This window comes from Schistocerca gregaria, chromosome 9, assembly GCF_023897955.1.
Source record: "Schistocerca gregaria isolate iqSchGreg1 chromosome 9, iqSchGreg1.2, whole genome shotgun sequence".
NCBI lineage: Eukaryota > Metazoa > Arthropoda > Insecta > Orthoptera > Acrididae > Schistocerca > Schistocerca gregaria.
In genome coordinates, this window is record NC_064928.1 from 227,899,567 (window position 1) to 227,971,655 (window position 72,089).

Consider the following 72,089-nt stretch of genomic DNA (forward strand, 5'->3'; position numbering starts at 1 on the left):
GTCTGCAAAGCTATGTCGCGTGCTGCAGTATGCGGAGACACTAAAAGCACCATAGTAGAACACAGATGAAGCTTCTAAGTTGATGTAATAGCCAGTGAGACGTAGTACAATTCAAGTTTTAGGTATCGATTATTGTCTTTTTAGCTGGCTTTGGTGCCTTGGACATGAGCTAGGACCTAAAGATTCTGCATGAAAGGAGGACTAGCAGCCGCGTTGCACGGGAGGATGTAAAAAGTGTTCATATGTAGTAAAAACCTGAGAAATCCGTCCGTTTTCGTCATTTGTTATCGAATCGACTTAAAGCCAGATCGTCACATGGGCCCCTCTTCTCTCTGAAACGGTTGTACTTATGGTCTGCAAAGCTATGTCGCGTGCTGCGGTATGCGGAGACACTAAAAGCACCATAGCAGAACACAGATTAAGCTTCTAAGTTGATGTAATAGCAAGTAAGAAGTAGTACAATTCAAGTTTTAGGTATCGATTATTGACCTTTTAGCTGGCTTTTGTGCCTTGGACATGAGCTAGGACCTTATGATTCCGCACGGAAGGAGGACTAGCAGCCGCGTTGCACGGGAGTATGTGAAAAGTGTTCATATGTAGTAAAAACCTGAAAAATGCGTCCGTTTTCGTCATGTTTTATCGAATCGACTTAAAGCCAGATTGTCACATTGGCCGCTCTTCTATCTGAAACGGTTGTACTTATCGTCTGCAAAGCTATGTCGCGTGCTGCGGTATGCGGAGACACTAAAAGGACCATAGTAGAATACAGATGAAGCTTCAAAGTTGATGTAATAGCCAGTAAGAAGTAGTACAATTGAAGATTTAGGTATCGATTATTGACTTTTTTGCTGGCTTTGGTGCCTTGGACATGAGCTATGTCCTTAAGATTCTGCATGAAAGGAGGACTAGCAGCCGAGATGCATGGGAGAATGTGAATAGTGTTCATCTGTAGTAAAAAAATGAGAAATCCGTCCGTTTTCGTCAGTTGTTATCGAATCAACTTGAAGCCAGATCGTCATATTGCCCGCTCTTCTCTCTGAAACGGTTGTACTTATCGTCTGCAAAGTATGTCGCGTGCTGCGGTATGCGGAGTCACTAAAAGCACCATAGTAGAACACAGATGAAGCTTCTAAGTTGATGTAATAGCCAGTAAGGAGTAGTACAATTCAAGTTTTAGGTATCGAAAATTGACTTTTTAGCTGGCTTTGGTGCCTTGGCCATTAGGTAGGACCTTATGATTGTGCATGAAAGGATTACTAGCAGCCGAGTGGCACGGGAGGATGCGAAAAGTGTTCATATGTAGTAAAAACCTGAGAAATCCGTCCGTTTTCGGAATATATTATCGAATCGACTTAAAGCAGTGCGTCACATTGGCCGCTCTTCTCTCTGAAACGGTTGTACTTATCGTCTGCAAAGCTATGTCGCGTGCTGCAGTATGCGGAGACACTGAAAGCACCATAGTAGAACGCAGATGAAGCTTCTAAGTTGATGTGATAGCCAGTGAGAAGTAGTACAATTAAAGTTTTAGGTATCGATTATTGACTTTTTAGCTGGCTTTGGTGCCTTGGACATGAGCTAGGACCTTATGATTCTGCATGAAAGGAGGACTAGCAGCCGAGTTACATGGGAGAATGTGAAAAGTGTTCATATGTAGTAAAAACCTGAGAAATCCGTCCGTTTTCGTCATTTGTTATCGAATCGACTTAAAGCCAGATCGTCACATGGGCCCCTCTTCTCTCTGAAACGGTTGTACTTATCGTCTGCAAAGCTATGTCGCGTGCTGCAGTATGCGGAGACACTAAAAGCACCATAGTAGAACACAGATGAAGCTTCTAAGTTGATGTAATAGTTAGTAAGATGTAGTCAATTTAGGTATCGATAATTGACTTTTTAGCTGGCTTTGGTGCCTTGGACATGAGCTATGTCCTTAAGATTCTGCATGAAAGGAGGACTAGCAGCCGAGTTGCATTGGAGAATGTGGAAAGTGTTCATATGTAGTAAAAACCTGAGAAATCCGTCCGTTTTAGTCATTTGTTATCGAATCGACTTAAAGCCAGATTGTCACATTGGCCGCTCTTCTATCTGAAACGGTTGTACTTATCGTCTGCAAAGCTATGTCGCGTGCTGGAGTATGCGGTGACACTGAAAGCACCATAGTAGAACGCAGATGAAGCTTCTAAGTTGATGTGATAGCCAGTGAGAAGTAGTACAATTAAAGTTTTAGGTATCGATTATTGACTTTTTAGCTGGCTTTTGTGCCTTGGACATGAGCTAGGACCTTATGATTCCGCACGGAAGGAGGACTAGCAGCCGAGTTGCTTGGGAGAATGTGAAAAGTGTTCATATGTAGTAAAAACCTGAAAAATGCGTCCGTTTTCGTCATGTGTTATCGAATCGACTTAAAGCCAGATTGTCACATTGGCCGCTCTTCTATCTGAAACGGTTGTACTTATCGTCTGCAAAGCTATGTCGCGTGCTGCGGTATGCGGAGACACTAAAAGCACCATAGAAGAATACAGATGAAGCTTCAAAGTTGATGTAATAGCCAGTAAGAAGTAGTACAATTGAAGATTTAGGTATCGATTATTGACTTTTTTGCTGGCTTTGGTGCCTTGGACATGAGCTAGGACCTTACGATTCTGCATGAAAGGAGTACTAGCAGCCGAGTTGCACGGGCGAATGTAAAAAGTGTTCATATGTAGTATAAACCTGAGAAATCCGTCCGTTTTCGTCACTTTTTATCGAATCGACTTAAAGCCAGATCGTCACATTGGCCCCTCTTCTCTCTGAAACGGTTGTACTTATCGTCTGCAAAGCTATGTCGCGTGCTGCGGTATGCGGAGACACTAAAACCACCATAGTAGAACACAGATGAAGGTTCTAAGTTGATGTGATAGCCAGTGAGAAGTAGTACAATTCAAGTTTTAGGTATCGATTATTGACTTTTTAGCTGGCTTAGGTGCCTTGGACATGAGCTAGGACCTTAAGATTCTGCATGAAAGGAGGACTAGCAGCCGCGTTGCACGGGCGTATGTGAAAAGTGTTCATATGTAGTAAAAACCAGAGAAATCCGTCCATTTTCGTCATTTGTTATCGAATCGACTTAAAGCCAGTTCGTCACATTGGCCCCTCTTCTCTCTGAAACGGTTGTACTTATCGTCTGCAAAGCTATGTCGCGTGCTGCGGTATGCGGAGACACTAAAAGCACCATAGTAGAACACAGATGAAGCTTCTAAGTTGATGTAATAGCCAGTAAGGAGTAGTACAATTCAAGTTTTAGGTATCGAATATTGACTTTTTAGCTGGCTTTGGTGCCTTGGACATGAGCTAGGAACTTAAGATTCTGCATGAAAGGAGGACTATCAGCCGCGTTGCACGGGAGTATGTGAAAAGTGTTCATATGTAGTAAAAACCTGAGAAATCCGTCCATTTTCGTCATTTGTTATCTAATCGACTTGAGGCCAGTTCGTCACATTGGCCCCTCTTCTCTCTGAAACGGTTCTACTTATCGTCTGCAAAGCTATGTCGTTTGCTGCGGTATGCGGAGACACTAAAAGCACCATAGTAGAACACAGATGAAGCTTCTAAGTTGATGTAATAGCCAGTAAGGAGTAGTACAATTCAAGTTTTAGGTATCGAATATTGACTTTTTAGCTGGCTTTGGCGCCTTGGACATGAGCTAGGACCTTAAGATTCTGCATGAAAGGAGGACTAGCAGCCGCGTTGCACGGGACTATGTGACAAGTGTTCATATGTAGTAAAAACCTGAGAAATCCGTCCATTTTCGTCATTTGTTATCGAATCGACTTAAAGCCAGATCGTCAGATAGGCCTCTCTTCTCTCTGAAACGGTTGTACTTATCGTCTGCAAAGCTATGTCGCGTGCTGCAGTATGCGGAGACACTAAAAGCACAATAGTAGAACGCAGATGAAGCTTCTAAGTTGATGTGATAGCCAGTGAGAAGTAGTACAATTCAAGTTTTAGGTATCGATTATTGACTTTTTAGCTGGCTTTTGTGCCTTGGACATGAGCTAGGACCTTATGATTCTGCATGAAAGGAGGACTAGCAGCCGAGTTACATTTGAGAATGTGAAAAGTGTTCATATGTAGTAAAAACCTGAGAAATCCGTCCGTTTTCGTCATTTGTTATCGAATCGACTTAAAGCCAGATCGTCACATTGGCCGCTCTTCTCTCTGAAACGGTTGTACTTATCGTCTGCAAAGCTATGTCGCGTGCTGCGGTATGCGGAGACACTAAAAGCACCATAGTAGAACACAGATGAAGCTTCAAAGTTGATGTAATAGCCAGTAAGAAGTAGTACAATTCAAGATTTAGGTATCGATTATTGACTTTTTTGCTGGCTTTGGTGCCTTGGACATGACCTAGGACCTTAAGATTCTGCATGAAAGGAGGACTAGCAGCCGAGTTGCACGGGAGAATGTAAAAAGTGTTCATATGTAGTAAAAACCTGAGAAATCCGTCCGTTTTCGTCATTTGTTATCGAATCGACTTAAAGCCAGATCGTCACATGGGCCCCTCTTCTCTCTGAAACGGTTGTACTTATCGTCTGCAAAGCTATGTCGCGTGCTGCAGTATGCGGAGACACTAAAAGCACCATAGTAGAACACAGATGAAGCTTCTAAGTTGATGTAATAGCCAGTGAGACGTAGTACAATTCAAGTTTTAGGTATCGATTATTGTCTTTTTAGCTGGCTTTGGTGCCTTGGACATGAGCTAGGACCTAAAGATTCTGCATGAAAGGAGGACTAGCAGCCGCGTTGCACGGGAGGATGTAAAAAGTGTTCATATGTAGTAAAAACCTGAAAAATGCGTCCGTTTTCGTCATGTGTTATCGAATCGACTTAAAGCCAGATTGTCACATTGGCCGCTCTTCTATCTGAAACGGTTGTACTTATCGTCTGCAAAGCTATGTCGCGTGCTGCGGTATGCGGAGACACTAAAAGGACCATAGTAGAATACAGATGAAGCTTCAAAGTTGATGTAATAGCCAGTAAGAAGTAGTACAATTGAAGATTTAGGTATCGATTATTGACTTTTTTGCTGGCTTTGGTGCCTTGGACATGAGCTAGGACCTTACGATTCTGCATGAAAGGAGGACTAGCAGCCGAGTTGCACGGGAGAATGTAAAAAGTGTTCATCTGTGGTAAAAAAATGAGAAATCCGTCCGTTTTCGTCAGTTGTTATCGAATCAACTTGAAGCCAGATCGTCATATTGCCCGCTCTTCTCTCTGAAACGGTTGTACTTATCGTCTGCAAAGCTATGTCGCGTGCTGCGGTATGCGGAGTCACTAAAAGCACCATAGTAGAACACAGATGAAGCTTCTAAGTTGATGTAATAGTTAGTAAGATGTAGTCAATTTAGGTATCGATAATTGACTTTTTAGCTGGCTTTGGTGCCTTGGACATGAGCTATGTCCTTAAGATTCTGCATGAAAGGAGGACTAGCAGCCGAGTTGCATTGGAGAATGTGGAAAGTGTTCATATGTAGTAAAAACCTGAGAAATCCGTCCGTTTTAGTCATTTGTTATCGAATCGACTTAAAGCCAGATTGTCACATTGGCCGCTCTTCTATCTGAAACGGTTGTACTTATCGTCTGCAAAGCTATCGATTATTGACTTTTTAGCTGGCTTTTGTGCCTTGGACATGAGCTAGGACCTTATGATTCCGCACGGAAGGAGGACTAGCAGCCGAGTTGCTTGGGAGAATGTGAAAAGTGTTCATATGTAGTAAAAACCTGAAAAATGCGTCCGTTTTCGTCATGTGTTATCGAATCGACTTAAAGCCAGATTGTCACATTGGCCGCTCTTCTATCTGAAACGGTTGTACTTATCGTCTGCAAAGCTATGTCGCGTGCTGCGGTATGCGGAGACACTAAAACCACCATAGTAGAACACAGATGAAGGTTCTAAGTTGATGTGATAGCCAGTGAGAAGTAGTACAATTCAAGTTTTAGGTATCGATTATTGACTTTTTAGCTGGCTTAGGTGCCTTGGACATGAGCTAGGACCTTAAGATTCTGCATGAAAGGAGGACTAGCAGCCGCGTTGCACGGGAGTATGTGAAAAGTGTTCATATGTAGTAAAAACCAGAGAAATCCGTCCATTTTCGTCATTTGTTATCGAATCGACTTAAAGCCAGTTCGTCACATTGGCCCCTCTTCTCTCTGAAACGGTTGTACTTATCGTCTGCAAAGCTATGTCGCGTGCTGCGGTATGCGGAGACACTAAAAGCACCATAGTAGAACACAGATGAAGCTTCTAAGTTGATGTAATAGCCAGTAAGGAGTAGTACAATTCAAGTTTTAGGTATCGAATATTGACTTTTTAGCTGGCTTTGGTGCCTTGGACATGAGCTAGGAACTTAAGATTCTGCATGAAAGGAGGACTATCAGCCGCGTTGCACGGGAGTATGTGAAAAGTGTTCATATGTAGTAAAAACCTGAGAAATCCGTCCATTTTCGTCATTTGTTATCTAATCGACTTGAGGCCAGTTCGTCACATTGGCCCCTCTTCTCTCTGAAACGGTTCTACTTATCGTCTGCAAAGCTATGTAGCGTGCTGCGGTATGCGGAGACACTAAAAGCACCATAGTAGAACACAGATGAAGCTTCTAAGTTGATGTAATAGCCAGTAAGGAGTAGTACAATTCAAGTTTTAGGTATCGAATATTGACTTTTTAGCTGGCTTTGGCGCCTTGGACATGAGCTAGGACCTTAAGATTCTGCATGAAAGGAGGACTAGCAGCCGCGGTGCACGGGACTATGTGACAAGTGTTCATATGTAGTAAAAACCTGAGAAATCCGTCCATTTTCGTCATTTGTTATCGAATCGACTTAAAGCCAGATCGTCAGATTGGCCTCTCTTCTCTCTGAAACGGTTGTACTTATCGTCTGCAAAGCTATGTCGCGTGCTGCAGTATGCGGAGACACTAAAAGCACAATAGTAGAACGCAGATGAAGCTTCTAAGTTGATGTGATAGCCAGTGAGAAGTAGTACAATTCAAGTTTTAGGTATCGATTATTGACTTTTTAGCTGGCTTTTGTGCCTTGGACATGAGCTAGGACCTTATGATTCTGCATGAAAGGAGGACTAGCAGCCGAGTTACATTTGAGAATGTGAAAAGTGTTCATATGTAGTAAAAACCTGAGAAATCCGTCCGTTTTCGTCATTTGTTATCGAATCGACTTAAAGCCAGATCGTCACATTGGCCGCTCTTCTCCCTGAAACGGTTGTACTTATCGTCTGCAAAGCTATGTCGCGTGCTGCGGTATGCGGAGACACTAAAAGCACCATAGTAGAACACAGATGAAGCTTCAAAGTTGATGTAATAGCCAGTAAGAAGTAGTACAATTCAAGATTTAGGTATCGATTATTGACTTTTTTGCTGGCTTTGGTGCCTTGGACATGACCTAGGACCTTAAGATTATGCATGAAAGGAGGACTAGCAGCCGAGTTGCACGGGAGAATGTAAAAAGTGTTCATATGTAGTAAAAACCTGAGAAATCCGTCCGTTTTCGTCATTTGTTATCGAATCGACTTAAAGCCAGATCGTCACATGGGCCCCTCTTCTCTCTGAAACGGTTGTACTTATCGTCTGCAAAGCTATGTCGCGTGCTGCAGTATGCGGAGACACTAAAAGCACCATAGTAGAACACAGATGAAGCTTCTAAGTTGATGTAATAGCCAGTGAGACGTAGTACAATTCAAGTTTTAGGTATCGATTATTGTCTTTTTAGCTGGCTTTGGTGTCTTGGACATGAGCTAGGACCTAAAGATTCTGCATGAAAGGAGGACTAGCAGCCGCGTTGCACGGGAGGATGTAAAAAGTGTTCATATGTAGTAAAAACCTGAGAAATCCGTCCGTTTTCGTCATTTGTTATCGAATCGACTTAAAGCCAGATCGTCACATGGGCCCCTCTTCTCTCTGAAACGGTTGTACTTATGGTCTGCAAAGCTATGTCGCGTGCTGCGGTATGCGGAGACACTAAAAGCACCATAGCAGAACACAGATTAAGCTTCTAAGTTGATGTAATAGCAAGTAAGAAGTAGTACAATTCAAGTTTTAGGTATCGATTATTGACCTTTTAGCTGGCTTTTGTGCCTTGGACATGAGCTAGGACCTTATGATTCCGCACGGAAGGAGGACTAGCAGCCGCGTTGCACGGGAGTATGTGAAAAGTGTTCATATGTAGTAAAAACCTGAAAAATGCGTCCGTTTTCGTCATGTGTTATCGAATCGACTTAAAGCCAGATTGTCACATTGGCCGCTCTTCTATCTGAAACGGTTGTACTTATCGTCTGCAAAGCTATGTCGCGTGCTGCGGTATGCGGAGACACTAAAAGGACCATAGTAGAATACAGATGAAGCTTCAAAGTTGATGTAATAGCCAGTAAGAAGTAGTACAATTGAAGATTTAGGTATCGATTATTGACTTTTTTGCTGGCTTTGGTGCCTTGGACATGAGCTATGTCCTTAAGATTCTGCATGAAAGGAGGTCTAGCAGCCGAGATGCATGGGAGAATGTGAATAGTGTTCATCTGTAGTAAAAAAATGAGAAATCCGTCCGTTTTCGTCAGTTGTTATCGAATCAACTTGAAGCCAGATCGTCATATTGCCCGCTCTTCTCTCTGAAACGGTTGTACTTATCGTCTGCAAAGTATGTCGCGTGCTGCGGTATGCGGAGTCACTAAAAGCACCATAGTAGAACACAGATGAAGCTTCTAAGTTGATGTAATAGCCAGTAAGGAGTAGTACAATTCAAGTTTTAGGTATCGAAAATTGACTTTTTAGCTGGCTTTGGTGCCTTGGCCATTAGGTAGGACCTTATGATTGTGCATGAAAGGATTACTAGCAGCCGAGTGGCACGGGAGGATGCGAAAAGTGTTCATATGTAGTAAAAACCTGAGAAATCCGTCCGTTTTCGGAATATATTATCGAATCGACTTAAAGCAGTGCGTCACATTGGCCGCTCTTCTCTCTGAAACGGTTGTACTTATCGTCTGCAAAGCTATGTCGCGTGCTGGAGTATGCGGTGACACTGAAAGCACCATAGTAGAACGCAGATGAAGCTTCTAAGTTGATGTGATAGCCAGTGAGAAGTAGTACAATTAAAGTTTTAGGTATCGATTATTGACTTTTTAGCTGGCTTTTGTGCTTTGGACATGAGCTAGGACCTTATGATTCCGCACGGAAGGAGGACTAGCAGCCGAGTTGCTTGGGAGAATGTGAAAAGTGTTCATATGTAGTAAAAACCTGAAAAATGCGTCCGTTTTCGTCATGTGTTATCGAATCGACTTAAAGCCAGATTGTCACATTGGCCGCTCTTCTATCTGAAACGGTTGTACTTATCGTCTGCAAAGCTATGTCGCGTGCTGCGGTATGCGGAGACACTAAAAGCACCATAGAAGAATACAGATGAAGCTTCAAAGTTGATGTAATAGCCAGTAAGAAGTAGTACAATTGAAGATTTAGGTATCGATTATTGACTTTTTTGCTGGCTTTGGTGCCTTGGACATGAGCTAGGACCTTACGATTCTGCATGAAAGGAGGACTAGCAGCCGAGTTGCACGGGAGAATGTAAAAAGTGTTCATATGTAGTATAAACCTGAGAAATCCGTCCGTTTTCGTCACTTGTTATCGAATCGACTTAAAGCCAGATCGTCACATTGGCCCCTCTTCTCTCTGAAACGGTTGTACTTATGGTCTGCAAAGCTATGTCGCGTGCTGCGGTATGCGGAGACACTAAAACCACCATAGTAGAACACAGATGAAGGTTCTAAGTTGATGTGATAGCCAGTGAGAAGTAGTACAATTCAAGTTTTAGGTATCGATTATTGACTTTTTAGCTGGCTTAGGTGCCTTGGACATGAGCTAGGACCTTAAGATTCTGCATGAAAGGAGGACTAGCAGCCGCGTTGCACGGGAGTATGTGAAAAGTGTTCATATGTAGTAAAAACCAGAGAAATCCGTCCATTTTCGTCATTTGTTATCGAATCGACTTAAAGCCAGTTCGTCACATTGGCCCCTCTTCTCTCTGAAACGGTTGTACTTATCGTCTGCAAAGCTATGTCGCGTGCTGCGGTATGCGGAGACACTAAAAGCACCATAGTAGAACACAGATGAAGCTTCTAAGTTGATGTAATAGCCAGTAAGGAGTAGTACAATTCAAGTTTTAGGTATCGAATATTGACTTTTTAGCTGGCTTTGGTGCCTTGGACATGAGCTAGGAACTTAAGATTCTGCATGAAAGGAGGACTATCAGCCGCGTTGCACGGGAGTATGTGAAAAGTGTTCATATGTAGTAAAAACCTGAGAAATCCGTCCATTTTCGTCATTTGTTATCTAATCAACTTGAGGCCAGTTCGTCACATTGGCCCCTCTTCTCTCTGAAACGGTTCTACTTATCGTCTGCAAAGCTATGTCGCGTGCTGCGGTATGCGGAGACACTAAAAGCACCATAGTAGAACACAGATGAAGCTTCTAAGTTGATGTAATAGCCAGTAAGGAGTAGTACAATTCAAGTTTTAGGTATCGAATATTGACTTTTTAGCTGGCTTTGGCGCCTTGGACATGAGCTAGGACCTTAAGATTCTGCATGAAAGGAGGACTAGCAGCCGCGTTGCACGGGACTATGTGACAAGTGTTCATATGTAGTAAAAACCTGAGAAATCCGTCCATTTTCGTCATTTGTTATCGAATCGACTTAAAGCCAGATCGTCAGATTGGCCTCTCTTCTCTCTGAAACGGTTGTACTTATCGTCTGCAAAGCTATGTCGCGTGCTGCAGTATGCGGAGACACTAAAAGCACAATAGTAGAACGCAGATGAAGCTTCTAAGTTGATGTGATAGCCAGTGAGAAGTAGTACAATTCAAGTTTTAGGTATCGATTATTGACTTTTTAGCTGACTTTTGTGCCTTGGACATGAGCTAGGACCTTATGATTCTGCATGAAAGGAGGACTAGCAGCCGAGTTACATTTGAGAATGTGAAAAGTGTTCATATGTAGTAAAAACCTGAGAAATCCGTCCGTTTTCGTCATTTGTTATCGAATCGACTTAAAGCCAGATCGTCACATTGGCCGCTCTTCTCTCTGAAACGGTTGTACTTATCGTCTGCAAAGCTATGTCGCGTGCTGCGGTATGCGGAGACACTAAAAGCACCATAGTAGAACACAGATGAAGCTTCAAAGTTGATGTAATAGCCAGTAAGAAGTAGTACAATTCAAGATTTAGGTATCGATTATTGTCTTTTTAGCTGGCTTTGCTGCCTTGGACATGAGCTAGGACCTAAAGATTCTGCATGAAAGGAGGACTAGCAGCCGCGTTGCACGGGAGGATGTAAAAAGTGTTCATATGTAGTAAAAACCTGAGAAATCCGTCCGTTTTCGTCATTTGTTATCGAATCGACTTAAAGCCAGATCGTCACATGGGCCCCTCTTCTCTCTGAAACGGTTGTACTTATGGTCTGCAAAGCTATGTCGCGTGCTGCGGTATGCGGAGACACTAAAAGCACCATAGCAGAACACAGATTAAGCTTCTAAGTTGATGTAATAGCAAGTAAGAAGTAGTACAATTCAAGTTTTAGGTATCGATTATTGACCTTTTAGCTGGCTTTTGTGCCTTGGACACGAGCTAGGACCTTATGATTCCGCACGGAAGGAGGACTAGCAGCCGCGTTGCACGGGAGTATGTGAAAAGTGTTCATATGTAGTAAAAACCTGAAAAATGCGTCCGTTTTCGTCATGTGTTATCGAATCGACTTAAAGCCAGATTGTCACATTGGCCGCTCTTCTATCTGAAACGGTTGTACTTATCGTCTGCAAAGCTATGTCGCGTGCTGCGGTATGCGGAGACACTAAAAGGACCATAGTAGAATACAGATGAAGCTTCAAAGTTGATGTAATAGCCAGTAAGAAGAAGTACAATTGAAGATTTAGGTATCGATTATTGACTTTTTTGCTGGCTTTGGTGCCTTGGACATGAGCTAGGACCTTACGATTCTGCATGAAAGGAGGACTAGCAGCCGAGTTGCACGGGAGAATGTAAAAAGTGTTCATATGTAGTACAAACCTGAGAAATCCGTCCGTTTTCGTCACTTGTTATCGAATCGACTTAAAGCCAGATCGTCACATTGGCCCCTCTTCTCTCTGAAACGGTTGTACTTATCGTCTGCAAAGCTGTGTCGCGTGCTGCGGTATGCGGAGACACTAAAAGCACAATAGTAGAACGCAGATGAAGCTTCTAAGTTGATGTGATAGCCAGTGAGAAGTAGTACAATTCAAGTTTTAGGTATCGATTATTGACTTTTTAGCTGGCTTAGGTGCCTTGGACATGAGCTAGGACCTTAAGATTCTGCATGAAAGGAGGACTAGCAGCCGCGTTGCACGGGAGTATGTGAAAAGTGTTCATATGTAGTAAAAACCTGAGAAATCCGTCCATTTTCGTCTTTTGTTATCGAATCGACTTAAAGCCAGTTCGTCACATTGGCCCTCTTCTCTTTGAAACGGTTGTACTTATCGTCTGCAAAGCTATGTCGCGTGCTGCGGTATGCGGAGACACTAAAAGCACCATAGTAGAACACAGATGAAGCTTCTAAGTTGATGTAATAGCCAGTAAGGAGTAGTACAATTCAAGTTTTAGGTATCGAATATTGACTTTTTAGCTGGCTTTGGCGCCTTGGACATGAGCTAGGACCTTAAGATTCTGCATGAAAGGAGGACTAGCAGCCGAGTTGCACGGGAGGATGCGAAAAGTGTTCATATGTAGTAAAAACCTGAGAAATCCGTCCGTTTTCGTAATTTATTATCGAATCGACTTAAAGCAGTGCGTCACATTGGCCGCTCTTCTCTCTGAAACGGTTGTACTTATCGTCTGCAAAGCTATGTCGCGTGCTGCGGTATGCGGAGACACTAAAAGCACCATAGTAGAACAGAGATGAAGCTACTAAGTTGATGTAATAGCCAGTAAGGAGTAGTACAATTCAAGTTTTAGGTATCGAATATTGACTTTTTAGCTGGCTTTGGCGCCTTGGACACGAGCTAGGACCTTAAGATTCTGCATGAAAGGAGGACTAGCAGCCGCGTTGCACGGGACTATGTGACAAGTGTTCATATGTAGTAAAAACCTGAGAAATCCGTCCATTTTCGTCATTTGTTATCGAACTGACTTAAAGCCAGATCGTCACATTGGCCTCTCTTCTCTCTGAAACGGTTGTACTTATCGTCTGCAAAGCTATGTCGCGTGCTGCGGTTTGCGGAGACACTAAAATCACCATAGTGGAACACAGATGAAGCTTCTAAGTTGATGCAATAGCTAGTAAGATGTAGTCAATTTAGGTATCGATTATTGACTTTTTAGCTGGCTTTGGTGCCTTGGACATGAGCTATGTCCTTAAGATTCTGCATGAAAGGAGGACTAGCAGCCGAGTTGCATTGGAGAATGTGGAAAGTGTTCATATGTAGTAAAAACCTGAGAAATCCGTCCGTTTTAGTCATTTGTTATCGAATCAACTTGAAGCCAGATCGTCACATTGCCCGCTTTTCTCTCTGAAACCGTTGTACTTATCGTCTGCAAAGCTATGCCGCGTGCTGCGGTATGCGGAGACACTAAAAGCACCATAGTAGAACTCAGATGAAGCTTCAAAGTTGATGTAATAGCCAGTAAGAAGTAGTACAATTCAAGTTTTAGGTATCGATTATTGTCTTTTTAGCTGGCTTTGGTGCCTTGGACATGAGCTAGGACCTAAAGATTCTGCATGAAAGGAGGACTAGCAGCCGCGTTGCACGGGAGGATGTAAAAAGTGTTCATATGTAGTAAAAACCTGAGAAATCCGTCCGTTTTCGTCATTTGTTATCGAATCGACTTAAAGCCAGATCGTCACATGGGCCCCTCTTCTCTCTGAAACGGTTGTACTTATGGTCTGCAAAGCTATGTCGCGTGCTGCGGTATGCGGAGACACTAAAAGCACCATAGCAGAACACAGATTAAGCCTCTAAGTTGATGTAATAGCAAGTAAGAAGTAGTACAATTCAAGTTTTAGGTATCGATTATTGACCTTTTAGCTGGCTTTTGTGCCTTGGACATGAGCTAGGACCTTATGATTCCGCACGGAAGGAGGACTAGCAGCCGCGTTGCACGGGAGTATGTGAAAAGTGTTCATATGTAGTAAAAACCTGAAAAATGCGTCCGTTTTCGTCATGTGTTATCGAATCGACTTAAAGCCAGATTGTCACATTGGCCGCTCTTCTATCTGAAACGGTTGTACTTATCGTCTGCAAAGCTATGTCGCGTGCTGCGGTATGCGGAGACACTAAAAGGACCATAGTAGAATACAGATGAAGCTTCAAAGTTGATGTAATAGCCAGTAAGAAGTAGTACAATTGAAGATTTAGGTATCGATTATTGACTTTTTTGCTGGCTTTGGTGCCTTGGACATGAGCTAGGACCTTACGATTCTGCATGAAAGGAGGACTAGCAGCCGAGTTGCACGGGAGAATGTAAAAAGTGTTCATATGTAGTACAAACCTGAGAAATCCGTCCGTTTTCGTCACTTGTTATCGAATCGACTTAAAGCCAGATCGTCACATTGGCCCCTCTTCTCTCTGAAACGGTTGTACTTATCGTCTGCAAAGCTATGTCGCGTGCTGCGGTATGCGGAGACACTAAAAGCACCATAGTAGAACACAGATGAAGCTACTAAGTTGATGTAATAGCCAGTAAGGAGTAGTACAATTCAAGTTTTAGGTATCGAATATTGACTTTTTAGCTGGCTTTGGCGCCTTGGACACGAGCTAGGACCTTAAGATTCTGCATGAAAGGAGGACTAGCAGCCGCGTTGCACGGGACTATGTGACAAGTGTTCATATGTAGTAAAAACCTGAGAAATCCGTCCATTTTCGTCATTTGTTATCGAACTGACTTAAAGCCAGATCGTCACATTGGCCTCTCTTCTCTCTGAAACGGTTGTACTTATCGTCTGCAAAGCTATGTCGCGTGCTGCGGTTTGCGGAGACACTAAAATCACCATAGTGGAACACAGATGAAGCTTCTAAGTTGATGTAATAGCTAGTAAGATGTAGTCAATTTAGGTATCGATTATTGACTTTTTAGCTGGCTTTGGTGCCTTGGACATGAGCTATGTCCTTAAGATTCTGCATGAAAGGAGGACTAGCAGCCGAGTTGCATTGGAGAATGTGGAAAGTGTTGATATGTAGTAAAAACCTGAGAAATCCGTCCGTTTTAGTCATTTGTTATCGAATCAACTTGAAGCCAGATCATCACATTGCCCGCTTTTCTCTCTGAAACCGTTGTACTTATCGTCTGCAAAGCTATGCCGCGTGCTGCGGTATGCGGAGACACTATAAGCACCATAGTAGAACTCAGATGAAGCTTCAAAGTTGATGTAATAGCCAGTAAGAAGTAGTACAATTCAAGTTTTAGGTATCGAATATTGACTTTTTAGCTGGCTTTGGTGCCTTGGACATGAGCTAGGAACTTAAGATTCTGCATGAAAGGAGGACTATCAGCCGCGTTGCACGGGAGTATGTGAAAAGTGTTCATATGTAGTAAAAACCTGAGAAATCCGTCCATTTTCGTCATTTGTTATCTAATCAACTTGAGGCCAGTTCGTCACATTGGCCCCTCTTCTCTCTGAAACGGTTCTACTTATCGTCTGCAAAGCTATGTCGCGTGCTGCGGTATGCGGAGACACTAAAAGCACCATAGTAGAACACAGATGAAGCTTCTAAGTTGATGTAATAGCCAGTAAGGAGTAGTACAATTCAAGTTTTAGGTATCGAATATTGACTTTTTAGCTGGCTTTGGCGCCTTGGACATGAGCTAGGACCTTAAGATTCTGCATGAAAGGAGGACTAGCAGCCGCGTTGCACGGGACTATGTGACAAGTGTTCATATGTAGTAAAAACCTGAGAAATCCGTCCATTTTCGTCATTTGTTATCGAATCGACTTAAAGCCAGATCGTCAGATTGGCCTCTCTTCTCTCTGAAACGGTTGTACTTATCGTCTGCAAAGCTATGTCGCGTGCTGCAGTATGCGGAGACACTAAAAGCACAATAGTAGAACGCAGATGAAGCTTCTAAGTTGATGTGATAGCCAGTGAGAAGTAGTACAATTCAAGTTTTAGGTATCGATTATTGACTTTTTAGCTGGCTTTTGTGCCTTGGACATGAGCTAGGACCTTATGATTCTGCATGAAAGGAGGACTAGCAGCCGAGTTACATTTGAGAATGTGAAAAGTGTTCATATGTAGTAAAAACCTGAGAAATCCGTCCGTTTTCGTCATTTGTTATCGAATCGACTTAAAGCCAGATCGTCACATTGGCCGCTCTTCTCTCTGAAACGGTTGTACTTATCGTCTGCAAAGCTATGTCGCGTGCTGCGGTATGCGGAGACACTAAAAGCACCATAGTAGAACACAGATGAAGCTTCAAAGTTGATGTAATAGCCAGTAAGAAGTAGTACAATTCAAGATTTAGGTATCGATTATTGACTTTTTGCTGGCTTTGGTGCCTGGGACATGACCTAGGACCTTAAGATTCTGCATGAAAGGAGGACTAGCAGCCGAGTTGCACGGGAGAATGTAAAAAGTGTTCATATGTAGTAAAAACCTGAGAAATCCGTCCGTTTTCGTCATTTGTTATCGAATCGACTTAAAGCCAGATCGTCACATGGGCCCCTCTTCTCTCTGAAACGGTTGTACTTATCGTCTGCAAAGCTATGTCGCGTGCTGCAGTATGCGGAGACACTAAAAGCACCATAGTAGAACACAGATGAAGCTTCTAAGTTGATGTAATAGCCAGTGAGACGTAGTACAATTCAAGTTTTAGGTATCGATTATTGTCTTTTTAGCTGGCTTTGGTGCCTTGGACATGAGCTAGGACCTAAAGATTCTGCATGAAAGGAGGACTAGCAGCCGCGTTGCACGGGAGGATGTAAAAAGTGTTCATATGTAGTAAAAACCTGAGAAATCCGTCCGTTTTCGTCATTTGTTATCGAATCGACTTAAAGCCAGATCGTCACATGGGCCCCTCTTCTCTCTGAAACGGTTGTACTTATGGTCTGCAAAGCTATGTCGCGTGCTGCGGTATGCGGAGACACTAAAAGCACCATAGCAGAACACAGATTAAGCTTCTAAGTTGATGTAATAGCAAGTAAGAAGTAGTACAATTCAAGTTTTAGGTATCGATTATTGACCTTTTAGCTGGCTTTTGTGCCTTGGACACGAGCTAGGACCTTATGATTCCGCACGGAAGGAGGACTAGCAGCCGCGTTGCACGGGAGTATGTGAAAAGTGTTCATATGTAGTAAAAACCTGAAAAATGCGTCCGTTTTCGTCATGTGTTATCGAATCGACTTAAAGCCAGATTGTCACATTGGCCGCTCTTCTATCTGAAACGGTTGTACTTATCGTCTGCAAAGCTATGTCGCGTGCTGCGGTATGCGGAGACACTAAAAGGACCATAGTAGAATACAGATGAAGCTTCAAAGTTGATGTAATAGCCAGTAAGAAGTAGTACAATTGAAGATTTAGGTATCGATTATTGACTTTTTTGCTGGCTTTGGTGCCTTGGACATGAGCTAGGACCTTACGATTCTGCATGAAAGGAGGACTAGCAGCCGAGTTGCACGGGAGAATGTAAAAAGTGTTCATATGTAGTACAAACCTGAGAAATCCGTCCGTTTCCGTCACTTGTTATCGAATCGACTTAAAGCCAGATCGTCACATTGGCCCCTCTTCTCTCTGAAACGGTTGTACTTATCGTCTGCAAAGCTGTGTCGCGTGCTGCGGTATGCGGAGACACTAAAAGCACCATAGTGGAACACAGATGAAGGTTCTAAGTTGATGTGATAGCCAGTGAGAAGTAGTACAATTCAAGTTTTAGGTATCGATTATTGACTTTTTAGCTGGCTTAGGTGCCTTGGACATGAGCTAGGACCTTAAGATTCTGCATGAAAGGAGGACTAGCAGCCGCGTTGCACGGGAGTATGTGAAAACTGTTCATATGTAGTAAAAACCTGAGAAATCCGTCCGTTTTAGTCATTTGTTATCGAATCAACTTGAAGCCAGATCGTCACATTGCCCGCTTTTCTCTCTGAAACCGTTGTACTTATCGTCTGCAAAGCTATGCCGCGTGCTGCGGTATGCGGAGACACTAAAAGCACCATAGTAGAACTCAGATGAAGCTTCAAAGTTGATGTAATAGCCAGTAAGAAGTAGTACAATTCAAGTTTTAGGTATCGATTATTGTCTTTTTAGCTGGCTTTGGTGCCTTGGACATGAGCTAGGACCTAAAGATTCTGCATGAAAGGAGGACTAGCAGCCGCGTTGCACGGGAGGATGTAAAAAGTGTTCATATGTAGTAAAAACCTGAGAAATCCGTCCGTTTTCGTCATTTGTTATCGAATCGACTTAAAGCCAGATCGTCACATGGGCCCCTCTTCACTCTGAAACGGTTGTACTTATGGTCTGCAAAGCTATGTCGCGTGCTGCGGTATGCGGAGACACTAAAAGCACCATAGCAGAACACAGATGAAGCCTCTAAGTTGATGTAATAGCAAGTAAGAAGTAGTACAATTCAAGTTTTAGGTATCGATTATTGACCTTTTAGCTGGCTTTTGTGCCTTGGACATGAGCTAGGACCTTATGATTCCGCACGGAAGGAGGACTAGCAGCCGCGTTGCACGGGAGTATGTGAAAAGTGTTCATATGTAGTAAAAACCTGAAAAATGCGTCCGTTTTCGTCATGTGTTATCGAATCGACTTAAAGCCAGATTGTCACATTGGCCGCTCTTCTATCTGAAACGGTTGTACTTATCGTCTGCAAAGCTATGTCGCGTGCTGCGGTATGCGGAGACACTAAAAGGACCATAGTAGAATACAGATGAAGCTTCAAAGTTGATGTAATAGCCAGTAAGAAGTAGTACAATTGAAGATTTAGGTATCGATTATTGACTTTTTTGCTGGCTTTGGTGCCTTGGACATGAGCTAGGACCTTACGATTCTGCATGAAAGGAGGACTAGCAGCCGAGTTGCACGGGAGAATGTAAAAAGTGTTCATATGTAGTAAAAACCTGAGAAATCCGTCCGTTTTCGTCACTTGTTATCGAATCGACTTAAAGCCAGATCGTCACATTGGCCCCTCTTCTCTCTGAAACGGTTGTACTTATCGTCTGCAAAGCTGTGTCGCGTGCTGCGGTATGCGGAGACACTAAAAGCACCATAGTGGAACACAGATGAAGGTTCTAAGTTGATGTGATAGCCAGTGAGAAGTAGTACAATTCAAGTTTTAGGTATCGATTATTGACTTTTTAGCTGGCTTAGGTGCCTTGGACATGAGCTAGGACCTTAAGATTCTCCATGAAAGGAGGACTAGCAGCCGCGTTGCACGGGAGTATGTGAAAAGTGTTCATATGTAGTAAAAACCTGAGAAATCCGTCCATTTTCGTCTTTTGTTATCGAATCGACTTAAAGCCAGTTCGTCACATTGGCCCTCTTCTCTTTGAAACGGTTGTACTTATCGTCTGCAAAGCTATGTCGCGTGCTGCGGTATGCGGAGACACTAAAAGCACCATAGTAGAACACAGATGAAGCTTCTAAGTTGATGTAATATTCAGTAAGGAGTAGTACAATTCAAGTTTTAGGTATCGAATATTGACTTTTTAACTGGCTTTGGTGCCTTGGACATGAGCTAGGAACTTAAGATTCTGCATGAAAGGAGGACTATCAGCCGCGTTGCACGGGAGTATGTGAAAAGTGTTCATATGTAGTAAAAACCTGAGAAATCCGTCCATTTTCGTCATTTGTTATCTAATCGACTTGAGGCCAGTTCGTCACATTGGCCCCTCTTCTCTCTGAAACGGTTGTACTTATCGTCTGCAAAGCTATGTCGCGTGCTGCGGTATGCGGAGACACTAAAAGGACCATAGTAGAATACAGATGAAGCTTCAAAGTTGATGTAATAGCCAGTAAGAAGTAGTACAATTGAAGATTTAGGTATCGATTATTGACTTTTTTGCTGGCTTTGGTGCCTTGGACATGAGCTAGGACCTTACGATTCTGCATGAAAGGAGGACTAGCAGCCGAGTTGCACGGGAGAATGTAAAAAGTGTTCATATGTAGTAAAAACCTGAGAAATCCGTCCGTTTTCGTCACTTGTTATCGAATCGACTTAAAGCCAGATCGTCACATTGGCCCCTCTTCTCTCTGAAACGGTTGTACTTATCGTCTGCAAAGCTGTGTCGCGTGCTGCGGTATGCGGAGACACTAAAAGCACCATAGTGGAACACAGATGAAGGTTCTAAGTTGATGTGATAGCCAGTGAGAAGTAGTACAATTCAAGTTTTAGGTATCGATTATTGACTTTTTAGCTGGCTTAGGTGCCTTGGACATGAGCTAGGACCTTAAGATTCTCCATGAAAGGAGGACTAGCAGCCGCGTTGCACGGGAGTATGTGAAAAGTGTTCATATGTAGTAAAAACCTGAGAAATCCGTCCATTTTCGTCTTTTGTTATCGAATCGACTTAAAGCCAGTTCGTCACATTGGCCCTCTTCTCTTTGAAACGGTTGTACTTATCGTCTGCAAAGCTATGTCGCGTGCTGCGGTATGCGGAGACACTAAAAGCACCATAGTAGAACACAGATGAAGCTTCTAAGTTGATGTAATATTCAGTAAGGAGTAGTACAATTCAAGTTTTAGGTATCGAATATTGACTTTTTAACTGGCTTTGGTGCCTTGGACATGAGCTAGGAACTTAAGATTCTGCATGAAAGGAGGACTATCAGCCGCGTTGCACGGGAGTATGTGAAAAGTGTTCATATGTAGTAAAAACCTGAGAAATCCGTCCATTTTCGTCATTTGTTATCTAATCGACTTGAGGCCAGTTCGTCACATTGGCCCCTCTTCTCTCTGAAACGGTTGTACTTATCGTCTGCAAAGCTATGTCGCGTGCTGCGGTATGCGGAGACACTAAAAGCACCATATTAGAACACAGATGAAGCTTCTAAGTTGATGTAATAGCCAGTAAGGAGTAGTACAATTCAAGTTTTAGGTATCGAATATTGACTTTTTAGCTGGCTTTGGCGCCTTGGACATGAGCTAGGACCTTAAGATTCTGCATGAAAGGAGGAGTAGCAGCCGAGTTGCACGGGAGGATGCGAAAAGTGTTCATATGTAGTAAAAACCTGAGAAATCCGTCCGTTTTCGTAATTTATTATCGAATCGACTTAAAGCAGTGCGTCACATTGGCCGCTCTTCTCTCTGAAACGGTTGTACTTATCGTCTGCAAAGCTATGTCGCGTGCTGCGGTATGCGGAGACACTAAAAGCACCATAGTAGAACACAGATGAAGCTACTAAGTTGATGTAATAGCCAGTAAGGAGTAGTACAATTCAAGTTTTAGGTATCGAATATTGACTTTTTAGCTGGCTTTGGCGCCTTGGACACGAGCTAGGACCTTAAGATTCTGCATGAAAGGAGGACTAGCAGCCGCGTTGCACGGGACTATGTGACAAGTGTTCATATGTAGTAAAAACCTGAGAAATCCGTCCATTTTCGTCATTTGTTATCGAACTGACTTAAAGCCAGATCGTCACATTGGCCTCTCTTCTCTCTGAAACGGTTGTACTTATCGTCTGCAAAGCTATGTCGCGTGCTGCGGTTTGCGGAGACACTAAAATCACCATAGTGGAACACAGATGAAGCTTCTAAGTTGATGTAATAGCTAGTAAGATGTAGTCAATTTAGGTATCGATTATTGACTTTTTAGCTGGCTTTGGTGCCTTGGACATGAGCTATGTCCTTAAGATTCTGCATGAAAGGAGGACTAGCAGCCGAGTTGCATTGGAGAATGTGGAAAGTGTTGATATGTAGTAAAAACCTGAGAAATCCGTCCGTTTTAGTCATTTGTTATCGAATCAACTTGAAGCCAGATCGTCACATTGCCCGCTTTTCTCTCTGAAACCGTTGTACTTATCGTCTGCAAAGCTATGCCGCGTGCTGCGGTATGCGGAGACACTATAAGCACCATAGTAGAACTCAGATGAAGCTTCAAAGTTGATGTAATAGCCAGTAAGAAGTAGTACAATTCAAGTTTTAGGTATCGATTATTGACTTTTTAGCTGGCTTTGGTGCCTTGGACATGAGCTATGTCCTTAAGATTCTGCATGAAAGGAGGACTAGCAGCCGAGATGCATGGGAGAATGTGAATAGTGTTCATCTGTAGTAAAAAAATGAGAAATCCGTCCGTTTTCGTCAGTTGTTATCGAATCAACTTGAAGCCAGATCGTCATATTGCCCGCTCTTCTCTCTGAAACGGTTGTACTTATCGTCTGCAAAGCTATGTCGCGTGCTGCGGTATGCGGAGACACTAAAAGCACCATAGCAGAACACAGATTAAGCTTCTAAGTTGATGTAATAGCAAGAAAGAAGTAGTACAATTCAAGTTTTAGGTATCGATTATTGACCTTTTAGCTGGCTTTTGTGCCTTGGACATGAGCTAGGACCTTATGACTCAGCACGGAAGGAGGACTAGCTGCCGCGTTGCACGGGAGTATGTGAAAAGTGTTCATATGTAGTAAAAACCTGAAAAATGCGTCCGTTTTCGTCATGTGTTATCGAATCGACTTAAAGCCAGATTGTCACATTGGCCGCTCTTCTATCTGAAACGGTTGTACTTATCGTCTGCAAAGCTATGTCGCGTGCTGCGGTATGCGGAGACACTAAAAGGACCATAGTAGAATACAGATGAAGCTTCAAAGTTGATGTAATAGCCAGTAAGAAGTAGTACAATTGAAGATTTAGGTATCGATTATTGACTTTTTTGCTGGCTTTGGTGCCTTGGACATGAGCTAGGACCTTACGATTCTGCATGAAAGGAGGACTAGCAGCCGAGTTGCACGGGAGGATGTAAAAAGTGTTCATATGTAGAATAAACCTGAGAATTCCGTCCGTTTTCGTCACTTGTTATCGAATCGACTTAAAGCCAGATCGTCACATTGGCCCCTCTTCTCTCTGAAACGGTTGTACTTATCGTCTGCAAAGCTGTGTCGCGTGCTGCGGTATGCGGAGACACTAAAAGCACCATAGTAGAACACAGATGAAGGTTCTAAGTTGATGTGATAGCCAGTGAGAAGTAGTACAATTCAAGTTTTAGGTATCGATTATTGACTTTTTAGCTGGCTTAGGTGCCTTGGACATGAGCTAGGACATTAAGATTCTGCATGAAAGGAGGACTAGCAGCCGCGTTGCACGGGAGTATGTGAAAGGTGTTCATATGTAGTAAAAACCTGAGAAATCCGTCCATTTTCGTCATTTGTTATCGAATCGACTTAAAGCCAGTTCGTCACATTGGCCCTCTTCTCTTTGAAACGGTTGTACTTATCGTCTGCAAAGCTATGTCGCGTGCTGCGGTATGCGGAGACACTAAAAGCACCATAGTAGAACACAGATGAAGCTTCTAAGTTGATGTAATAGCCAGTAAGGAGTAGTACAATTCAAGTTTTAGGTATCGAATATTGACTTTTTAGCTGGCTTTGGTGCCTTGGACATGAGCTAGGAACTTAAGATTCTGCATGAAAGGAGGACTATCAGCCGCGTTGCACGGGAGTATGTGAAAAGTGTTCATATGTAGTAAAAACCTGAGAAATCCGTCCATTTTCGTCATTTGTTATCTAATCGACTTGAGGCCAGTTCGTCACATTGGCCCCTCTTCTCTCTGAAACGGTTGTACTTATCGTCTGCAAAGCTATGTCGCGTGCTGCGGTATGCGGAGACACTAAAAGCACCATATTAGAACACAGATGAAGCTTCTAAGTTGATGTAATAGCCAGTAAGGAGTAGTACAATTCAAGTTTTAGGTATCGAATATTGACTTTATAGCTGGCTTTGGCGCCTTGGACATGAGCTACGACCTTAAGATTCTGCATGAAAGGAGGACTAGCAGCCGAGTTGCACGGGAGGATGCGAAAAGTGTTCATATGTAGTAAAAACCTGAGAAATCCGTCCGTTTTCGTAATTTATTATCGAATCGACTTAAAGCAGTGCGTCACATTGGCCGCTCTTCTCTCTGAAACGGTTGTACTTATCGTCTGCAAAGCTATGTCGCGTGCTGCGGTATGCGGAGACACTAAAAGCACCATAGTAGAACACAGATGAAGCTACTAAGTTGATGTAATAGCCAGTAAGGAGTAGTACAATTCAAGTTTTAGGTATCGAATATTGACTTTTTAGCTGGCTTAGGTGCCTTGGACATGAGCTAGGACCTTAAGATTCTGCATGAAAGGAGGACTAGCAGCCGAGTTACATGGGAGAATGTGAAAAGTGTTCATATGTAGTAAAAACCTGAGAAATCCGTCCGTTTTCGTCATTTGTTATCGAATCGACTTAAAGCCAGATCGTCACATGGGCCCCTCTTCTCTCTGAAACGTTTGTACTTACCGTCTGCAAAGCTATGTCGCGTGCTGCAGTATGCGGAGACACTAAAAGCACCATAGTAGAACACAGACGAAGCTTCTAAGTTGATGTGATAGCCAGTGAGACGTAGTACAATTCAAGTTTTAGGTATCGATTATTGTCTTTTTAGCTGGCTTTGGTGCCTTGAACATGAGCTAGGACCAAAAGATTCTGCATGAAAGGAGGACTAGCAGCCGCGTTGCACGGGAGGATGTAAAAAGTGTTCATATGTATTAAAAACCTGAGAAATCCGTCCGTTTTCGTCATTTGTTATCGAATCGACTTGAAGCCAGATCGTCACATTGCCCGCTTTTCTCTCTGAAACCGTTGTACCTATCGTCTGCAAAGCTATGCCGCGTGCTGCGATATGCGGAGACACTAAAAGCACCATAGTAGAACTCAGATGAAGCTTCAAAGTTGATGTAATAGCCAGTAAGATGTAGTACAATTCAAGTTTTAGGTATCGATTATTGACTTTTTAGCTGGCTTTGGTGCCTTGGACATGAGCTATGTCCTTAAGATTCTGCATGAAAGGAGGACTAGCAGCCGAGATGCATGGGAGAATGTGAATAGTGTTCATCTGTAGTAAAAAAATGAGAAATCCGTCCGTTTTCGTCAGTTGTTATCGAATCAACTTGAAGCCAGATCGTCATATTGCCCGCTCTTCTCTCTGAAACGGTTGTACTTATCGTCTGCAAAGCTATGTCGCGTGCTGCGGTATGCGGAGTCACTAAAAGCACCATAGTAGAACACAGATGAAGCTTCTAAGTTGAGGTAATAGCCAGTAAGGAGTAGTACAATTCAAGTTTTGGTATCGAAAATTGACTTTTTAGCTGGCTTTGGTGCCTTGGACATGAGGTAGGACCTTATGATTGTGCATGAAAGGATTACTAGCAGCCGAGTGGCACGGGAGGATGCGAAAAGTGTTCATATGTAGTAAAAACCTGAGAAATCCGTCCGTTTTCGGAATATATTATCGAATCGACTTAAAGCAGTGCGTCACATTTGCCGCTCTTCTCTCTGAAACGGTTGTACTTATCGTCTGCAAAGCTATGTCGCGTGCTGCAGTATGCGGTGACACTAAAACCACCATAGTAGAACACAGATGAAGGTTCTAAGTTGATGTGATAGCCAGTAAGAAGTAGTACAATTGAAGATTTAGGTATCGATTATTGAGTTTTTTGCTGGCTTTGGTGCCTTGGACATGAGCTAGGACCTTACGATTCTGCATGAAAGGAGGACTAGCAGCCGAGTTGCACGGGAGAATGTAAAAAGTGTTCATATGTAGTATAAACCTGAGAAATCCGTCCGTTTTCGTCACTTGTTATCGAATCGACTTAAAGCCAGATCGTCACATTGGCCCCTCTTCTCTCTGAAACGGTTGTACTTATCGTCTGCAAAGCTATGTCGCGTGCTGCGGTATGCGGAGACACTAAAACCACCATAGTAGAACACAGATGAAGGTTCTAAGTTGATGTGATAGCCAGTGAGAAGTAGTACAATTCAAGTTTTAGGTATCGATTACTGACTTTTTAGCTGGCTTTGGTGCCTTGGACATGAGCTAGGACCTTAAGATTCTGCATGAAAGGAGGACTAGCAGCCGCGTTGCACGGGAGTATGTGAAAAGTGTTCATATGTAGTAAAAACCTGAGAAATCCGTCCATTTTCGTCATTTGTTATCGAATCGACTTAAAGCCAGTTCCTCACATTGGCCCCTCTTCTCTCTGAAACGGTTGTACTTATCGTCTGCAAAACTATGTCGCGTGCTGCGGTATGCGGAGACACTAAAAGCACCATAGTAGAACACAGATTAAGCTTCTAAGTTGATGTAATAGCTAGTAAGATGTAGTCAATTTAGGTATCGATTATTGACTTTTTAGCTGGCTTTGGTGCCTTGGACATGAGCTATGTCCTTAAGATTCTGCATGAAAGGAGGACTAGCAGCCGAGTTGCATTGGTGAATGTGGAAAGTGTTCATATGTAGTAAAAACCTGAGAAATCCGTCCGTTTTAGTCATTTGTTATCGAATCAACTTGAAGCCAGATCGTCACATTGCCCGCTTTTCTCTCTGAAACCGTTGTACTTATCGTCTGCAAAGCTATGCCGCGTGCTGCGGTATGCGGAGACACTAAAAGCACCATAGTAGAACTCAGATGAAGCTTCAAAGTTGATGTAATAGCCAGTAAGAAGTAGTACAATTCAAGTTTTAGGTATCGATTATTGACTTTTTAGCTGGCTTTGGTGCCTTGGACATGAGCTATGTCCTTAAGATTCTGCATGAAAGGAGGACTAGCAGCCGAGTTGCACGGGAGGATGCGAAAAGTGTTCATATGTAGTAAAAACCTGAGAAATCCGTCCGTTTTCGTAATTTATTATGGAATCGACTTAAAGCAGTGAGTCACATTGGCCGCTATTCTCTCTGAAACGGTTGTACTTATCGTGTGCAAAGCTATGTCGCGTGCTGCGGTATGCTGAGAGACAAAAAACACCATAGTAGAACACAGATGAAGCATCTAAGTTGATGTAATAGCCAGTAAGAAGTAGTACAATTCAAGTTTTAGGTATCGATTATTGACTTTTTAGCAGGCTCTGGTGCCTTGGACATGAGCTATTACCTTAAGGTTCTGCATGAAAGGAGGACTAGCAGCCGCGATGCGCGAGAGAATGCGAAAAGTGTTCATATGTAGTAAAAACCTGAGAAATCCGTCCGTTTTCGTCATTTGGTATCGAATCGACTTAAACCCAGATCGTCACATTGGCCGCTCTTGTGTCTGAAACGGTTACATTTATCGTCCGCAAAGCTATGTCGCATGCAGCGGTATGCGGAGACACTAAAAGCACCATAGTGGATCACAGATGAAGCATCTAAGTTGATGTAATAGCCAGTAAGGAGTAGTACAATTCAAGTTTTAAGTATCGATTATTGCCTTTTTAGCTGTCTTTGGTGCCTTGGACATGAGCTAGGACCTTAAGATTCTGCATGAAAGGAGGACTAGCAGTCGAGTTGCACGGAGAATGTGAAAAGTGTTCATACGTAGTAAAAACCTGAAAAACCCGTCCGTATTCGTCATTTGTTATCGAATCGACTTAAAGCCAGATCGTCACATTGGCCGCTCTTCTCTCTGAAACGGTTGTACTTATCGTCTGCAAAGCTATGTCGCGTGCTGTGGTATGCGGAGCACTAAAAACACCATAGTAGAACACAGATGAAGCTTCTAAGTTGATGTAATAGCCAGTAAGAAGTAGTACAATTCAAGTTTTAGGTATCGATTATTGACTTTTTACCCTTCTTTGGTACCTTGGACATGAGCTAGGAACTTAAGATTTTGCAATAAAGGAGGACTAGCAGCCGCGTTGCACGGGAGAAAGTGAAAAGTGTACATACGTAGTAAAAGCCTGAGAAATCCGTCCATTTTCGTCATTTGTTATCGAATCGACTTAAAGCCAGATCGTCACATTGGCCGCAATTCTGTCTTAAACGGGTACATTTATCGTCTGCAAAGCTATGTCGCGTTCTGCGGTATGCAGAGACACTAAAAGCACCATAGTAGAACACAGATGAAGCTTCTAAGTTGATGTAATAGCCAGTATGAAGTAGTACAATTCAAGTTTTTGTTATCGATTATTGACCTTTTACCCTTCTTTGGTACCTTGGACATGAGCTAGGAACTTAAGATTTTGCATGAAAGGAGGACTAACAGCCGCGTTCACGGGAGAATGTTAAAAGTGTTCATATGTAGTAAAAACCTGAGAAATCCGTCCGTTTTCGTCATTTGTTATCGAATCGACTTAAAGCCAGATCGTCACATTGGCCGCTCTTCTCTCTGAAACGGTTGTACTTATCGTCTGCAAAGCTATGTCGCGTGCTGCGGTATGTGGAGACACTAAAAGCACCATAGTAGAACACAGATGAAGCTTCTAAGTTGATGTAATAGCCAGTAAGAAGTAGTACAATTCAAGTTTTAGTTATCGATTATTGTCTTTTTAGCTGGCTTTCGTGCCTTGGACATGAGCTAGGACCTTAACATTTTGCATGAAAGGAGGACTAGCAGCCGCGATGCGCGAGAGAATGCGAAAAGTGTTCATATGTAGCAACAACCTGAGAAATCCATCCGTTTTCGTCATTTGTTATCGAATCGACTTAAACCCAGATCGTCACACAGGCCGCTCTTGTGTCTGAAACGGTTACATTTATCGTCCGCAAAGCTATGTTGCATGCAGCGGTATGCGGAGACACTAAAAGCACCATAGTGGATCACAGATGAAGCATCTAAGTTGATGTAATAGCCAGTAAGGAGTAGTACAATTCAAGTTTTAGGTATCGATTATTGCCTTTTTAGCTGGCTTTGGTGCCTTGGACATGAGCTTGGACCTTAAGATTGTGCATGAAAGGAGGACTAGCAGCTGAGTTGCACGGGAGGATGTGAAATGTGTTCATATGTAGTAAAAACCTGAGAAATCCGTCCGTTTTCGTCATTTGTTATCAAATCGACATAAAGCCAGATCGTCACATTTGCCGCTCTTCTCTCTGAAACGGTTGTACTTATCGTGTGCAAAGCTATGTCGCGTGCTGCGGTATGCTGAGAGACAAAAAACACCATAGTAGAACACAGATGAAGCATCTAAGTTGATGTAATAGAAAGTAAGAAGTAGTACAATTCAAGTTTTAGGTATCGATTATTGACTTTTTAGCTGGCTTTGGTGCCTTGGACATGAGCTAGGACCTTAAGATTCTGCATGAAAATATGACTAGCAGCTGAGTTGCACGGGAGAATGTGAAAAGTGTTAATGTGTAGTAAAAACCTGAGAAATCCGTCCGTATTCGTCATTTGTTATCGAATCGACTTAAAGCCAGATCGTCACATTGGCCGCTCTTCTCTCTGAAACGGTTGTACTTATCGTCTGCAAAGCTATGTCGCATGCTGCGGTATGCGGAGACACTAAAAGCACCATAGTAGAACACAGATGAAGCTTCAAAGTTGATGTAATAGCCAGTAAGAAGTAGTACAATTCAAGATTTAGGTATCGATTATTGACTTTTTTGCTGGCTTTGGTGCCTTGGACATGAGCTAGGACCTAAAGATTCTGCATGAAAGGAGGACTAGCAGCCGAGTTGCACGGGAGGATGTAAAAAGTGTTCATATGTAGTAAAAACCTGAGAAATCCGTCCGTTTTCGTCATTTGTTATCGAATCGACTTAAAGCCAGATCGTCACATGGGCCCCTCTTCTCTCTGAAACGGTTCTACTTATCGTCTGCAAAGCTATGTCGCGTGCTGCGGTATGCGGAGACACTAAAAGCACCATAGCAGAACACAGATTAAGCTTCTAAGTTGATGTAATAGCAAGTAAGAAGTAGTACAATTCAAGTTTTAGGTATCGATTATTGACCTTTTAGCTGGCTTTTGTGCCTTGGACATGAGCTAGGACCTTATGATTCCGCACGGAAGGAGGACTAGCAGCCGAGTTGCTTGGGAGAATGTGAAAAGTGTTCATATGTAGTAAAAACCTGAAAAATGCGTCCGTTTTCGTCATGTGTTATCGAATCGACTTAAAGCCAGTTCGTCACATTGGCCCCTCTTCTCTCTGAAACGGTTGTAGTTATCGTCTGCAAAGCTATGTCGCGTGCTGCGGTATGCGGAGACACTAAAAGCACCATAGTAGAACACAGATGAAGCTTCTAAGTTGATGTAATAGCCAGTAAGGAGTAGTACAATTCAAGTTTTAGGCATCGAATATTGACTTTTTAGCTGGCTTTGGTGCCTTGGACATGAGCTAGGACCTTAAGATTCTGCATGAAAGGAGGACTATCAGACGCGTTGCACGGGAGTATGTGAAAAGTGTTCATATGTAGTAAAAACCTGAGAAATCCGTCCATTTTCGTCATTTGTTATCTAATCGACTTGAGGCCAGTTCGTCACATTGGCCCCTCTTCTCTCTGAAACGGTTGTACTTATCGTCTGCAACGCTATGTCGCGTGCTGCGGTATGCGGAGACACTAAAAGCACCATAGTAGAACACAGATGAAGCTTCTAAGTTGATGTAATAGCCAGTAAGGAGTAGTACAATTCAAGTTTTAGGTATCGAATATTGACTTTTTAGCTGGCTTTGGCGCCTTGGACATGAGCTAGGACCTTAAGATTCTGCATGAAAGGAGGACTAGCAGCCGATTTGCACGGGAGGATGCGAAAAGTGTTCATATGTAGTAAAAACCTGAGAAATCCGTCCGTTTTCGTAATTTATTATCGAATCGACTTAAAGCAGTGCGTCACATTGGCCGCTCTTCTCTCTGAAACGGTTGTACTTATCGTCTGCAAAACTATGTCGCGTGCTGCGGTATGCGGAGACACTAAAAGCACCATAGTAGAACACAGATGAAGCTACTAAGTTGATGTAATAGCCAGTAAGGAGTAGTACAATTCAAGTTTTAGGTATCGAATATTGACTTTTTAGCTGGCTTTGGCGCCTTGGACATGAGCTAGGACCTTAAGATTCTGCATGAAAGGAGGACTAGCAGCCGCGTTGCACGGGACTATGTGACAAGTGTTCATATGTAGTAAAAACCTGAGAAATCCGTCCATTTTCGTCATTTGTTATCGAATCGACTTAAAGCCAGATCGTCACATTGGCCTCTCTTCTCTCTGAAACGGTTGTACTTATCGTCTGCAAAGCTATGTCGCGTGCTGCGGTTTGCGGAGACACTAAAATCACCATAGTGGAACACAGATGAAGCTTCTAAGTTGATGTAATAGCTAGTAAGATGTAGTCAATTTAGGTATCGATTATTGACTTTTTAGCTGGCTTTGGTGCCTTGGACATGAGCTATGTCCTTAAGATTCTGCATGAAAGGAGGACTAGCAGCCGAGTTGCATTGGAGAATGTGGAAAGTGTTCATATGTAGTAAAAACCTGAGAAATCCGTCCGTTTTAGTCATTTGTTATCGAATCAACTTGAAGCCAGATCGTCACATTGCCCGCTTTTCTCTCTGAAACCGTTGTACTTATCGTCTGCAAAGCTATGCCGCGTGCTGCGGTATGGGGAGACACTAAAAGCACCATAGTCGAACTCAGATGAGGCTTCAAAGTTGATGTAATAGCCAGTAAGAAGTAGTACAATTCAAGTTTTAGGTATCGAATATTGAATTTTTAGCTGGCTTTGGTGCCTTGGACATGAGCTATGTCCTTAAGATTCTGCATGAAAGGAGGACTAGCAGCCCAGTTGCATGGGAGAATGTGAAAGCTGTTCATATGTAGTAAAAACCTGAGAAATCGGTCCTTTTTCGTCAGTTGTTATCGAATCAACTTGAAGCCAGATCGTCACATTGCCCGCTCTTGTCTCTGAAACGGTTGTACTTATCGTCTGCAAAGCTATGTCGCATGCTGCAGTATGCGGAGACACTAAAAGCACCATAGTAGAACACAGATGAAGCTTCTAAGTTGATGTAATAGCCAGTAAGGAGTAGTACAATTCAAGTTTTAGGTATCGAATATTGACTTTTTAGTTGGCTTTGGCGCCTTGGACATGAGCTAGGCCCTTAAGATTCTGCATGAAAGGAGGACTAGCAGCCGAGTTGCACGGGAGGATGCGAAAAGTGTTCATATGTAGTAAAAACCTGAGAAATCCGTCCGTTTTCGTAATTTATTATGGAATCGACTTAAAGCAGTGCGTCACATTGGCCGCTCTTCTCTCTGAAACGGTTGTACTTATCGTCTGCAAAGCTATGTCGCGTGCTGCGGTATGCGGAGACACTAAAAGCACCATAGTAGAACACAGATTAAGCTTCTAAGTTGATGTAATAGCCAGTAAGAAGTAGTACAATTCAAGATTTAGGTATCGATTATTGACTTTTTAGCTGGCTTTTGTGCTTTGGACATGAGCTTGGACCTTATGATTCTGCATGAAAGGAGGACTAGCAGCCGAGTTGCATGGGAGAATGTGAAAAGTGTTCATATGTAGTAAAAACCTGAGAAATCCGTCCCTTTTCGTCATTTGTTATCGAATCGACTTAAAGCCAGATCGTCACATTGGCCGCACTTCTCTCTGAAACGGTTGTACTTATCGTCTGCAAAGCTATGTCGCGTGCTGGGGTATGCGGAGACACTAAAAGCACCATAGTAGAACACAGATGAAGTTTCAAAGTTGATGTAATAGCCAGTAAGAAGTAGTACAATTCAAGATTTAAGTATCGATTATTGTCTTTTTTGCTGGCTTTGGTGCCTTGGACGTGAGCTAGGACCTTAAGATTCTACATGAAAGGAGGACTAGCAGCCGCGTTGCACGGGACTATGTGACAAGTGTTCATATGTAGTAAAAACCTGAGAAATTCGTCCATTTTCGTCATTTGTTATCGAATCGACTTAAAGCCAGATCGTCACATTGGTCTCTCTTCTCTCTGAAACGGTTGTACTTATCGTCTGCAAAGCTATGTCGCGTGCTGCGGTATGCGGAGACACTAAAAGCACCATAGCAGAACACAGATTAAGCTTCTAAGTTGATGTAATAGCAAGTAAGAAGTAGTACAATTCAAGTTTTAGGTATCGATTATTGACCTTTTAGCTGGCTTTTGTGCCTTGGACATGAGCTAGGACCTTATGATTCCGCACGGAAGGAGGACTAGCAGCCGAGTTGCTTGGGAGAATGTGAAAAGTGTTCATATGTAGTAAAAACCTGAAAAATGCGTCCGTTTTCGTCATGTGTTATCGAATCGACTTAAAGCCAGTTCGTCACATTGGCCCCTCTTCTCTCTGAAACGGTTGTAGTTATCGTCTGCAAAGCTATGTCGCGTGCTGCGGTATGCGGAGACACTAAAAGCACCATAGTAGAACACAGATGAAGCTTCTAAGTTGATGTAATAGCCAGTAAGGAGTAGTACAATTCAAGTTTTAGGCATCGAATATTGACTTTTTAGCTGGCTTTGGTGCCTTGGACATGAGCTAGGACCTTAAGATTCTGCATGAAAGGAGGACTATCAGACGCGTTGCACGGGAGTATGTGAAAAGTGTTCATATGTAGTAAAAACCTGAGAAATCCGTCCATTTTCGTCATTTGTTATCTAATCGACTTGAGGCCAGTTCGTCACATTGGCCCCTCTTCTCTCTGAAACGGTTGTACTTATCGTCTGCAACGCTATGTCGCGTGCTGCGGTATGCGGAGACACTAAAAGCACCATAGTAGAACACAGATGAAGCTTCTAAGTTGATGTAATAGCCAGTAAGGAGTAGTACAATTCAAGTTTTAGGTATCGAATATTGACTTTTTAGCTGGCTTTGGCGCCTTGGACATGAGCTAGGACCTTAAGATTCTGCATGAAAGGAGGACTAGCAGCCGATTTGCACGGGAGGATGCGAAAAGTGTTCATATGTAGTAAAAACCTGAGAAATCCGTCCGTTTTCGTAATTTATTATCGAATCGACTTAAAGCAGTGCGTCACATTGGCCGCTCTTCTCTCTGAAACGGTTGTACTTATCGTCTGCAAAGCTATGTCGCGTGCTGCGGTATGCGGAGACACTAAAAGCACCATAGTAGAACACAGATGAAGCTACTAAGTTGATGTAATAGCCAGTAAGGAGTAGTACAATTCAAGTTTTAGGTATCGAATATTGACTTTTTAGCTGGCTTTGGCGCCTTGGACATGAGCTAGGACCTTAAGATTCTGCATGAAAGGAGGACTAGCAGCCGCGTTGCACGGGACTATGTGACAAGTGTTCATATGTAGTAAAAACCTGAGAAATCCGTCCATTTTCGTCATTTGTTATCGAATCGACTTAAAGCCAGATCGTCACATTGGCCTCTCTTCTCTCTGAAACGGTTGTACTTATCGTCTGCAAAGCTATGTCGCGTGCTGCGGTTTGCGGAGACACTAAAATCACCATAGTGGAACACAGATGAAGCTTCTAAGTTGATGTAATAGCTAGTAAGATGTAGTCAATTTAGGTATCGATTATTGACTTTTTAGCTGGCTTTGGTGCCTTGGACATGAGCTATGTCCTTAAGATTCTGCATGAAAGGAGGACTAGCAGCCGAGTTGCATTGGAGAATGTGGAAAGTGTTCATATGTAGTAAAAACCTGAGAAATCCGTCCGTTTTAGTCATTTGTTATCGAATCAACTTGAAGCCAGATCGTCACATTGCCCGCTTTTCTCTCTGAAACCGTTGTACTTATCGTCTGCAAAGCTATGCCGCGTGCTGCGGTATGGGGAGACACTAAAAGCACCATAGTCGAACTCAGATGAGGCTTCAAAGTTGATGTAATAGCCAGTAAGAAGTAGTACAATTCAAGTTTTAGGTATCGAATATTGAATTTTTAGCTGGCTTTGGTGCCTTGGACATGAGCTATGTCCTTAAGATTCTGCATGAAAGGAGGACTAGCAGCCCAGTTGCATGGGAGAATGTGAAAGGTGTTCATATGTAGTAAAAACCTGAGAAATCGGTCCTTTTTCGTCAGTTGTTATCGAATCAACTTGAAGCCAGATCGTCACATTGCCCGCTCTTGTCTCTGAAACGGTTGTACTTATCGTCTGCAAAGATATGTCGCATGCTGCAGTATGCGGAGACACTAAAAGCACCATAGTAGAACACAGATGAAGCTTCTAAGTTGATGTAATAGCCAGTAAGGAGTAGTACAATTCAAGTTTTAGGTATCGAATATTGACTTTTTAGTTGGCTATGGCGCATTGGACATGAGCTAGGCCCTTAAGATTCTGCATGAAAGGAGGACTAGCAGCCGAGTTGCACGGGAGGATGCGAAAAGTGTTCATATGTAGTAAAAACCTAAGAAATCCGTCCGTTTTCGTAATTTATTATGGAATCGACTTAAAGCAGTGCGTCACATTGGCCGCTCTTCTCTCTGAAACGGTTGTACTTATCGTCTGCAAAGCTATGTCGCGTGCTGCGGTATGCGGAGACACTAAAAGCACCATAGTAGAACACAGATTAAGCTTCTAAGTTGATGTAATAGCCAGTAAGAAGTAGTACAATTCAAGATTTAGGTATCGATTATTGACTTTTTAGCTGGCTTTTGTGCTTTGGACATGAGCTTGGACCTTATGATTCTGCATGAAAGGAGGACTAGCAGCCGAGTTGCATGGGAGAATGTGAAAAGTGTTCATATGTAGTAAAAACCTGAGAAATCCGTCCCTTTTCGTCATTTGTTATCGAATCGACTTAAAGCCAGATCGTCACATTGGCCGCACTTCTCTCTGAAACGGTTGTACTTATCGTCTGCAAAGCTATGTCGCGTGCTGGGGTATGCGGAGACACTAAAAGCACCATAGTAGAACACAGATGAAGTTTCAAAGTTGATGTAATAGCCAGTAAGAAGTAGTACAATTCAAGATTTAAGTATCGATTATTGTCTTTTTTGCTGGCTTTGGTGCCTTGGACGTGAGCTAGGACCTTAAGATTCTACATGAAAGGAGGACTAGCAGCCGCGTTGCACGGGACTATGTGACAAGTGTTCATATGTAGTAAAAACCTGAGAAATCCGTCCATTTTCGTCATTTGTTATCGAATCGACTTAAAGCCAGATCGTCACATTGGCCTCTCTTCTCTCTGAAACGGTTGTACTTATCGTCTGCAAAGCTATGTCGCGTGCTGCGGTAAGCGGAGACACTACAAGCACCATAGCAGAACACAGATTAAGCTTCTAAGTTGATGTAATAGCAAGTAAGAAGTAGTACAATTCAAGTTTTAGGTATCGATTATTGACCTTTTAGCTGGCTTTTGTGCCTTGGACATGAGCTAGGACCTTATGATTCCGCACGGAAGGAGGACTAGCAGCCGAGTTGCTTGGGAGAATGTGAAAAGTGTTCATATGTAGTAAAAACCAAAACAATGCGTCCGTTTTCGTCATGTGTTATCGAATCGACTTAAAGCCAGATTGTCACATTGGCCGCTCTTCTATCTGAAACGGTTGTACTTATCGTCTGCAAAGCTATGTCGCGTGCTGCGGTATGCGGAGACACTAAAAGCACCATAGTAGAATACAGATACACTAGATCGCGTGTTGTAATAGCCAGTAAGAAGTAGTACAATTCAAGATTTAGATATCGATTATTGACTTTTTTGCTGGCTTTGGTGCCTTGGACATGAGCTAGGACCTTACGATTCTGCATGAAAGGAGGACTAGCAGCCGAGTTGCACGGGAGAATGTAAAAAGTGTTCATATGTAGTAAAAACCTGAGAAATCCGTCCGTTTTCGTCACTTGTTATCGAATCGACTTAAAGCCAGATCGTCACATTGGCCCCTCTTCTCTCTGAAACGGTTGTACTTATCGTCTGCAAAGCTATGTCGCGTGCTGCGGTATGCGGAGACACTAAAAGCACCATAGTAGAACACAGATGAAGGTTCTAAGTTGATGTGATAGCCAGTGAGAAGTAGTACAATTCAAGTTTTAGGTATCGATTATTGACTTTTTAGCTGGCTTAGGTGCCTTGGACATGAGCTAGGACCTTAAGATTCTGCATGAAAAGAGGACTAGCAGCCGCGTTGCACGGGAGTATGTGAAAAGTGTTCATATGTAGTAAAAACCTGAGAAATCCGTCCATTTTCGTCATTTGTTATCGAATCGACTTAAAGCCAGTTAGTCACATTGCCCCCTCTTCTCTCTGAAACGGTTGTAGTTATCGTCTGCAAAGCTATGTCGCGTGCTGCGGTATGCGGAGACACTAAAAGCACCATAGTAGAGACACAGATGAAGCTTCTAAGTTGATGTAATAGCCAGTAAGGAGTAGTACTATTCAAGTTTTAGGCATCGAATATTGACTTTTTAGCTGGCTTTGGTGCCTTGGACATGAGCTAGAACCTTAAGATTCTGCATGAAAGGAGGACTATCAGACGCGTTGCACGGGAGTATGTGAAAAGTGTTCATATGTAGTAAAAACCTGAGAAATCCGTCCATTTTCGTCATTTGTATCTAATTGACTTGAGGCCAGTTCGTCACATTGGCCCCTCTTCTCTCTTAAACGGTTGTACTTATCGTCTGCAACGCTATGTCGCGTGCTGCGGTATGCGGAGACACTAAAAGCACCATAGAAGAACACAGATGAAGCTTCTAAGTTGATGTAATAGCCAGTAAGGAGTAGTACAATTCAAGTTTTAGGTATCGAATATTGACTTTTTAGCTGGCTTTGGCGCCTTGGACATGAGCTAGGACCTTAAGATTCTGCATGAAAGGAGGACTAGCAGCCGCGTTGCACGGGACTATGTGACAAGTGTTCATATGTAGTAAAAAACCTGAGAAATCCGTCCATTTTAGTCATTTGTTATCGAATCAACTTGAAGCCAGATCGTCACATTGCCCGCTTTTCTCTCTGAAACCGTTGTACTTATCGTCTGCAAAGCTATGCCGCGTGCTGCGGTATGGGGAGACACTAAAAGCACCATAGTCGAACCCAGATGAAGCTTCAAAGTTGATGTAATAGCCAGTAAGAAGTAGTAGAATTCAACTTTTAGGTATCGATTATTGACTTTTTAGCTGGCTTTGGTGCCTTGGACATGAGCTATGTCCTTAAGATTCTGCATGAAAGGAGGACTAGCAGCCGAGTTAATTGGGAGAATGTGAAAAGTGTTCATATGTAGTAAAAACCTGAGAAATCCATCCTTTTTCGTCAGTTGTTATCGAATCAACTTGAAGCCAGATCGTCATATTGCCCGCTCTTCTCTCTGAAACGGTTGTACTTATCGTCTGCAAAGCTATGTCGCGTGCTGCATTATGCGGAGTCACTAAAAGCACCATAGTAGAACACAGATGAAGCTTCTAAGTTGATGTAATAGCCAGTAAGGAGTAGTACAATTCAAGTTTTAGGTATCGATTATTGACTTTTTAGCTGGCTTTGGTGCCTTGGACATGAGCTAGGACCTTATGATTCTGCATGAAAGGAGGACTAGCAGCCGAGATGCATGGGAGAATGTGAATAGTGTTCATCTGTAGTAAAAAAATGAGAAATCCGTCCGTTTTCGTCATTTGTTATCGAATCGACTTAAAGCAGATCGTCACATTGGCCGCTCTTCTCTCTGAAACGATTGTACTTATCGTCTGCAAAGCTATGTCGCATGCTGCAGTATGCGGAGACACTAAAAGCACCATAGTAGAACACAGATGAAGCTTCTAAGTTGATGTAATAGCCAGTAAGGAGTAGTACAATTCAAGTTTTAGGTATCGAATATTGACTTTTTAGCTGGCTTCGGCGCCTTGGACATGAGCTAGGACCTTAAGATTCTGCATGAAAGGAGGACTAGCAGCCGAGTTGCACGGGAGGATGCGAAAAGTGTTCATATGTAGTAAAAACCTGAGAAATCCGTCCGTTTTCGTAATTTATTATGGAATCGACTTAAAGCAGTGCGTCACATTGGCCGCTCTTCTCTCTGAAACGGTTGTACTTATCGTCTGCAAAGCTATGTCGCGTGCTGCGCTATGCGGAGACACTAAAAGCACCATAGTAGAACACAGATGAAGCTTCAAAGTTGATGTAATAGCCAGTAAGAAGTAGTACAATTCAAGATTTAGGTATCGATTATTGACTTTTTAGCTGGCTTTTGTGCTTTCGACATGAGCTTGGACCTTATGATTCTGCATGATAGGAGGACTAGCAGCCGAGTTGCATGGGAGAATGTGAAAAGTGTTCATATGTAGTAAAAACCTGAGAAATCCGTCCCTTTTCGTCATTTGTTATCGAATCGACTTAAAGCCAGATCGTCACATTGTCCGCACTTCTCTCTGAAACGGTTGTACTTATCGTCTGCAAAGCTATGTCGCGTGCTGCGGTATGCGGAGACACTAAAAGCACCATAGTAGAACACAGATGAAGCTTCAAAGTTGATGTAATAGCCAGTAAGAAGTAGTACAATTCAAGATTTAGGTATCGATAATTGTCTTTTTTGCTGGCTTTGGTGCCTTGGACATGAGCTATGTCCTTAAGATCCTGCATGAAAGGAGGACTAGCAGCCGAGTTGCATTGGAGAATGTGGAAAGTGTTCATATGTAGTAAAAATCTGAGAAATCCGTTCGTTTTAGTCATTTGTTATCGAATCAACTTGAAGCCAGATCGTCACATTGCCCGCTATTCTCTCTGAAACGGTTGTACTTATCGTCTGCAAAGCTATGTCGCGTGCTGCAGTGTGTGGAGACACTAAAAGCACCATAGTAGATCTCAGATGAAGCTTCAAAGTTGATGTAATAGCCAGTAAGAAGTAGTACAATTCAAGATTTAGGTATCGATTATTGACTTTTTTGCTGGCTTTGGTGCCTTGGACATGACGTAGGACCTTAAGATTCTGCATGAAAGGAGGACTATCAGCCGCGTTGCACGGGAGTATGTGAAAAGTGTTCATATGTAGTAAAAACCTGAGAAATCCGTCCATTTTCGTCAGTTGTTATCGAATCAACTTGAAGCCAGATCGTCACATTGCCCGCTCTTGTCTCTGAAACGGTTGTACTTATCGTCTGCAAAGCTATGTCGCGTGCTGCGGTATGCGGAGTCACTAAATGCACCATAGTAGAACACAGATGAAGCTTCTAAGTTGATGTAATAGCCAGTAAGGAGTAGTACAATTCAAGTATTAGGCATCGAATATTGACTTTTTAGCTGGCTTTGGTGCCTTGGACATGAGGTAGGACCTTAAGATTGTGCATGAAAGGAGGACTAGCAGCCGAGTGGCACGGGAGGATGCGAAAAGTGTTCATATGTAGTAAAAACCTGAGAAATCCGTCCGTTTACGTCATTTGTTATCGAATCGACTTAAAGCAGTGCGTCACGTTGGCCGCTCTTCTCTCTGAATCGGTTGTACTTATCGTCTGCAAAGCTATGTCGCGTGCTGCGGTTTGCGGAGACACTAAAATCACCATAGTGGAACACAGATGAAGCTTCTAAGTTGATGTAATAGCTAGTAAGATGTAGTCAATTTAGGTATCGATTATTGACTTTTTAGCTGGCTTTGGTGCCTTGGACATGAGCTATGTCCTTAAGATTCTGCATGAAAGGAGGACTAGCAGCCGAGTTGCATTGGAGAATGTGGAAAGTGTTCATATGTAGTAAAAACCTGAGATATCCGTCCGTTTTAGTCATTTGTTATGGAATCAACTTGAAGCCAGATCGTCACATTGCCCGCTTTTCTCTCTGAAACCGTTGTACTTATCGTCTGCAAAGCTATGCCGCGTGCTGCGGTATGCGGAGACACTAAAAGCACCATAGTAGAACTCAGATGAAGCTTCAAAGTTGATGTAATAGCCAGTAAGAAGTAGTACAATTCAAGTTTTAGGTATCGATTAATGACTTTTTAGATGGCTTTGGTGCCTCGGACATGAGCCATGTCCTTAAGATTCTGCATGAAAGGAGGACTAGCAGCCGAGTTGGATGGGAGAATGTGAAAAGTGTTCATATGTAGTAAAAACCTGAGAAATCCATCCTTTTTCGTCAGTTGTTATCGAATCCACTTGAAGCCAGATCGTCATATTGCCCGCTCTTCTCTCTGAAACGGTTGTACTTATCGTCTGGAAAGCTATGTCGCGTGCTGCGGTATGCGGAGTCACTAAAAGCACGATAGTAGAACACAGATGAAGCTTCTAAGTTGATGTAATAGCCAGTAAGGAGTAGTACAATTCAAGTTTTAGGTATCGAAAATTGACTTTTTAGCTGGATTTGGTGCCTTGGACATGAGGTAGGACCTTATGATTGTGCATGAAAGGAGGACTAGCAGCCGAGATGCATGGGAGAATGTGAATAGCGTTCATCTGTAGAAAAGAAATGAGAAATCCGTCCGTTTTCGTCATTTGTTATCGAATCGACTTAAAGCAGATCGTCACATTGGCCGCTCTTCTCTCTGAAACGGTTGTACTTATCGTCTGCAAAGCTATGTCGCGTGCTGCGCTATGCGGAGACACTAAAAGCACCATAGTAGAACACAGATGAAGCTTCAAAGTTGATGTAATAGCCAGTAAGAAGTAGTACAATTCAAGATTTAGGTATCGATTATTGACTTTTTAGCTGGCTTTTGTGCTTTCGACATGAGCTTGGACCTTATGATTCTGCATGATAGGAGGACTAGCAGCCGAGTTGCATGGGAGAATGTGAAAAGTGTTCATATGTAGTAAAAACCTGAGAAATCCGTCCCTTTTCGTCATTTGTTATCGAATCGACTTAAAGCCAGATCGTCACATTGTCCGCACTTCTCTCTGAAACGGTTGTACTTATCGTCTGCAAAGCTATGTCGCGTGCTGCGGTATGCGGAGACACTAAAAGCACCATAGTAGAACACAGATGAAGCTTCAAAGTTGATGTAATAGCCAGTAAGAAGTAGTACAATTCAAGATTTAGGTATCGATAATTGTCTTTTTTGCTGGCTTTGGTGCCTTGGACATGAGCTATGTCCTTAAGATCCTGCATGAAAGGAGGACTAGCAGCCGAGTTGCATTGGAGAATGTGGAAAGTGTTCATATGTAGTAAAAATCTGAGAAATCCGTTCGTTTTAGTCATTTGTTATCGAATCAACTTGAAGCCAGATCGTCACATTGCCCGCTATTCTCTCTGAAACGGTTGTACTTATCGTCTGCAAAGCTATGTCGCGTGCTGCAGTGTGTGGAGACACTAAAAGCACCATAGTAGATCTCAGATGAAGCTTCAAAGTTGATGTAATAGCCAGTAAGAAGTAGTACAATTCAAGATTTAGGTATCGATTATTGACTTTTTTGCTGGCTTTGGTGCCTTGGACATGACGTAGGACCTTAAGATTCTGCATGAAAGGAGGACTATCAGCCGCGTTGCACGGGAGTATGTGAAAAGTGTTCATATGTAGTAAAAACCTGAGAAATCCGTCCATTTTCGTCAGTTGTTATCGAATCAACTTGAAGCCAGATCGTCACATTGCCCGCTCTTGTCTCTGAAACGGTTGTACTTATCGTCTGCAAAGCTATGTCGCGTGCTGCGGTATGCGGAGTCACTAAATGCACCATAGTAGAACACAGATGAAGCTTCTAAGTTGATGTAATAGCCAGTAAGGAGTAGTACAATTCAAGTATTAGGCATCGAATATTGACTTTTTAGCTGGCTTTGGTGCCTTGGACATGAGGTAGGACCTTAAGATTGTGCATGAAAGGAGGACTAGCAGCCGAGTGGCACGGGAGGATGCGAAAAGTGTTCATATGTAGTAAAAACCTGAGAAATCCGTCCGTTTTAGTCATTTGTTATGGAATCAACTTGAAGCCAGATCGTCACATTGCCCGCTTTTCTCTCTGAAACCGTTGTACTTATCGTCTGCAAAGCTATGCCGCGTGCTGCGGTATGCGGAGACACTAAAAGCACCATAGTAGAACTCAGATGAAGCTTCAAAGTTGATGTAATAGCCAGTAAGAAGTAGTACAATTCAAGTTTTAGGTATCGATTAATGACTTTTTAGATGGCTTTGGTGCCTCGGACATGAGCCATGTCCTTAAGATTCTGCATGAAAGGAGGACTAGCAGCCGAGTTGGATGGGAGAATGTGAAAAGTGTTCATATGTAGTAAAAACCTGAGAAATCCATCCTTTTTCGTCAGTTGTTATCGAATCCACTTGAAGCCAGATCGTCATATTGCCCGCTCTTCTCTCTGAAACGGTTGTACTTATCGTCTGGAAAGCTATGTCGCGTGCTGCAGTATGCGGAGACACTAAAAGCACCATAGTAGAACACAGATGAAGCTTCTAAGTTGATGTGATAGCCAGTGAGAAGTAGTACAATTCAAGTTTTAGGTATCGATTATTGACTTTTTAGCTGGCTTTGGTGCCTTGGACATGGGCTAGGACCTTAAGATTCTGCATGAGAGGAGTACTAGCAGCCGAGTTGCACGGGAGGATGCGAAAAGTGTTCATATGTAGTAAAAACCTGAGAAATCCGTCCGTTTTCGTAATTTATTATCGAATCGACTTAAAGCAGTGCGTCACATTGGCCGCTCTTCTCTCTGAAACGGTTGTACTTATCGTCTGCAAAGCTATGTCGCGTGCTGCGGTATGCGGAGACACTAAAAGCACCATAGTATAACTCAGATGAAGCTTCAAAGTTGATGTAATAGCCAGTAAGAAGTAGTACAATTCAAGTTTTAGGTATCGATTAATGACTTTTTAGATGGCTTTGGTGCCTCGGACATGAGCCATGTCCTTAAGATTCTGCATGAAAGGAGGACTAGCAGCCGAGTTGGATGGGAGAATGTGAAAAGTGTTCATATGTAGTAAAAACCTGAGAAATCCATCCTTTTTCGTCAGTTGTTATCGAATCCACTTGAAGCCAGATCGTCATATTGCCCGCTCTTCTCTCTGAAACGGTTGTACTTATCGTCTGCAAAGCTATGTCGCGTGCTGCGGTATGCGGAGTCACTAAAAGCACCATAGTAGAACACAGATGAAGCTTCTAAGTTGATGTAATAGCCAGTAAGGAGTAGTACAATTCAAGTTTTAGGTATCGAAAATTGACTTTTTAGCTGGATTTGGTGCCTTGGACATGAGGTAGGACCTTATGATTGTGCATGAAAGGAGGACTAGCAGCCGAGATGCATGGGAGAATGTGAATAGCGTTCATCTGTAGAAAAGAAATGAGAAATCCGTCCGTTTTCGTCATTTGTTATCGAATCGACTTAAAGCAGATCGTCACATTGGCCGCTCTTCTCTCTGAAACGGTTGTACTTATCGTCTGCAAAGCTATGTCGCATGCTGCAGTATGCGGAGACACTAAAAGCACCATAGTAGAACACAGATGAAGCTTCTAAGTTGATGTGATAGCCAGTGAGAAGTAGTACAATTCAAGTTTTAGGTATCGATTATTGACTTTTTAGCTGGCTTTGGTGCCTTGGACATGGGCTAGGACCTTAAGATTCTGCATGAGAGGAGTACTAGCAGCCGAGTTGCACGGGAGGATGCGAAAAGTGTTCATATGTAGTAAAAACCTGAGAAATCCGTCCGTTTTCGTAATTTATTATCGAATCGACTTAAAGCAGTGCGTCACATTGGCCGCTCTTCTCTCTGAAACGGTTGTACTTATCGTCTGCAAAGCTATGTCGCGTGCTGCGGTATGCGGAGACACTAAAAGCACCATAGTATAACTCAGATGAAGCTTCAAAGTTGATGTAATAGCCAGTAAGAAGTAGTACAATTCAAGTTTTAGGTATCGATTATTGACTTTTTAGCTGGCTTTGGTGCCTTGGACAAGAGCTATGTCCTTAAGATTCTGCATGAAAGGAGGACTAGCAGCCGAGTTGGATGGGAGAATGTGAAAAGTGTTCATATGTAGTAAAAACCTGAGAAATCCGTCCATTTTCGTCATTTGTTATCGAATCGACTTAAAGCCAGATCGTCACATTGCCCGGTTTTCTCTCTGAAACCGTTGTACTTATCGTCTGCAAAGCTATGACGCGTGCTGCGGTATGCGGAGACACTAAAAGCACCATAGTAGAACACAGATGAAGCTTCAAAGTTGATGTAATAACCAGTAAGAAGTAGTAAAATTCAAGGTTTAGGTATGGATTATTGACTTTTTTGCTGGCTTTGGTGCCTTGGACATGAGCTAGGACCTTACGATTCTGCATGAAAGTAGGACTAGCAGCAGCGTTGCACGGGAGTATGTGAAAAGTGTTCATATGTAGTAAAAACCTGAGAAATCCGTCCATTTTCGCCATTTGTTATCGGTGCGACTTAAACCCAGTTCGTCACATTGGCCCCTCTTCTCTCTGAAACGGTTGTACTTATCGTCTGCAAAGCTATGTCGCGTGCTGCGGTATGCGGAGACACTAAAAGTACCATAGTAGAACACAGATGAAGCTTCTAAGTTGATGTAATAGCCAGTAAGGAGTAGTACAATTCAAGTTTTAGGTATCGAATATTGACTTTTTAGCTGGCTTTGGTGCCTTGGACATGAGCTAGGACCTTAAGATTCTGCATGAAAGGAGGACTAGCAGCCGAGTTGCACGGGAGGATGCGAAAAGTGTTCATATGTAGTAAAAACCTGAGACATCGGTCCGTTTTCGTAATTTATTATCGAATCGACTTAAAGCAGAGCGTCACATTGGCCGCTCTTCTCTCTGAAACGGTTGTACTTATCGTCTGCAAAGCTATGTCGCGTGCTGCGGTATGCGGAGACACTAAAAGCACCATAGTAGAACACAGATGAAGCTTCTAAGCTGATGTAATAGCCAGTAAGGAGTAGTACAATTCAAGTTTTAGGTATCGAATATTGAATTTTTAGCTGGCTTTGGTGCCTTGGATATGAGCTAGGACCTTACGATTCTGCATGAAATCAGGACTAGCAGCCGCGTTGCACGGGAGTATGTGAAAAGTGTTCATATGTAGTAAAAACCTGAGAAATCCGTCCATTTTCGTCATTTGTTATCGAATCGACTTAAAGCCAGATCGTCACATTGGCCGCTCTTCTCTCTGAATCGGTTGTACTTATCGTCTGCAAAGCTATGTCGCGTGCTGCAGTATGCGGAGACACTAAAAGCACCATAGTAGAACACAGATGAAGCTTCTAAGTTGATGTGATAGCCAGTGAGAAGTAGTAAAATTCAAGGTTTAGGTATGGATTATTGACTTTTTTGCTGGCTTTGGTGCCTTGGACATGAGCTAGGACCTTACGATTCTGCATGAAAGTAGGACTAGCAGCAGCGTTGCACGGGAGTATGTGAAAAGTGTTCATATGTAGTAAAAACCTGAGAAATCCGTCCATTTTCGCCATTTGTTATCGGTGCGACTTAAACCCAGTTCGTCACATTGGCCCCTCTTCTCTCTGAAACGGTTGTACTTATCGTCTGCAAAGCTATGTCGCGTGCTGCGGTATGCGGAGACACTAAAAGTACCATAGTAGAACACAGATGAAGCTTCTAAGTTGATGTAATAGCCAGTAAGGAGTAGTACAATTCAAGTTTTAGGTATCGAATATTGACTTTTTAGCTGGCTTTGGTGCCTTGGACATGAGCTAGGACCTTAAGATTCTGCATGAAAGGAGGACTAGCAGCCGAGTTGCACGGGAGGATGCGAAAAGTGTTCATATGTAGTAAAAACCTGAGACATCGGTCCGTTTTCGTAATTTATTATCGAATCGACTTAAAGCAGAGCGTCACATTGGCCGCTCTTCTCTCTGAAACGGTTGTACTTATCGTCTGCAAAGCTATGTCGCGTGCTGCGGTATGCGGAGACACTAAAAGCACCATAGTAGAACACAGATGAAGCTTCTAAGCTGATGTAATAGCCAGTAAGGAGTAGTACAATTCAAGTTTTAGGTATCGAATATTGAATTTTTAGCTGGCTTTGGTGCCTTGGATATGAGCTAGGACCTTACGATTCTGCATGAAATCAGGACTAGCAGCCGCGTTGCACGGGAGTATGTGAAAAGTGTTCATATGTAGTAAAAACCTGAGAAATCCGTCCATTTTCGTCATTTGTTATCGAATCGACTTAAAGCCAGATCGTCACATTGGCCGCTCTTCTCTCTGAATCGGTTGTACTTATCGTCTGCAAAGCTATGTCGCGTGCTGCAGTATGCGGAGATACATAAAGCACCATAGTAGAACACAGATGAAGCTTCTAAGTTGATGTGATAGCCAGTGAGAAGTAGTACAATTCAAGTTTTAGGTATCGATTATTGACTTTTTAGCTGGCTTTGGTGCCTTGGACATGAGCTATGTCCTTAAGATTCTGCATGAAAGGAGGACTAGCAGCCGAGTTGCATGGGAGAATGTGAAAGGTGTTCATATGTAGTAAAAACCTGAGAAATCGGTCCTTTTTCGTCAGTTGTTATCGAATCAACTTGAAGCCAGATCGTCACATTGCCCGCTCTTGTCTCTGAAACGGTTGTACTTATCGTCTGCAAAGCTATGTCGCGTGCTGCGGTATGCGGAGTCACTAAAAGCACCATAGTAGAACACAGATGAAGTTCCTAAGTTGATGTGATAGCCAGTGAGAAGTAGTACAATTTAAGTTTTAGGTATCGATTATTGACTTTTTAGCTGGCTTTGGTGCCTTGGACATGAGGTAGGACCTTAAGATTGTGCATGAAAGGAGGACTAGCAGCCGCGTTGCACGGGAGTATGTGAAAAGTGTTCATATGTAGTAAAAACCTGAGAAATCCGTCCCCTTTTGTTCATTTGTTATCGAATCGACTTAAAGCCAGATCGTCACATTGGCCGCTCTTCTCTCTGAAACGATTGTACTTATCGTCTGCAAAGCTATGTCGCGTGCTGCGGTATGTGGAGACACTAAAAGCACCTTAGTAGAACACAGATGAAGCTTCTAAGTTGATGTAATAGCCAGTAAGAAGTAGTACAATTCAAGATTTAGGTATCGATTATTGACTTTTTTGCTGGCTTTGGTGCCTTGGACATGAGCTAGGACCTTACGATTCTGCATGAAAGGAGGACTAGCAGCCAAGTTGCACGGGAGGATGCGAAAAGTGTTCATATGTAGTAAAAACCTGAGAAATCCGTCCGTTTTCGTAATTTATTATCGAATCGACTTAAAGCAGTGCGTCACATTGGCCGCTCTTCTCTCTGAAACGGTTGTACTTATCGTCTTCTAAGCAATGTCGCGTGCTGCGGTATGCGGAGACACTAAAAGCACCATAGTAGAACACAGATGAAGCTTCTAAGTTTATGTGATAGCCAGTGAGATGTAGTACAATTCAAGTTTTAGGTATCGATTATTGACTTTTTAGCTGGCCTTGGTGCCTTGGACATGAGCTAGGACCTTAAGATTCTGCATAAAAGGAGGACTAGCAGCCGCGCTGCACGGGAGTATGTGAAAAGTGTTCATAAATAGTAAAAACCTGAGAAATCCGTCCATTTTCGTCATTTGTTATCGAATCGACTTAAAGCCAGATCGTCACATTGGCCCCTCTTCTCTCTGAAACGGTTGTACTTATCATCTGCAAAGCTAAGTCGCGTGCTGCGGTATGCGGAGACACTAAAATCACCATAGTGGAACACAGATGAAGCTTCTAAGTTGATGTAATAGCCAGTAAGAAGTAGTACAATTCAAGTTTAAGTATCGATTATTTACTTTTTAGCTGGCTTTGGTGCCTTGGACATGAGCTATGTCCTTAAGATTCTGCATGAAAGGAGGACTAGCAGCCGAGTTGCATGGAAGAATGTGGAAAGTGTTCATATGAAGTAAAAATCTGAGAAATCCGTCCGTTATCGTCATTTGTTATCGAATCAACTTGAAACCAGATCGTCACATTGCACGCTCTTCTCTCTGAAACGGATGTACGTATCGTCTGCAAAGCTATGTCGCGTGCTGCGGTATGCGGAGACACTAAAAGCACCATAGTAGAACACAGATGAAGCTTCTAAGTTGATGTAATATCCAGTAAGGAGTAGTACAATTCAAGTTATAGGTATCGAATATTGACTTTTTAGCTGGTTTAGGTGCCTTGGTCATGAGCTAGGACCTTAAGTTTCTGCATGAAAGGAGGACTAGCAGCCGAGTTGCACGGAAGGATGTGAAAAGTGTTCATATGTAGTAAAAACCTGAGAAATCCGTCCGTTTTCGTAATTTATTATCGAATCGACTTAAAGCCAGATCGTCACATTGGCCGCTCTTCTCTCTGAAACGATTGTACTTATCGTCTGCAAAGCTATGTCGCGTGCTGCGGAATGCGGAGACACTAAAAGCACCATAGTAGAACACAGATGAAGCTTCAAAGTTGATGTAATAGCCAGTAAGAAGTAGTACAATTCAAGATTTAGGTATTGATTTTTGACTTTTTTGCTGTCTTTGGTGCCTAGGACATGAGCTAGGACCATAAGATTCTGCATGAAAGGAGGACTAGCAGCCGAGTTACACGGGAGAATGTAAAAATTGTTCATATGTAGTAAAAACCTGAGAAATCCGTCCGTTTTCGTCATTTGTTATCGAATCGACTTAAAGCCAGATCGTCACATTGGCCCCTCTTCTCTCTGAAACGGTTGTACTTATCGTCTGCAAAGCTATGTCGCGCGCTGCAGTATGCGGAGACACTAAAAGCACCATAGTAGAACACAGATGAAGCTTCTAAGTTGATGTAAGAGCCAGTAAGGAGTAGTACAATTCAAGTTTTAGGTATCGAATATTGAATTTTTAGCTGGCTTTGGTGCTTTGGTCATGAGCTATGTCCTTAAGATTCTACATGAAAGGAGGACTAGCAGCCGAGTTGCATGGGAGAATGTGAAAAGTGTTCATATGTAGTAAAAACCTGAGAAATCCGTCTGTTTTCGTCATTTGTTATCGAATCAACTTGAAGCCAGATCGTCACATTGGCCGCCCTTCTCTCTGAAACGGTTGTACTTATCGTCTGCAAAGCTATGTCGCGTGCTGCGGTATGCGGAGACACTAAAAGCACCATTGTAGAACACAGATTAAGCTTCTAAGTTGATGTAATAGCCAGTAAGGAGTAGTACAATTCACGTTTTAGGTATCGAATATTGACTTTTTAGCTGGCTTTGGTGCCTTGGACATGAGCTAGGACCTTAAGACTCTGCATGAAAGGAGGACTAGCAGCCGAGTTGCACGGGAGGATGCGAAAAGTGTTCATATGTAGTAAAAACCTGAGAAATCCGTCCGTTTTCGTAATTTATTATCGAATCGACTTAAAGCTGTGCGTCACATTGGCCGCTCTTCTCTCTGAAACGGTTGTACTTATCGTCTGCAAAGCTATGTCGCGTGCTGCGGTATGAAGAGACACTAAAAGCACCATAGTAGAACACAGATGAAGCTTCAAAGTTGATGTAAAAGCCAGTAAGAAGTAGTACAATTCAAGATTTAGGTATCGATTATTGACTTTTTTGCTAGCTTTGGTGCCTTGGACATGAGCTAGGACCTTACGATTCTGCATGAAAGGAGGACTAGCAGCAGCGTTACACGGGAGTAAGTGAAAAGTGTTCATATGTAGTAAAAACCTGAGAAATCCGTCCATTTTCGTCATTTGTTATCGAATCGACTTAAAGCCTGATCGTCACATTGGCCCCTCTTCTCTCTGAAACGGTTGTACTTATCGTCTGCAAAGCTATGTCGCGTGCTGCGGTATACGGAGACACTAAAAGCACCATAGTAGAACACAGATGAAGCTTCAAAGTTGATGCAATAGCCAGTAAGAAGTAGTACAATTCAAGATTTAGGTATCGATTATTGACTTTTTTGCTGGCATTGGTGACTCGGACATGAGCTAGGACCTTACGATTCTGCATGAAAGAAGGACTAGCAGCCGAGTTGCACGGGAGAATGTAGAAATTGTTCATATGTAGTAAAAAACTGAGAAATCCGTCCGTTTTCGTCATTTGTTATCGAATCGACTTAAAGCCAGATCGTCACATTGGTCGCTCTCCTCTCTGAAACGGTTGTACTTATCGTCTGCAAAGCTATGTCGCGTGCTGCGGTATGCGGAGACACTAAAAGCACCATAGTAGAACACAGATTAAGCTTCTAAGTTGATGTGATAGCCAGTGAGAAGTAGTACAATTCAAGTTTTAGGTATCGATTATTGACTTTGTAGCTGGCTTTGGTGCCTTGGACATGAGCTAGGAACTTAATATTCTGCATGAAAGGAGGACTAGCAGCAGCGTTGCACGGGAGTATGTGAAAAGTGTTCATATGTAGTGAAAACCTGAGAAATCCGTCCGTTTTCGTCATTTGTTACCGAATCAACTTGAAGCCTGATCGTCACATTGGCCGCTCTTCTCTCTGAAACGGTTGTACTTATCGTCTGCAAAGCTATGTCGCGTGCTGCGGTATGCGGAGACACTAAAAGCACCATAGTAGAACACAGATGAAGCTTCTAAGTTGATGTAATGGCCAGTAAGGAGTAGTAGAATTCAAGTTTTAGGTATCGAATATTGACTTTTTAGCTGGCTTTCGTGCCTTGGACATGAGCTAGGACCTTAAGATTCTGCATGAAAGGAGGACTAGCAGCCGAGTTGCACGGGAGGATGCGAAAAGTGTTCATATGTAGTAAAAACCTGAGAAATCCGTCCGTTTTCTTAATTTCTTATCGAATCGACTTAAAGCAGTGCTCCACATTGGCCGCTCTTCTCTCTGAAATGGTTGTACTTATCGTCTGCAAAGCTATGTCGCGTGCTGCGGTATGCGGAGACACTAAAAGCACCGTAGTAGAACACAGATGAAGCTTCTAAGTTGATGTAATAGCCAGTAAGAAGTAGTACAATTCAAGTTTTAGGTATCGATTATTACTTTTCAGCTTGCTTTTTTGCCTTGGACATGAGCTAGGACCTAATGATTCTGCATGAAAGGAGGACTAGCAGCCGAGTTGCATGTGAGAATGTGAAAAGTGTTCATATATAGAAAAAACCTGAGAAATCCGTCCGTTTTTGTCATTTGTTATCGAATCGACTTAAAGCCAGATCGTCACATTGGGCGCTCTTCAGTCTGAAACGGTTGTACTTATCGTCTGCAAAGCTATGTCGCGTGCTGCGGTATGCGGAGACACTAAAAGCACCATAGTAGAACACAGATGAAGCTTCAAAGTTGATGTAATAGCCAGTAAGAAGTAGTAAAATTAAAGATTTAGGTATCGATTATTGACTTTTTTGCTGGCTTTGGTGCCTTGGACATGAGCTAGGACCTTACGATTCTGCATGAAAGGAGGAGTAGCAGCCGAGTTGCACGGGGGAATGTAAAAAGTGTTCATATGTAGTAAAAACCTGAGAAATCCATCCGTTTTCGTCATTTGTTATCGAATCGACTTAAAGCCAGATCGTCACATTGGCCCCTCTCCTCTCTGAAACGGTTGTACTTATCGTCTGCAAAGCTATGTCGCGTGCTGCGGTATGCGGAGACACTAAAATCACCATAGTAGAACACAGATGAAGCTTCTAAGTTGATGTAATAGCCAGTAAGGAGTAGTACAATTCAAGTTTTAGGTATCGAATATTGACTTTTTAGCTGGTTTAGGTGCCTTGGACATGAGCTAGGACCTTAAGATTCTGCATGAAAGGAGGACTAGCAGCCGAGTTGCACGGGAGGATGTGAAAAGTGTTCATATGTAGTAAAAACCTGAGAAATCCGTCCGTTTTCGTAATTTATTATCGAATCGACTTAAAGCCAGATCGTCACATTGGCCGCTCTTCTCTCTGAAACGAATGTACTTATCGTCTGCAAAGCTATGTTGCGTGCTGCGGAATGCGGAGACACTAAAAGCACCATAGTAGAACACAGATGAAGCTTCAAAGTTGATGTAATTGCCAGTAAGAAGTAGTACAATTCAAGGTTTAGGTATCGATTTTTGACTTTTTTGCTGTCTTTGGTGCCTAGGACATGAGCTAGGACCTTACGATTCTGCATGAAAGGAGGACTAGCAGCCGAGTTGCACGGGAGAATGTAAAAATTGTTCATATGTAGTAAAAACCTGAGAAATCCGTCCGTTTTCGTCATTTGTTATCGAATCGACTTAAAGCCAGATCGTCACATTGGCCCCTCCTCTCTCTGAAACGGTTGTACTTATCGTCTGCAAAGCTATGTCGCGTGCTGCAGTATGCGGAGACACTAAAAGCACCATAGTAGAAAACAGATGAAGCTTCTAAGTTGATGTAATAGCCAGTAAGGAGTAGTACAATTCAAGTTTTAGGTATCGAATATTGAATTTTTAGCTGGCTTTGGTGCCTTGGACATGAGCTAGGACCTTAAGATTCTGCATGAAAGGAGGACTAGCAGCCGAGTTGCACGGGAGAATGCGAAAAGTGTTCATATGTAGTAAAAACCTGAGAGATCCGTCCGTTTCCGTAATTTATTATCGAATCGACTTAAAGCAGTGAGTCACATTGGCCGCTCTTCTCTCTGAAACGGTTGTACTTATCGTCTGCAAAGCAATGTCGCGTGCTGCGGTATGCGGAGACACTAAAAGCACCATAGTAGAACACAGATTAAGCTTCTAAGTTGTAATAGCCAGTAAGAAGTAGTACAATTCAAGTTTTAGGTATCGATTATTGACTTTTTAGCTGGCTTTTGTGCCTTGGACAAGAGCTAGGACCTTATGATTCCGCATGGAAGGAGGACTAGCAGCCGAGTTGCATGGGAGAATGTGAAAAGAGTTCATATGTAGTAAAAACCTGAGAAAACCGTCCATTTTCGTCATTTGTTATCGAATCGACTAAAAGCCAGATCGTCACATTGGCCGCTCTTCTCTCTGAAACGGTTGTACTTATCGTCTGCAAAGCTATGTCGCGTGCTGCGGTATGCGGAGACACTAAAAGCACCATAGTAGAACACAGATGAAGCTTCAAAGTTGATGTAATAGCCAGTAAGAAGTAGTAAAATTCAAGATTTAGATATCGATTATTGACTTTTTTGCTGGCTTTGGTGCCTTGGACATGAGCTAGGACCTTACGATTCTGCATGAAAGGAGGAGTAGCAGCCGAGTTGCACGGGAGAATGTAAAAAGTGTTCATATGTAGTAAAAACCTGAGAAATCCGTCCGTTTTCGTCATTTGTTATCGAATCGACTTAAAGCCAGATCGTCACATTGGCCCCTCTCCTCTCTGAAACGGTTGTACTTATCGTCTGCAACGCTATGTCGCGTGCTGCGGTATGCGGAGACACTAAGAGCACCATAGTAGAACACAGATGAAGCTTCTAAGTTGATGTAATAGCCAGTAAGGAGTAGTACAATTCAAGATTTAGGTATCGAATATTGACTTTTAGCTGGTTTAGGTGCCTTGGATATGAGCTATGACCTTAAGATTCTGCATGAAAGGAGGACTAGCAGCCGAGTTGCACGGGAGGATGTGAAAAGTGTTCATATGTAGTAAAAACCTGAGAAATCCGTCCGTTTTCGTAATTTATTATCGAATCGACTTAAAGCCAGATCGTCACAATGGCCGCTCTTCTCTCTGAAACGATTGTACTTATCGTCTGCAAAGCTATGTCGCGTGCTGCGGAATGCGGAGACACTAAAAGCACCATAGTAGAACACAGATGAAGCTTCAAAGTTGATGTAATAGCCAGTAAGAAGTAGTACAATTCAAGATTTAGGTATCGATTTTTGACTTTTTTTGCTGTCTTTGGTGCCTAGGACATGAGCTAGGACCTTACGATTCTGCATGAAAGGAGGACTAGCAGCCGAGTTGCACGGGAGAATGTAAAAATTGTTCATATGTAGTAAAAACCTGAGAAATCCGTCCGTTTTCGTCATTTGTTATCGAATCGACTTAAAGCCAGATCGTCACATTGGCCCCTCTTCTCTCTGAAACGGTTGTACTTATCGTCTGCAAAGCTATGTCGCGTGCTGCGGTATGCGGAGACACTAAAAGCACCATTGTAGAACACAGATTAAGCTTCTAAGTTGATGTAATAGCCAGTAAGGAGTAGTACAGTTCACGTTTTAGGTATCGAATATTGACTTTTTAGCTGGCTTTGGTGCCTTGGACATGAGCTAGGACCTTAAGACTCTGCACGAAAGGAGGACTAGCAGCCGAGTTGCACGGGAGGATGCGAAAAGTGTTCATATGTAGTAAAATCCTGAGAAATCCGTCCGTTTTCGTAATTTATTATCGAATCGACTTAAAGCAGTGCGTCACATTGGCCGCTCTTCTCTCTGAAACGGTTGTACTTATCGTCTGCAAAGCTATGTCGCGTGCTGCGGTATGCGGAGACACTAAAAGCACCATTGTAGAACACAGATTAAGCTTCTAAGTTGATGTAATAGCCAGTAAGAAGTAGTACAATTCAAGATTTAGGTATCGATTATTGACTTTTTTGCTTGCTTTGGTGCCTTGGACATGATCTAGGACCTTACGATTCTGCATGAAAGTAGGACTAGCAGCCGAGTTAAACGGGATAATGTAAAAAGTGTTCATACGTAGTAAAAACCTTAGAAATCCGTCCGTTTTCGTCATTTATTATCGAATCGACTTAAAGCCAGATCGTCACATTGGCCGCTCTTCTCTCTGAAACGGTTGTACTTATCGTCTGCAAAGCTATGTCGCGTGCTGCGGTATGCGGAGACACTAAAAGCACCATAGTAGAACACAGATGAAGCTTCAAAGTTGATGTAATAGCCAGTAAGAAGTAGTACCATTCAAGATTTAGGTATCGATTATTGACTTTTTTGCTGGCTTTGGTGACTCGGACATGAGCTAGGACCTTACGATTCTGCATGAAAGAAGGACTAGCAGCCGAGTTGCACGGGAGAATGTAAAAATTGTTCATATGTAGTAAAAAACTGAGAAATCCGTCCGTTTTCGTCATTTGTTATCGAATCGACTTAAAGCCAGATCGTTACATTGGCCGCTCTTCTCTCTGAAACGGTTGTACTTATCGTCTGCAAAGCTATGTCGTGTGCTGCGGTATGCGGAGATACATAAAGCACCATAGTAGAACACAGATGAAGCTTCTAAATTGATGTAATAGCCAGTAAGAAGTAGTACAATTCAAGATTTAGGTATCGATTATTGACTTTTTACCCTTCTTTGGTGCCTTGGACATGAGCTGGGGCCTTAAGATTCTGCATGAAACGAGGACTAGCAGCCGAGTTGCACGGGAGAATGTGAAAAGTGTTCATATGTATTAAAAACCTGAGAAATCCGTTCGTTTTCGTCATTTGTTATCGAATCGACTCAAAGCCAGATCGTCACATTGGTCGCTCTCCTCTCTGAAACGGTTGTACTTATCGTCTGCAAAGCTATGTCGCGTGCTGCGGTATGCGGAGACACTAAAAGCACCATAGTAGAACACAGATTAAGCTTCTAAGTTGATGTAATAGCCAGTAAGGAGTAGTACAATTCACGTTTTAGGTATCGAATATTGACTTTTTAGATGGCTTTGGTGCCTTGGACATGAGCTAGGACCTTAAGACTCTGCATGAAAGGAGGACTAGCAGCCGAGTTGCACGGGAGGATGCGAAAAGTGTTCATATGTAGTAAAAACCTGAGAAATCCGTCCGTTTTCGTAATTTATTATCGAATCGACTTAAAGCAGTGCGTCACATTGGCCGCTCTTCTCTCTGAAACGGTTGTACTTATCGTCTGCAAAGCTATGTCGCGTGCTGCGGTATGCGGAGACACTAAAAGCACCATAGTAGAACACAGATGAAGCTTCAAAGTTAATGTAATAGCCAGTAAGAAGCAGTACAATTCAAGATTTAGGTATCGATTATTAACTTTTTTGCTAGCTTTGGTGCCTTGGACATGAGCTAGGACATTACGATTCTGCATGAAAGGAGGACTAGCAGCCGAGTTGCACGGGAGAATGTAAATAGTGTTCATATGTAGTAAGAACCTGAGAAATCCGTCCGTTTTCGTCATTTGTTATCGAATCGACTTAAAGCCAGATCATCACATTGGCCCCTCTCCTCTCTGAAACGGTTGTACTTATCGTCTGCAAAGCTATGTCACGTGCTGCAGTATGCGGAGACACTAAAAGCACCATAGTAGAACACAGATGAAGCTTCTAAGTTGATGTGATAGCCAGTGAGAAGTAGTACAATTCAAGTTTTAGGTATCGATTATTGACTTTGTAGCTGGCTTTGGTGCCTTGGACATGAGCTAGGACCTTAATATTCTGCATGAAAGGAGGACTAGCAGCAGCGTTGCACGGGAGTATGTGAAAAGTGTTCATATGTAGTGAAAACCTGAGAAATCCGTCCGTATTCGTCATTTGTTACCGAATCAACTTGAAGCCTGATCGTCACATTGGCCGCTCTTCTCTCTGAAACGGTTGTACTTACCGTCTGCAAAGCTATGTCGCGTGCTGCGGTATGCGGAGACACTAAAAGCACCATAGTAGAACACAGATGAAGCTTCTAAGTTGATGTAATAGCCAGTAAGGAGTAGTAGAATTCAAGTTTTAGGTATCGAATATTGACTTTTTAGCTGGCTTTCGTGCCTTGGACATGAGCTAGGACCTTAAGATTCTGCATGAAAGGAGGACTAGCAGCCGAGTTGCACGGGAGGATGCGAAAAGTGTTCATATGTAGTAAAAACCTGAGAAATTCGTCCGTTTTCTTAATTTCTTATCGAATCGACTTAAAGCAGTGCTCCACATTGGCCGCTCTTCTCTCTGAAACGGTTGTACTTATCGTCTGCAAAGCTATGTCGCGTGCTGCGGTATGCGGAGACACTAAAAGCACCGTAGTAGAACACAGATGAAGCTTCTAAGTTGATGTAATAGCCAGTAAGAAGTAGTACAATTCAAGTTTTAGGTATCGATTATTACTTTTCAGCTTGCTTTTTTGCCTTGGACATGAGCTAGGACCTAATGATTCTGCATGAAAGGAGGACTAGCAGCCGAGTTGCATGTGAGAATGTGAAAAGTGTTCATATGTAGTAAAAACCTGAGAAATCCGTCCGTTTTTGGCATTTGTTATCGAATCGACTTAAAGCCAGATCGTCACATTGGCCGCTCTTCACTCTGAAACGGTTGTACTTATCGTCTGCAAAGCTATGTTGCGTGCTGCGGTATGCGGAGACACTAAAAGCACCATAGTAGAACACAGATGAAGCTTCAAAGTTGATGTAATAGCCAGTAAGAAGTAGTAAAATTCAAGATTTAGGTATCGATTATTGACTTTTTTGCTGGCTTTGGTGCCTTGGACATGAGCTAGGACCTTACGATTCTGCATGAAAGGAGGAGTAGCAGCCGAGTTGCACGGGAGAATGTAAAAAGTGTTCATATGTAGTAAAAACCTGAGAAATCCGTCCGTTTTCGTCATTTGTTATCGAATCGACTTAAAGCCAGATCGTCACATTGGCCACTCTCCTCTCTGACACGGTTGTACTTATCGTCTGCAAAGCTATGTCGCGTGCTGCGGTATGCGGAGACACTAAAAGCACCATAGTAGAACACAGATGAAGCTTCTAAGTTGATGTAATAGCCAGTAAGGAGTAGTACAATTCAAGTTTTAGGTATCGAATATTGACTTTTTAGCTGGTTTAGGTGCCTTGGTCATGAGCTAGGACCTTAAGATTCTGCATGAAAGGAGGACTAGCAGCCGAGTTGCACGGGAGGATGTGAAAAGTGTTCATATGTAGTAAAAACCTGAGAAATCCGTCCGTTTTCGTAATTTATTATCGAATCGACTTAAAGCCAGATCGTCACATTGGCCGCTCTTCTCTCTGAAACGATTGTACTTATCGTCTGCAAAGCTATGTCGCGTGCTGCGGAATACGGAGACACTAAGAGCACCATAGTAGAACACAGATGAAGCTTCAAAGTTGATGTAATAGCCAGTAAGATATAGTACAATTCAAGTTTTAGGTATCGATTTTTGACTTTTTTGCTGTCTTTGGTGCCTAGGACATGAGCTAGGACCTTACGATTCTGCTTGAAAGGAGGACTAGCAGCCTAGTTGCACGGGAGAATGTAAAAATTGTTCATATGTAGTAAAAACCTGAGAAATCCGTCCGTTTTCGTCATTTGTTATCGAATCGACTTAAAGCCAGATCGTCACATTGGCCGCTCTTCTCTCTGAAACGGTTGTACTTCTCGTCTGCAAAGCTATGTCGCGTGCTGCGGTATGCGGAGACACTACAAGCACCATAGTAGAACACAGATTAAGCTTCTAAGTTGTAATAGCCAGTAAGAAGTAGTACAATTCAAGTTTTAGTTATCGATTATTGACTTTTTAGCTGGCTTTGGTGCCTTGGACATGAGCTAGGACCTTATGATTCCGCATGGAAGGAGGACTAGCAGCCGAGTTGCATGGGAGAATGTGAAAAGAGTTCATATGTAGTAAAAACCTGAGAAAACCGTCAATTTTCGTCATTTGTTATCGAATCGACTAAAAGCCAGATCGTCACATTGGCTCCTCTCCTCTCTGAAACGGTTGTACTTATCGTCTGCAAAGCTATGTCGTGTGCTGCGGTATGCGGAGACACTAAAATCACCATAGTGGAACACAGATGAAGCTTCTAAGTTGATGTAATAGCCAGTAAGAAGTAGTACAATTCAAGTTTTAGGTATCGATTATTGACTTTTTAGCTGGCTTTGGTGCCTTGGACAAGAGCTATGTCCTTAAGATTCTGCATGAAAGGAGGACTAGCAGCCGAGTTGCATGGGAGAATGTGAAAGGTGTTCATATGTAGTAAGAACCTGAGAAATCGGTCCTTTTTCGTCAGTTATTATCGAATCAACTTGAAGCCAGATCGTCACATTGCCCGCTCTTGTCTCTGAAACGGTTGTACTTATCGTCTGCAAAGCTATGTCGCGTGCTGCGGTATGCGGAGTCACTAAAACCACCATAGCAGAACACAGATGAAGCTTCTAAGTTGATGTAATAGCCAGTAAGGAGTAGTACAGTTCAAGTTTTAGGTATCGAATATTGACTTTTAGCTGGTTTAGGTGCCTTGGATATGAGCTATGACCTTAAGATTCTGCATGAAAGGAGGACTAGCAGCCGAGTTGCACGGGAGGATGTGAAAAGTGTTCATATGTAGTAAAAACCTGAGAAATCCGTCCGTTTTCGTAATTTATTATCGAATCGACTTAAAGCCAGATCGTCACAATGGCCGCTCTTCTCTCTGAAACGATTGTACTTATCGTCTGCAAAGCTATGTCGCGTGCTGCGGAATGCGGAGACACTAAAAGCACCATAGTAGAACACAGATGAAGCTTCAAAGTTGATGTAATAGCCAGTAAGAAGTAGTACAATTCAAGATTTAGGTATCGATTTTTGACTTTTTTTGCTGTCTTTGGTGCCTAGGACATGAGCTAGGACCTTACGATTCTGCATGAAAGGAGGACTAGCAGCCGAGTTGCACGGGAGAATGTAAAAATTGTTCATATGTAGTAAAAACCTGAGAAATCCGTCCGTTTTCGTCATTTGTTATCGAATCGACTTAAAGCCAGATCGTCACATTGGCCCCTCTTCTCTCTGAAACGGTTGTACTTACCGTCTGCAAAGCTATGTCGCGTGCTGCGGTATGCGGAGACACTAAAAGCACCATTGTAGAACACAGATTAAGCTTCTAAGTTGATGTAATAGCCAGTAAGGAGTAGTACAGTTCACGTTTTAGGTATCGAATATTGACTTTTTAGCTGGCTTTGGTGCCTTGGACATGAGCTAGGACCTTAAGACTCTGCACGAAAGGAGGACTAGCAGCCGAGTTGCACGGGAGGATGCGAAAAGTGTTCATATGTAGTAAAATCCTGAGAAATCCGTCCGTTTTCGTAATTTATTATCGAATCGACTTAAAGCAGTGCGTCACATTGGCCGCTCTTCTCTCTGAAACGGTTGTACTTATCGTCTGCAAAGCTATGTCGCGTGCTGCGGTATGCGGAGACACTAAAAGCACCATTGTAGAACACAGATTAAGCTTCTAAGTTGATGTAATAGCCAGTAAGAAGTAGTACAATTCAAGATTTAGGTATCGATTATTGACTTTTTTGCTTGCTTTGGTGCCTTGGACATGATCTAGGACCTTACGATTCTGCATGAAAGTAGGACTAGCAGCCGAGTTAAACGGGATAATGTAAAAAGTGTTCATACGTAGTAAAAACCTTAGAAATCCGTCCGTTTTCGTCATTTATTATCGAATCGACTTAAAGCCAGATCGTCACATTGGCCGCTCTTCTCTCTGAAACGGTTGTACTTATCGTCTGCAAAGCTATGTCGCGTGCTGCGGTATGCGGAGACACTAAAAGCACCATAGTAGAACACAGATGAAGCTTCAAAGTTGATGTAATAGCCAGTAAGAAGTAGTACCATTCAAGATTTAGGTATCGATTATTGACTTTTTTGCTGGCTTTGGTGACTCGGACATGAGCTAGGACCTTACGATTCTGCATGAAAGAAGGACTAGCAGCCGAGTTGCACGGGAGAATGTAAAAATTGTTCATATGTAGTAAAAAACTGAGAAATCCGTCCGTTTTCGTCATTTGTTATCGAATCGACTTAAAGCCAGATCGTTACATTGGCCGCTCTTCTCTCTGAAACGGTTGTACTTATCGTCTGCAAAGCTATGTCGTGTGCTGCGGTATGCGGAGATACATAAAGCACCATAGTAGAACACAGATGAAGCTTCTAAATTGATGTAATAGCCAGTAAGAAGTAGTACAATTCAAGATTTAGGTATCGATTATTGACTTTTTACCCTTCTTTGGTGCCTTGGACATGAGCTGGGGCCTTAAGATTCTGCATGAAACGAGGACTAGCAGCCGAGTTGCACGGGAGAATGTGAAAAGTGTTCATATGTATTAAAAACCTGAGAAATCCGTTCGTTTTCGTCATTTGTTATCGAATCGACTCAAAGCCAGATCGTCACATTGGTCGCTCTCCTCTCTGAAACGGTTGTACTTATCGTCTGCAAAGCTATGTCGCGTGCTGCGGTATGCGGAGACACTAAAAGCACCATAGTAGAACACAGATTAAGCTTCTAAGTTGATGTAATAGCCAGTAAGGAGTAGTACAATTCACGTTTTAGGTATCGAATATTGACTTTTTAGATGGCTTTGGTGCCTTGGACATGAGCTAGGACCTTAAGACTCTGCATGAAAGGAGGACTAGCAGCCGAGTTGCACGGGAGGATGCGAAAAGTGTTCATATGTAGTAAAAACCTGAGAAATCCGTCCGTTTTCGTAATTTATTATCGAATCGACTTAAAGCAGTGCGTCACATTGGCCGCTCTTCTCTCTGAAACGGTTGTACTTATCGTCTGCAAAGCTATGTCGCGTGCTGCGGTATGCGGAGACACTAAAAGCACCATAGTAGAACACAGATGAAGCTTCAAAGTTAATGTAATAGCCAGTAAGAAGCAGTACAATTCAAGATTTAGGTATCGATTATTAACTTTTTTGCTAGCTTTGGTGCCTTGGACATGAGCTAGGACATTACGATTCTGCATGAAAGGAGGACTAGCAGCCGAGTTGCACGGGAGAATGTAAATAGTGTTCATATGTAGTAAGAACCTGAGAAATCCGTCCGTTTTCGTCATTTGTTATCGAATCGACTTAAAGCCAGATCATCACATTGGCCCCTCTCCTCTCTGAAACGGTTGTACTTATCGTCTGCAAAGCTATGTCACGTGCTGCAGTATGCGGAGACACTAAAAGCACCATAGTAGAACACAGATGAAGCTTCTAAGTTGATGTGATAGCCAGTGACAAGTAGTACAATTCAAGTTTTAGGTATCGATTATTGACTTTGTAGCTGGCTTTGGTGCCTTGGACATGAGCTAGGACTTTAATATTCTGCATGAAAGGAGGACTAGCAGCAGCGTTGCACGGGAGTATGTGAAAAGTGTTCATATGTAGTGAAAACCTGAGAAATCCGTCCGTATTCGTCATTTGTTACCGAATCAACTTGAAGCCTGATCGTCACATTGGCCGCTCTTCTCTCTGAAACGGTTGTACTTACCGTCTGCAAAGCTATGTCGCGTGCTGCGGTATGCGGAGACACTAAAAGCACCATAGTAGAACACAGATGAAGCTTCTAAGTTGATGTAATAGCCAGTAAGGAGTAGTAGAATTCAAGTTTTAGGTATCGAATATTGACTTTTTAGCTGGCTTTCGTGCCTTGGACATGAGCTAGGACCTTAAGATTCTGCATGAAAGGAGGACTAGCAGCCGAGTTGCACGGGAGGATGCGAAAAGTGTTCATATGTAGTAAAAACCTGAGAAATTCGTCCGTTTTCTTAATTTCTTATCGAATCGACTTAAAGCAGTGCTCCACATTGGCCGCTCTTCTCTCTGAAACGGTTGTACTTATCGTCTGCAAAGCTATGTCGCGTGCTGCGGTATGCGGAGACACTAAAAGCACCGTAGTAGAACACAGATGAAGCTTCTAAGTTGATGTAATAGCCAGTAAGAAGTAGTACAATTCAAGTTTTAGGTATCGATTTTTGACTTTTTTGCTGTCTTTGGTGCCTAGGACATGAGCTAGGACCTTACGATTCTGCTTGAAAGGAGGACTAGCAGCCTAGTTGCACGGGAGAATGTAAAAATTGTTCATATGTAGTAAAAACCTGAGAAATCCGTCCGTTTTCGTCATTTGTTATCGAATCGACTTAAAGCCAGATCGTCACATTGGCCGCTCTTCTCTCTGAAACGGTTGTACTTCTCGTCTGCAAAGCTATGTCGCGTGCTGCGGTATGCGGAGACACTACAAGCACCATAGTAGAACACAGATTAAGCTTCTAAGTTGTAATAGCCAGTAAGAAGTAGTACAATTCAAGTTTTAGTTATCGATTATTGACTTTTTAGCTGGCTTTGGTGCCTTGGACATGAGCTAGGACCTTATGATTCCGCATGGAAGGAGGACTAGCAGCCGAGTTGCATGGGAGAATGTGAAAAGAGTTCATATGTAGTAAAAACCTGAGAAAACCGTCAATTTTCGTCATTTGTTATCGAATCGACTAAAAGCCAGATCGTCACATTGGCCCCTCTCCTCTCTGAAACGGTTGTACTTATCGTCTGCAAAGCTATGTCGTGTGCTGCGGTATGCGGAGACACTAAAATCACCATAGTGGAACACAGATGAAGCTTCTAAGTTGATGTAATAGCCAGTAAGAAGTAGTACAATTCAAGTTTTAGGTATCGATTATTGACTTTTTAGCTGGCTTTGGTGCCTTGGACAAGAGCTATGTCCTTAAGATTCTGCATGAAAGGAGGACTAGCAGCCGAGTTGCATGGGAGAATGTGAAAGGTGTTCATATGTAGTAAGAACCTGAGAAATCGGTCCTTTTTCGTCAGTTATTATCGAATCAACTTGAAGCCAGATCGTCACATTGCCCGCTCTTGTCTCTGAAACGGTTGTACTTATCGTCTGCAAAGCTATGTCGCGTGCTGCGGTATGCGGAGTCACTAAAACCACCATAGCAGAACACAGATGAAGCTTCTAAGTTGATGTAATAGCCAGTAAGGAGTAGTACAGTTCAAGTTTTAGGTATCGAATATTGACTTTTTAGCTGGTTTAGGTGCCTTGGACATGAGCTAGGACCTTAAGATTCTGCATGAAAGGAGGACTAGCAGCCGAGTTGCACGGGAGGATGTGAAAAGTGTTCATATGTAGTAAAAACCTGAGAAATCCGTCCGTTTTCGTAAATTGTTATCGAATCGACTTAAAGCCAGATCGTCACATTGGCCGCTCTTCTCTCTGAAACGATTGTACTTATCGTCTGCAAAGCTATGTCGCGTGCTGCGGAATGCGGAGACACTAAAAGCGCCATAGTAGAACACAGATGAAGCTTCAAAGTTGATGTAATAGCCAGTAAGAAGTAGTACAATTCAAGATTTAGATATCGATTTTTGACTTTTTTGCTGTCTTTGGTGCCTAGGACATGAGCTAGGACCTTACGATTCTGCATGAAAGGAGGACTAGCAGCCGAGTTGCACGGGAGAATGTAAAAATTGTTCATATGTAGTAAAAACCTGAGAAATCCGTCCGTTTTCGTCATTTGTTATCGAATCGACTTAAAGCCAGATCGTCACATTGGCCCCTCTTCTCTCTGAAACGGTTGTACTTATCGTCTGCAAAGCTATGTCGCGTGCTGCGGTATGCGGAGACACTACAAGCACCATAGTAGAACACAGATTAAGCTTCTAAGTTGTAATAGCCAGTAAGAAGTAGTACAATTCAAGTTTTAGGTATCGATTATTAACTTTTTAGCTGGCTTTTGTGCCTTGGACATGAGCTAGGACCTTATGATTCCGCATGGAAGGAGGACTAGCAGCCGAGTTGCATGGGAGAATGTGAAAGGTGTTCATATGTAGTAAAATCCTGAGAAATCGGTCCTTTTTCGTCAGTTATTATCGAATCAACTTGAAGCCAGATCGTCACATTGCCCGCTCTTGTCTCTGAAACGGTTGTACTTATCGTCTGCAAAGCTATGTCACGTGCTGCGGTATGCGGAGTCACTAAAAGCACCATAGCAGAACACAGATGAAGCTTCTAAGTTGATGTAATAGCCAGTAAGGAGTAGTACAATTCAAGTTTTAGGTATCGAATATTGACTTTTTAGCTGGTTTAGGTGCCTTGGACATGAGCTAGGACGTTAAGATTCTGCATGAAAGGAGGACTAGCAGCCGAGTTGCACGGGAGGATGTGAAAAGTGTTCATATGTAGTAAAAACCTGAGAAATCCGTCCGTTTTCGTAATTTATTATCGAATCGACTTAAAGCAGTGCGTCACATTGGCCGCTCTTCTCTCTGAAACGGTTGTACTTATCGTCTGCAAAGCTATGTCGCGTGCTGCGGTATGAAGAGACACTAAAAGCACCATAGTAGAACACAGATGAAGCTTCAAAGTCGATGTAATAGCCAGTAAGAAGTAGTACAATTCAAGATTTAGGTATCGATTATTGACTTTTTTGCTGGCTTTGGTGCCTAGGACATGAGCTAATACCTTACGATTCTGCATGAAAGGAGGACTAGCAGCCGAGTTGCACGGGAGAATGTAAAAATTGTTCAAATGTAGTAAAAAACTGAGAAATCCGTCCGTTTTCGTCATTTGTTTTCGAATCGACTTAAAGCCAGATCGTTACATTGTCCGCTCTTCTCTCTGAAACGGTTGTACTTATCGTCTGCAAAGCTATGTCGTGTGCTGCGGTATGCGGAGATACATAAAGCACCATAGTAGAACACAGTTGAAGCTTCTAAGTTGATGTAATAGCCAGTAAGAAGTAGTACAATTCAAGATTCTGGTATCGATTATTGATTTTTTACCCTTCTTTGGTGCCTTGGACATGAGCTGGGGCCTTAAGATTCTGCATGAAGCGAGGACTAGCAGCCGAGTTGCACGGGAGAATGTGAAAAGTGTTCATATGTATTAAAAACCTGAGAAATCCGTCCGTTTTCGTCATTTGTTATCGAATCGACTCAAAGCCAGATCGTCACATTGGTCGCTCTTCTCTCTGAAACGGTTGTACTTATCGTCTGCAAAGCGATGTCGCGTGCTGCGGTATGCGGAGACACTAAAATCACCATAGTAAAACACAGATGAAGCTTCTAAGTTGATGTAATACCCAGTAAGAAGTAGTACAATTCAAGTTTTAGGTATCGATTATTGACTTTTTATCTGGCTTTGGTGCTTTGGTCATGAGCTGGGGCCTTAAGATTCTGCATGAAAAGAGGACTAGCAGCCGAGTTGCACGGGAGAATGTGAAAAGTGTTCATATGTATTAAAAACCTGAGAAATCCGTTCGTTTTCGTCATTTGTTATCGAATCGACTCAAAGCCAGATCGTCACATTCGTCGCTCTCCTCTCTGAAACGGTTGTACTTATCGTCTGCAAAGCTATGTCGCGTGCTGCGGTATGCGGAGACACTAAAATCACCATAGTGGAACACAGATGAAGCTTCTAAGTTGATGTAATAGCCAGTAAGAAGTAGTACAATTCAAGTTTTAGGTATCGATTATTGACTTTTTAGCTGGCTTTGGTGCCTTGGGCATGAGCTATGTCCTTAAGATTCAGCATGAAAGGAGGACTAGCAGCCGAGTTGCATTAGAGAATGTGAAAAGTGTTCATATGTAGTAAAACCTGAGAAATCCGTCCGTTTTCGTCATTTGTTATCGAATCAACTTGAAGCCAGATCGTCACATTGGCCGCTCTTCTCTCTGAAACGGTTGTACTTATCGTCTGCAAAGCTATGTCGCGTGCTGCGGTATGCGGAGACACTAAAAGCACCATAGTAGAACACAGATTAAGCTTCTAAGTTGATGTAATAGCCAGTAAGGAGTAGTACAATTCACGTTTTAGGTATCGAATATTGACTTTTTAGATGGCTTTGGTGCCTTGGACATGAGCTAGGACCTTAAGACTCTGCATGAAAGGAGGACTAGCAGCCGAGTTGCACGGGAGGATGCGAAAAGTGTTCATATGTAGTAAAAACCTGAGAAATCCGTCCGTTTTCGTAATTTATTATCGAATCGACTTAAAGAAGTGCGTCACATTGGCCGCTCTTCTCTCTGAAACGGTTGTACTTATCGTCTGCAAAGCTATGTCGCGTGCTGCGTTATGCGGAGACACTAAAAGCACCATAGTAGAACACAGATGAAGCTTCAAAGTTAATGTAATAGCCAGTAAGAAGTAGTACAATTCAAGATTTAGGTATCGATTATTAACTTTTTTGCTAGCTTTGGTGCCTTGGACATGAGCTAGGACATTACGATTCTGCATGAAAAGAGGACTAGCAGCCGAGTTGCACGGGAGAATGTAAATAGTGTTCATATGTAGTAAAAACCTGAGTAATCCGTCCGTTTTCGTCATTTGTTATCGAATCACCTAAAGCCAGATCATCACATTGGCCCCTCTCCTCTCTGAAACGGTTGTACTTATGGTCTGCAAAGCTATGTCGCGTGCTGCAGTATGCGGAGACACTAAAAGCACCATAGTAGAACACAGATGAAGCTTCTAAGTTGATGTGATAGCCAGTGAGAAGTAGTACAATTCAAGTTTTAGGTATCGATTATTGACTTTGTAGCTGGCTTTGGTGCCTTGGACATGAGCTAGGACCTTAATATTCTGCATGAAAGGAGGACTAGCAGCAGCGTTGCACGGGAGTATGTGAAAAGTGTTCATATGTAGTGAAAACCTGAGAAATCCCACCGTTTTCGTCATTTGTTACCGAATCAACTTGAAGCCTGATCGTCACATTGGCCGCTCTTCTCTCTGAAACGGTTGTACTTATCGTCTGCAAAGCTATGTCGTGTGCTGCGGTATGCGGAGATACATAAAGCACCATAGTAGAACACAGATGAAGCTTCTAAGTTGACGTAATAGCCAGTAAGAAGTAGTACAATTCAAGATTTAGGTATCGATTATTGACTTTTTACCCTTCTTTGGTGCCTTGGACATGAGCTGGGGCCTTAAGATTCTGCATGAAAAGAGGACTAGCAGCCGAGTTGCACGGGAGAATGTGAAAAGTGTTCATATGTATTAAAAACCTGAGAAATCCGTTCGTTTTCGTCATTTGTTATCGAATCGACTAAAAGCCAGATCGTCACATTGGTCTTTCTCCTCTCTGAAACGGTTGTACTTATCGTCTGCAAAGCTATGTCGCGTGCTGCGGTATGCGGAGACACTAAAATCACCATAGTGGAACACAGCTGAAGCTTCTAAGTTGATGTAATAGCCAGTAAGAAGTAGTACAATTCAAGTTTTAGGTATCGATTATTGACTTTTTAGCTGGCTTTGGTGCCTTGGGCATGAGCTATGTCCTTAAGATTCATTATGAAAGGAGGACTAGCAGCCGAGTTGCATGGGAGAATGTGAAAAGTGTTCATATGTAGTAAAAACCTGAGAAATCCGTCCGTTTTCGTCATTTGTTATCGAATCAACTTGAAGCCTGATCGTTACATTGGCCGCTCTTCTCTCTGAAACGGTTGTACTTATCGTCTGCAAAGCTATGTCGTGTGCTGCGGTATGCGGAGAAACATGAAGCACCATAGTAGAACACAGATGAAGCATCTAAGTTGATGTAATAGCCAGTAAGAAGTAGTACAATTCAAGATTTAGGTATCGATTATTGACTTTTTACCCTTCTTTGGTGCCTTGGACATGAGCTGGGGCCTTAAGATTCTGCATGAAAAGAGGACTAGCAGCCGAGTTGCACGGGAGAATGTGAAAAGTGTTCATATGTATTAAAAACCTGAGAAATCCGTTCGTTTTCGTCATTTGTTATCGAATCGACTCAAAGCCAGATCGTCACATTGGTCGCTCTCCTCTCTGAAACGGTTGTACTTATCGTCTGCAAAGCTATGTCGCGTGCTGCGGTATGCGGAGACACTAAAATCACCATAGTGGAACACAGATGAAGCTTCTAAGTTGATGTAATAGCCAGTAAGAAGTAGTACAATTCAAGTTTTAGGTATCGATTATTGACTTTTTAGCTGGCTTTGGTGCCTTGGGCATGAGCTATGTCCTTAAGATTCAGCATGAAAGGAGGACTAGCAGCCGAGTTGCATGGGAGAATGTGAAAAGTGTTCATATGTAGTAAAAACCTGAGAAATCCGTCCGTTTTCGTCATTTGTTATCGAATCAACTTGAAGCCAGATCGTCACATTGGCCGCTCTTCTCTCTGAAACGGTTGTACTTATCGTCTGCAAAGCTATGTCGCGAGCTGCGGTATGCGGAGACACTAAAAGCACCATAGTAGAACACAGATTAAGCTTCTAACTTGATGTAATAGCCAGTAAGGAGTAGTACAATTCACGTTTTAGGTATCGAATATTGACTTTTTAGATGGCTTTGGTGCCTTGGACATGAGCTAAGACCTTAAGACTCTGCATGAAAGGAGGACTAGCAGCCGAGTTGCACGGGAGGATGCGAAAAGTGTTCATATGTAGTAAAAACCTGAGAAATCCGTCCGTTTTCGTAATTTATTATCGAATCGACTTAAAGCAGTGCGTCACTTTGGCCGCTCTTCTCTCTGAAACGGTTGTACTTATCGTCTGCAAAGCTATGTCGCGTGCTGCGGTATGCGGAGACACTAAAAGCACCATAGTAGAACACAGATGAAGCTTCAAAGTTAATGTAATAGCCAGAAAGAAGTAGTACAATTCAAGATTTAGGTATCGATTATTAACTTTTTTGCTAGCTTTGGTGCCTTGGACATGAGCTAGGACATTACGATTCTGCATGAAAGGAGGACTAGCAGCCGAGTTGCACGGGAGAATGTAAATAGTGTTCATATGTAGTAAAAACCTGAGAAATCCGTCCGTTTTCGTCATTTGTTATCGAATCGACTTAAAGCCAGATCATCACATTGGCCCCTCTCCTCTCTGAAACGGTTGTACTTATCGTCTGCAAAGCTATGTCGCGTGCTGCAGTATGCGGAGACACTAAAAGCACCATAGTAGAACACAGATGAAGCTTCTTAGTTGCTGTGATAGCCAGTGAGAAGTAGTACCATTCAAGTTTTAGGTATCGAATATTGACTTTTTAGCTGGCTTTGGTGCCTTGGACATGAGCTAGGACCTTAAGATTCTGCATGAAAGGAGGACTAGCAGCCGAGTTGCACGGGAGGATGCGAAAAGTGTGCATATGTAGTAAAAACCTGAGAAATCCGTCCGTTTTCGTAATTTATTATCGAATCGACTTAAAGCAGTGCGTCACATTGGCCGCTCTTCTCTCTGAAACGGTTGTACTTATCGTCTGCAAAGCTATGTCGCGTGCAGTGGTATGCGGAGACACTAAAAGCACCATAGTAGAACACAGATTAAGCTTCTAAGTTGATGTAATAGATAGTTAGAAGTAGTACACTTCAGGTTTTAGGTATCGATTATGGACTTTTTGCTGGCTTTGGTGCCTTGGACATGAGCTAGGACCTTAAGATTCTGCATGAAAGGAGGACTAGCAGTCGAGTTGCAAGGGACAATGTTAAAAGTGTTCATATGTAGTAAAAACCTGAGAAATCCGTTCGTTTTTGTCATTTGTTATCGAATCGACTTAAAGCCAGATCGTCACATTTGCCCCTCTTCTCTCTGAAACGGTTGTACTTATCGTCTGCAAAGCTATGTCGCGTGCTGCGGTATGCGGAGGCACTAAAATCACTATAGCGGAACACAGATGAAGCTTCTAAGTTGATGTAATAGCCAGTACGAAGTAGTACAATTCAAGTTTTAGGTATCGATAATTGACTTTTTAACTGGCTTTGGTGCCCTGGTCATGATCTATGTCTTTAAGATTCTGCATGAAAGGAGGACTAGCAGCCGAATTGCATGGGAAAATGTGAAAAGTGTTCATATGTAGTAAAAACCTGAGAAATCCGTCCGTTTTCGTCATTTGTTATCGAATCGACTTAAAGCCAGATCGTCACATTGGCCGCTCTTCTCTCTGAAACGGTTGTACTTATCGTCTGCAAACCTATGTCGCGTGATGCGGTATGCGGAGACACTAAAAGCACCATAGTAGAACACAGATGAAGCTTCTAAGTTGATGGAATAGCCAGTAAGGAGTAAAACAATTCAAGTTTTAGGTATCGAATATTGACTTTTTAGCTGGCTTTGGTGCCTTGGACATGAGCTAGGACCTTAAGATTCTGCATGAAAGGAGGACTAGCAGCCGAGTTGCACGGGAGGATGCGAAAAGTGTTCATATGTAGTAAAAACCTGAGAAATCCGTCCGTTTTCGTAATTTATTATCGAATCGACTTAAAGCAGTGCGTCACATTGGCATTTTTTCTCTCTGAAACGGTTGTACTTATCGTCTGCAAAGCTATGTCGCGTGCTGCGGTATGCGGAGACACTAAAAGCACCATAGTAGAACACAGATTAAGCTTCTAAGTTGATGTAATACCCAGTAAGAAGTAGTACAATTCAAGTTTTAGGTATCAACTACTGACTATTTAGCTAACTTTTCTGCCTTGGACATGAGCTAGGACTTTTTGATTCTGCATGAATGGAGGACTAGCAGCCGCGTTACACGGGAGTATGTGAAAAGTGTTCATATGTAGTAAAAACCTGAGAAATCCGTCCATTTTCGTCATTTGTTATCGAATCGACTTAAAGCCAGATCGTCACATTGGCCCTTCTTCTCTCCGAAACGGTAGTACTTATCGTCTGCAAAGCTATGTCGCGTGCTGCGGTATGCGGAGACACTAAAATCACCATAGTGGAACACAGATGAAGCTTCTAAGTTGATGTAAAAGCCAGTAAGAAGTAGTACAATTCAAGATTTAGGTATCGATTATTGACTTTTTTGCTAGCTTTGGTGCCTTGGACATGAGCTAGGA